At 36.0% G+C, this 72,089-nt stretch overlaps 3 protein-coding genes, 1 long non-coding RNA gene, 3 other non-coding genes and 1 pseudogene across 9 annotated transcripts; 4 read left to right on the plus strand and 4 right to left on the minus strand.

The window, feature by feature from the left end:
• The first annotated feature begins 16,429 nt into the window (after window positions 1–16,429).
• On the plus strand, window positions 16,430–18,886 carry LOC106417111. Its single transcript, XM_013857969.1, has one exon. It carries the CDS (start codon window positions 16,430–16,432, stop codon window positions 18,884–18,886), a length of 2,457 nt encoding a protein of 818 aa, XP_013713423.1.
• On the minus strand, window positions 16,899–22,315 carry LOC111198283 (26S proteasome non-ATPase regulatory subunit 7 homolog A-like). 2 transcript variants are annotated; one of them, XM_048768862.1, is made up of 7 exons: window positions 21,806–22,315; window positions 21,537–21,629; window positions 21,365–21,449; window positions 21,062–21,231; window positions 20,731–20,969; window positions 18,379–20,639; window positions 16,899–18,301 (listed from the first exon to the last, which is right to left on the minus strand). In XM_048768862.1, the coding sequence occupies exons 1-5, from the start codon at window positions 21,981–21,983 to the stop codon at window positions 20,896–20,898; spliced, it is 600 nt and encodes a 199-aa protein (XP_048624819.1). In that variant the 5' UTR covers window positions 21,984–22,315; the 3' UTR covers window positions 16,899–18,301; window positions 18,379–20,639; window positions 20,731–20,895. The 2 variants fall into 2 exon arrangements, with proteins under 2 accessions (XP_048624819.1, XP_022564907.1); XM_022709186.2 differs by having other exon boundaries at window positions 20,731–21,231.
• Window positions 22,316–47,248: 24,933 nt separating this feature from the next.
• Window positions 47,249–48,909, plus strand: LOC111212612 (annotated as a pseudogene).
• Window positions 48,910–49,751: 842 nt separating this feature from the next.
• TRNAA-AGC lies at window positions 49,752–49,824 on the minus strand. Its single transcript has one exon. It is a non-coding gene; the product is annotated as a tRNA-Ala (tRNA).
• Window positions 49,825–54,137: 4,313 nt separating this feature from the next.
• On the minus strand, window positions 54,138–62,793 carry LOC106417942. 2 transcript variants are annotated; one of them, XR_007328639.1, is made up of 5 exons: window positions 59,894–62,793; window positions 59,138–59,811; window positions 58,732–59,057; window positions 56,304–58,656; window positions 54,138–56,218 (listed from the first exon to the last, which is right to left on the minus strand). It is a non-coding gene; the product is annotated as an uncharacterized LOC106417942 (long non-coding RNA). The 2 variants fall into 2 exon arrangements; XR_007328638.1 differs by having other exon boundaries at window positions 54,138–58,656.
• Window positions 57,560–57,754, plus strand: LOC125593564. Its single transcript, XR_007329467.1, has one exon. It is a non-coding gene; the product is annotated as a U2 spliceosomal RNA (small nuclear RNA).
• A 4,865-nt stretch (window positions 62,794–67,658) lies between the features above and the next one.
• On the plus strand, window positions 67,659–67,856 carry LOC125593575. Its single transcript, XR_007329478.1, has one exon. It is a non-coding gene; the product is annotated as a U2 spliceosomal RNA (small nuclear RNA).
• Window positions 67,857–69,104: 1,248 nt separating this feature from the next.
• Window positions 69,105–70,596, minus strand: LOC106417785 (protein PHYTOCHROME KINASE SUBSTRATE 1). Its single transcript, XM_013858531.3, has one exon. It carries the CDS (start codon window positions 70,453–70,455, stop codon window positions 69,193–69,195), a length of 1,263 nt encoding a protein of 420 aa, XP_013713985.1. The 5' UTR covers window positions 70,456–70,596; the 3' UTR covers window positions 69,105–69,192.
• Window positions 70,597–72,089: the final 1,493 nt, after the last annotated feature.

Consider the following 72,089-nt stretch of genomic DNA (forward strand, 5'->3'; position numbering starts at 1 on the left):
GGTTAGTATTTTTTTTATTTGTACCATTATGTTTTTTTTCCTTTAATTAACTTGCTAACTTGTATTTTTTTTAAAGGTTCACCAAGTCGAAAAATGGCATTAGCCGGAACATCAACCAGATGATGTACTCCATGCTCCGTTTTGGATATCCAAAGTGGAGTGTGATCCCTTTCGACGAATGAGAGTTGTGGTTTCGTCAGTTTGCGGTATAGTAACTCTTCATTTTTTTAAAGTTTTTACATTTTTTAAATATATTTACTTATTAAATTATGTTTGTTTTGTAGCAAGAGTTCAACTGGCACTCCGATCTTACGGAAACAGTCCGTAAGAAATTCAACGAAAAGACCATGGACTCTTATACGAAGCAGATAAACGCGTGGAAGACAGTTTGGCAGAAGAAAAAGAGGCCACGGTTCATCAACGGGATGGTGTGGGAGCAGTTGATAGCTCATTGGGAGAAGGAAGAAACTGCAGAGACGTCTTCTAGGAACTTCAAGAACCGGAAGAGCGATCGTGGCGGGAAAGGTATGTATGTGCACAACCTCGGCGCTTGCTCTATGTCTACTAAGGAGGATGAACTTGTAAGTTTTTTTATTATTATTTATCTTTATATTTTTTAAATAAATATTTTATATATTCTTTGGCTAATAATGGCGGTTTTTTTAGATCGAAGCAAATGACGGTAATCCCGTTGATCATCTCCAACTCATTAAGGTGGCTCACACTAACAAGACGACGGGTCAAATTCAGGACCCCGTGATCAAAGGTGTCGTTGATTTGGTGGAAGCTGAAATAGTATCTCAATCTCAGCCTCTCTCTGATGACGGCGATTCTACGGGAGCTTCAACCAACTTGTCTCTATTGCAAAAAAAAGAGATGGTTGAAAAGGTAATTTTTTTTATTAATATATTTTTTTATAATGTCGATTACTAACTTGTCCCTATTTACTAACTTTAAATATTTTTGTAGGCAGTTCCTAAAAAGAAAAGAGGCCGTTTAGTTGGGTTGGCCCGCCGTGCTTCTTCGTATCCGGCATCTTCTTCGCAAGCTCCGTATGCCGATCCCATGATTCTCGAGGAGCTACATGACAAAGATGAACGGATTGGGGCATTGGAGGAGCAGAACACCACTATCCTTTCTGAGAATGCCACTATCCGTTCGGAGAATGCCATTATCCTTGTTGAGTTGGCATCCCAGAAGAAGTTCAACACCGAGATAATGCAGAAGCTAGATCGTTTGATGTCTTCGAGATCATCTTAGTTTTTTCGGTTTTTTAAAACTTTCTGAATGTTTTTTTTCTATTTCGGTTTGTATGAATTTTAAACTTTCTGAATGTTTTTTTTTCTATTTTGGTTTGTATGAATTTAAATTCTATAATATTATTAGTTTTAAATTTCTGATTTTTTTAATTTATTAATTAATTTTAATATAAAAAAATATATAAAAATGCAAAATTAATTCGTTTTTAAAATTGGAATATTCCGACGAACTCTGGGCGTCGGAATATACCGACGGACAACGGTTCCTCGGAATATACCGACGAACCAACATCCGTCGGAATTTACCGACGAACCATTATCCGTCGGAATATACCGACGAACAAATATCCGTCGGTATATTCCGACGAACCAATGTCCGTCGGTATATTCCGACGAACAAACGTCCGTCGGAATATACCGAGGAATCCAGTACGTCGGAATTGTCCGAGGAACGCTCTCCGTCGGTACATAGTTTTTCCGATGAACTCTGGTCTCGTGTGTCCGCATCGTAATATCGTCGGAAGTTCGTCAGAATGACGTTTCTCGGTATTCGTCAGAAAGTCGTCGGAAGTTCTGACGAAGTTTTGACGAATTTTTTTCCGACAAAACGATACCGACAGACAGGTTCGTCAGAAATTTGTCGGAATCGGTCTATTCCGACGAATTTCTGACGATTTCGGCCATCAGAATCCCCTTGTTTTCTTGTAGTGTTTGTGGCGTGAGCAGTGTGTCCTTCCCAGAGGAACTCTCGGCTCCTGCGATGATTATAATTCAAGATTCAAACACACTTAAAACTATTAAGTGTCTTAACTCAAGAACTTATTAATCTAAGAACACTTTGATTTCGTAATGAACCATCGAAACTCTTACGATTTCGTTTTTTCGTATGTGAGAACGAAGAGGAGGATGACGAAAACGAGATTAAAGACGAACCATCTGACGAAACACCGATGAAGAACAATGATTTTCCAAGAACCCTAAATCGCCATGGATGAAGTCAAGAGCTACGGCAGAGAAAAGAAGATTAAAAAAAAATTAGGGCAACTTTACGGGTTTTACCTCAACCGTATCTTTTTTTTCCTTTTTTTTTATTTTTAATGCTAAATCAATTACGAAAATAATTGTTATAATTATAATTCATATTAATTGGTTTATTTTAAGGGTATTATGGTATTTACAAGAATTAAAATCCTATTTTCCTAAATAATCTTCTAAAAATCCCATTGAGACAAATCTAAGTTGAGAATGTCCTTTTTTCCAATTTTCCCTAAAATAAATACTATATGGAGAATGAAAACCAGATTTTTCTAAAAGCAACATATAAATTTGATTATATTTTCAAAACCAAAAAAAAAACTACGGTTTTTTTTGATGAAATCTGTCAATATATACACTACAAGAAAACATCAAGGATTCTGAGGGAAAAAATCGTCGGAATTTCGTCGGAATATCGTTATTCCGACGACATACCGACGAAACACGTCGTCGGAAATAATTCCTCGGAATATACCGAGGGAAAAGTTCCTCAGAATAAACAGAGGAACCTGTCCCTCGGTATAGCCCGAACGTTTTTTAAAAAACGCATCGATCGATGCGTTTTTGAACAAAAACGCATCGATCGATCAAGTGAAAAATATAATTAATTTCCTCGGAATGTAAAAAATATTAATTTTTTTAAAAAAATAAAATTTCTGAAATTTAAATTCGAAAATATGAAATTAAAAGTAAAATTGAAATCATATTAATTAATATTCAAAGTTTCACAAATAAAAATAAAACATTCCGAGTTTGTGGAAAAAAAAAAAACTACGGGTCTGGCACGTCCGGGAACACCTCGTTTGGGTACATCCTCTGCATCATCTCCATCATTTGCTGGTTCAGCCTCCTCTGTGCCTCATAGTCCGCCTGTTGAGCCGCCATCTGGGTCTCTAACAAAGATATACGATCATCTTTGTCCTTCAACTGGGCCGTAAGTACTTCTGGATCAACAAAGGGCGGTGGTGCAGAAGAAGGTGGAACCGACCGGGTGCGACGACCCAAACCGACCAAACGTCCCTTCTTCTTTGGAACCGACTGTATAGAAAAAAGCCAAATTTAGAAATTTAAACCAAGAAATAAAAGAATTGAACTTTTAAAAACAAAGAACTTACGGATTCAACGATTTCGTTGATTCGAAACCGGGACAAGTTGGTCGAAGCCGTCGAAGCGTCATCCTCGGTTTGAAGCTGAGACACTTCGTCTACCACCTGAGTTTGGACCAGGTCGACCACGTCCCTCACAAGACCGTCATCAATCTGGCCGGTCTTCTTGTTGGTATACGCCCTCCTCATTAGGGCGAGATCATCAACCGGCTCGCCATCATTTTTTTCCGCCTTGAAAAAAAACATAAATTAAAGAAACATTAGAAATTAGAAGAAATGCACAATAAATTTAAATTCTGAAACTCAAATAATTGAAGAAAAAGCGGTTGAACTTACCATCCGATCTCCGAGAGTGGCAATAGATTGAGCACCCAAGTTATGCTTGTAGATGCCCTTCCCTTTACGGCCGCTCTTGCGGTTGGTGGAGTTGGTGGAAGAAATTTCTTTCGTCTCTTCCTTATCCCAATGCGCACACAACTCCTTCCAGACCGTGTCGTTTGTCGACTTTGGGACCTTTTAATAAAAAAAAAAGAAAAATTTAATAAACTAAAAAATAGTTTAAATAAATTAAAAAATGGTTTAATAAATTAAATCGAACCTTATTGATTTCCCACTTCTTCTTCCACTCGTGGATCTGCTTCCCATAGTTGTCCATTACTTTATGGACGAAGTGGTGATAGATAAAGAGCGTCTCATCGGAATTCCAGTTGAACTCTTGCTGAAAAAAAAACACAATTTGTAGAAAATTTATATTAAAGATTAAAAATATAAGTAAAAAATTAGAATACTTACCGCAAACTAACGAAACCACAGAACCTGCTTGTCGGTTGGGAAGTGAGTGAAAGTCGGATGTCCACTGTCGAGGGCCGAGTACATCATACGGTTGATCCATGCGCTGATCCCGTTCCCGGATCGGTTGAACCTTATTAAAAGAACAAACGGTTAATAATGAATCCAAATTTAAAGAAAAAAAAATGTTTAATTACCATGTTTGACCCCGTCCATGTGGATACGGAGTGAGATACGGAAGATGGTCACGACCGGGCTGTTGAACCAACTCCGCAACACGCATCACTCCCGGAGGACCCAGAGGAACAGGAGCGGATGCAGCAGCGGGAGCGAGAGGAGCAGGAGCGGGTGCAGCAGAGGGAGATGTATGGTTGGAGCTGTGGGGCGAAGGGGAATCCTGAAAATGGCTGGAATCCCGAGACTGGCTCCCCGTACCACCACGACCACGACGCTGTCGAGGCCGGGTCTGATCATCATGAGACCTGTAAATTTGAAAAATATATTTAATAAATACAGAAATATATAAATTAATTTTTTTTTTTTAAAAAAAAATCCCCAAATAATTTAATCACAAAAGAAGATTTATATATATTAAAATTTTTAATAAATATATAAAAATAGTTCTAATAAACAAAAAATAGTTGTAATAAATAAAAATAGTTTAATAATTACAAAAAAATAGTTTTAATAATATATATATATTAAAATTATTTTTAAATCCCAAATAATAGATTTTAATCACAAAAAAAGTTTTATAGATATTTAAAATGTTTTGTAAAATCCAAAAAATCGAATTTATATAGAAAATTTTTTTTTTGTAAAGTCCAAAAAATCGAATTTATATAGAAAAATCGTTTTGTAAAATACAAAAATCGATTTTATAAATAGAAAAAAAAAATTATAAAAAAATTCTAAATCAATTCAACAAAACAAATCATTCAACCAAATCACAATTCTAAACCTATTATACAACCAAATCACAATCCTAACCAATCACCCTAAAAAAAATCTATCAAAACCACACAAAAATCTAACAAATAGAACCTAAGAGAGTGGGATAGGGTCCTTACATGATTTGTGTAAGAGAAGAGGGAGATCGCCGGAGATATCGTCGGATTTCAGGGGGAAATCGCCGGAGAGAAGAGAGGATTTGCGCAGAAGAAGAAGAAAGAAATGGGGAAGAAGAAGTGGCTCGTGGAAATATTTGCCCGGTAAAATGAAAATATTCCGAGGAAATTCCGACGGATAGTAAAATATCCGTCGGAAGTTCCTCGGAATATTCCGAGGAAATACCGAGGAACTAGTGTTTGGGGTTTCAAAACATCAATTTTTTTTTCCGTATTTCATTTCTTATACAATTGTAATGCATACCATTGAGGATTCTTTGTATAGATGAGCATAAACCATGAAATAAAAAATTTCAAAACTAATTGAAAGTATTCCCTTTACCGTTCATTAAAAGGTATAAGTGTTTGTCTTATGTTGCGAGATTTCGTTCATACAATCGGAAAAGTGTTAATTATACGGTAAAGAACAAATTTTTGACTTCATAATGAACGTATGACACTTAATAAGGGTTATATAGGTGTTATTCAAACGGCAAAACGTTGTTTTCAGTTTAAAAACCCTATTTCCTCGGAATTTCCTCGGATTATTCCGAGGGAACTCCGAGGAAACCCTCTTCTTCCTCGGAATTTCCTCGGAATATTCTGAAGAAATTCCGAGGAACTAGTGTTTGGGGTTTCAAAACGTAATTTTTTTTAAATAAACGCATCGATCGATGCGTTTTTGAACAAAAACAAATCGATCGATTACAAAGATGGACCGGGCCGTAAGATTGTGATCGATCGATGAGAGAATCCCATCGATCGATCGAGAATCTCAATTGTTCCTCGGAATGTCCTCGGAAAATCTTGTATGTTTTTTTAAAAACGCATCGATCGATGCGTTATAGAACAAAAACGCATCGATCGATTACAAAGATGGACCGGGCCGTAAGATTGTGATCGATCGATGAGAGTATCCCATCGATCGATGCGTTATAGAACAAAAACGCATCGATCGATTACAAAGATGGACCGGGCCGTAAGATTGTGATCGATCGATGAGAGTATCCCATCGATCGATCGAGAATCTCAATTGTTCCTCAAAATGTCCTCGGAAAATCTTGTATGTTTTTTTAAAAACGCATCGATCGATGCGTTATAGAACAAAAACGCATCGATCGATTACAAAGATGGACCGGGCCGTAAGATTGTGATCGATCGATGAGAGTATCCCATCGATCGATCGAGAATCTTAATTTTTCCTCGGAATGTCCTCGGAAAATCTTGTATGTTTTTTTAAAAACGCATCGATCCATGCGTTTCTGAACAAAAACAAATCGATCGATTACAAAGATGGACCGGGCCGTAAGATTGTGATCGATCGATGCGTTATAGAACAAAAACGCATCGATCGATGCGTGTTCGGAAAACAGAATTATAAGGCAAAACCCGACCTTTTCTGGATCTAAACCTTAGAACTCTCATCCCCTCCGATTTCCCCTATAATTCGCCCCCCCTTTCTCTCTCTATAATCATCCGATTTGAACAATTTTGGGCTCCATTCCACTTGATTTTTCGAGCTCTACCTGATTCCTACACTCGTCTTCACCCTAAGACAGGTATACTCCGCGAATCTCCACATTCTGAAATCGTGTTCTTGAGCATTTTTTGGGTTTTGTGAATTTCTTATTTCCGTGTTGATTCCTTGATCAAATATGCATGAAACAGATGTTTAAACATGGAATAGAACACAATTGTCTGTGATCAACGAGTTTGGAACAGGATTTGAGATGATTTAGGGATTGAGAATTTTTTTCAATTTGGTTTTTTTTTTATCACAACTCGATTTCGCTTTTCATTTTCATGTTGCTTTGAGTTCTTAATTGATTATAACCATGTTGAGAGCAATGATTCTATTTTGTAGAGAATGAAGCGCACGAAAATGTCAGCAAAGAAGAACACACAAGAAGAGGGTTCGTCTCAGCGAGAGAAGCAAAGGCCAAAGAAGTGGGATAAGTCTGATACCACCCACTACAACAACATGAAGAAGGTAGCCGTTCCGGCTACACAACTAGCATGTCCTGAGACGATGACAATATTGGGAATCCAAGCAGACATTGAAGGACTGTTCCAGAACATGGGTCTAGGCCAACTATGCAACCTCAACGAACCCACTTATCCGGAGTTGGTACGCCAGTTCATAGCATCCGCATACGTCACCCGTCCCGATGATAGCCATCAGGAAGGTTTCCTGGCATTCGTAGTGCAGAAAGTATACTATGAGGTATCTTTCACAGACCTCTGCAGACTATTTGGATTGAGTGCAGGGGAGAGGACATCTGGTCTTTATTGGACTTCAGAGCTGTTGAACTTCTGGGAAACGATTGGCACAGGGGTTTATAGATCTTCTCAGGCAAAGGAGTCACTTATCCGGAGCCCAGTACTGAGATATGCCACACGCCTCATTGGCTCATTGCTATACGGGACAACCACAGCCGCATCAGTCACGCAATGGGAGTTGTGCCTCCTGTACCAAGGTGTGAGGCATTTGCTACCGGCATTTGGAAACTCTACATTCCCACCTGCTACTGCCTTCAACATGGGAGCGGTGCTGGCCGCAAACTTAGCAGGATACAAGGGGAAAGTAACCAAATACAAGAGCAATGCATGTGGATTTGGTGCAGTGATTACTCGGATCCTTAGACATGTGGGTGTAGACTGCAAGAACCAGCAGGTAGCACTGGACAGATCGAACAACATTGCTTGGAACTACCTGGATGTCATTTCTCTAGTAAGTAAGGAGTTCATAGCTGGTCCCCACTCGAGGATCCATCGGGATGGTCCTTACGTCTACGTATTCCAGGACCGAGCGAAGAAAACACTCTACTGCCACCTACCTCAGATCGGTCTGACTTCTCTACTTTCAGAGGCTGCAGTTGAGTTCCTACCCCCTGCTACCGCACTAGTAGACAAGCCATCCTTCTTCACGCCAAAATATCAGACCAAAGGCAAGGGCGTGGTTGATGAAGAAGGAGAAGATGAGGCTGCACAAGCCATTCCAGATGATTCACAACCCCATCAGCTACTCCCATCAGACTCCAGCCAGTACAAGCTGCAAGAGCTTCCACCGAACGCCACTTCGCGCCAGCAACAACATTGGAGAGATCAGAGCATAAAGACAAACAACGACATGCTACACAAGATCTGGGCTGCCATTTCACGTATCAGGCCGTGTCGTTGCCAAAAGGATGATGTAGTTCATCGGGACAACTCTCCATCCAGCTCTGGTTCGGGTTCGAGTGGTACACACAGGGTAAGAAAGAGGTCCAAGAGACCCAACGATGCAGGAACATCTGGAGCAGGAGACGAGGAGTAGGAGCTATCACCGGCTATTTTATTTTCTTTTCTATTCTAACGTTTTATGGTCTTATTTTCTGTTAATTTTGAACTGAGTTTTTTTTTGGGTTTCTTAATTATGAGTTCGTATTTCTTTTACATGGTTTCTTCGTTTTATTTGGTTGTGTTCTGAGTAGTTTTTAATTCGTATTCAGCTTTGCCTTGCTAGATAAACCAAATAACTATTATCCGAGGAAAGAGGTTATATCAAGTGTTCCTCGGAATTTCCTCGGTATTTCTTTAAAAAATAAAATAAATAAGTTCAATGGTAGTCTGTTTCCGAGTCATCATCACCAGATGAATCTGAATCTGGATCTTCGTGAAACTCTCCAATCACTGGTTCATCCTCTACGTGAACGACGGCTTCCTCTCCAAAGTCGGTTAAATCGACTACAAGGCCAACTCCAGCTAAATCTTCTGCTGCACTTAAGTTGCCGGATGTGCTTGGTTGTAGTGGGTCTTCCAGCTCAGAACTTCCCTGAACTCGGCCTCTCGGGTTGAGTCTTGTAACAGTAACCCATGGATCATCTCTGTTCCTTACCCGGGGGTACTTGATATAACAAACCTGTAACATTTAGAAAAATTATAAATTAATACACATGATGATGAATCATTCTGAATAATTAACATTTAATTACCTGATCGGCCTGAGAAGCAAGAATGAAAGGATCATAATATTGCAGCTTTCGCCTCGAATTTACTGATGTAACACCAAATGCATCTGTTCTCACACCTCGATCTGGGGTGTTGTCGTGCCAATCACAATAGAAAACAGTACAGCGCAATCCAACCATGCCCAAATACTTAATTTCCAAAATCTCATGTATGTGTCCGTAGTATACATCATCTCCTGATGCAGAACAAACGCCAGCATCATAAGTCGTACTCGAACGTCTCCTCTTCTGAGTTGTGAATGCATATCCTCGAGTACAAAATCTCGGATATGACTTCACAACAAAGTTTGGTCCAACGACCATCTCACGTATCCAATCGTCAAATGTTTCACCTCTGGCCAAACCAGCAGACACCTATTAATAGCACATATATATATATTATATCAATAAATGTGAATTAGTATAAATATGTGATAAAATATATTTTAATTTGTTTAAAGCACTCACATAAGTAAACATCCATCCACTAAATTCTCTCTGCTTCATTTCTTCTAGTTCGTCCTCTGTGGCGTATCTATACTCGAACCGCTTTTCTGCCATGAAAATCCTGTATATGATGACAATAATGTAATTAATTAAGATTTAAATTTCAACTTGTTAAAATAAAAATTTGTAAGCTCATTTATTTACCTCTCATATTGAAGAACGTCTTCGCAGTTGGTGAGCAAATATGTTTGCAAATGACTGCGCTCCTGCTCAGTAAGTCGACGGTCCTTTGGTTTTCCGCTAAGTCGTCCAACATCTGTGAAAATGTCTGGAACCGTAACATGATATGTTGCCCGTTCGCCTCTATCATCATGCCGAGCAGGTCTTCTGTTTTTGGTCTGAACTTCTGCTGGAAAGTAGTACTCGGCAAAGTTTGAAGTTTCTTCATTGATCATCTGTGCGACTATAGAACCTTCCACCCTACTTAAATTTTTCACCATCTTCTTCAAATGGAACATATACCGCTCATACAGATACATCCATCTATACTGCACAGGACCACCAAGTTCCAATTCTCTTGCCAGGTGAATAACAAGATGCTCCATAACATCAAAAAATGAGGGAGGAAATATCTTCTCAAGGTTGCACTGAATCACGGCTATGTTAGTCTTCAAATTTTCAATACCTTCAAGAGTCACTGATCTCGTGCATAAATCGCGGAAGAAACCACTTATCCCTGCAATTGCTTCATGAACATTTCGTGGTAATAGTTCCTTGAAGGCGAACGGAAGGAGGCGCTGCATCATTACATGGCAATCGTGGCTTTTCAAGCCAGTAAACTTTCCTTCCTTTCTGTCGATACAGTTACGCAAATTTGATGCGTAACCGTCTGGAAATTCCACATCGTTTGAAATCCAATCAAAGAACGCATCTTTTCCCGCTGCATCAAGTCGGTATATGGGAAAAGGAGCCCTACCATTTTCATCAACATGAAGTTCTGAACGAGCACATATATCGACTAAATCCAGTCTTGACTTCAAATTATCCTTTGTTTTACCTTGAACATTAAGGATCGTGTTCATGAGATTGTCAAAAAAGTTCTTCTCAATATGCATGACATCTAAATTATGCCTTAGCAGATGATCCTCCCAGTATGGCAGATCCCAGAAAATACTTTTTTTGTGCCAGTTATGTAGTTCTCCAACAGCATCTACCGGAAAACGCTCATGTCCACCGACTTCTGGCGTCCTTTCTGCACCAAAATCTCTTAGTTGTATCTTCAAATCTTTCCCACAAATTTCCGGAGGTGGACTGTCAAACACCCTCTTGTTCTTCGTAAACAAATTCCTACTCCTACGATATGGATGATCAGGTGGTAGGAATCTCCTGTGACAGTCAAACCAACACGTTTTCCTTCCGTGTTTTAGTTGGAAAGCATCAGTGTTATCTTGACAATATGGACATGATAGCCTTCCATGCGTTGTCCATCCAGACAACATACCATATGCTGGAAAATCACTTATTGTCCACATTAGTACTGCCCGCATTTGAAAGTTTTCTTTACACGAAACATCGTATGTTTCAGCACCTTGAGCCCATAGTTGTTGCAACTCATATATTAGTGGCTGAAGAAACACATCAAGTGATCTCTTAGGATGCTCTGGTCCGGGAACGAGAATCGAGAGAAACAAAAACTCTCGTCGCAAGCACAAGTTTGGGGGGAGGTTGTATGGTGTAAGAATGACGGGCCATAGAGAATACTGTCTTCCACTCTTGCCAAACGGACTAAAACCATCAGTACATAATCCAAGGTAGACATTTCTTCTCTCATACGCAAAGTCGGGATACTTTGATTGGAAATGCTTCCACGCTTTTGCATCTGAAGGATGTCTGATCTCACCATCTGTTGAGTGCTCCGCATGCCATCTCATTGGTTGCGCTGTGCGTTCAGACAGATACAACCTCTGCAACCTTTCCGTCAAAGGTAAATACCACATCCTTTTATATGGCACTGGAACTCTTCCACTCGTATCTTTATAACGAGGCTTTCCACAAAATTTGCATGTAACCCGCTGTTCATCCGCCCTCCAATAAATCATGCAGTTGTCGCTGCATACATCTATTACCTGATACGATAAACCAAGACCAGCTACGAGTTTCTGAACCTCGTAGTATGAACCAGGAGCTACATTATCCTCGGGTAGAATACCTTTTACAAAATCAGCAATCGCATCCACACAGTCTTCAGCCAAATTATAATCTGTTTTAATGCCCATCAATCTTGTAGCAGATGATAAAGCTGAATGACCATCTCTGCAACCTTCGTACAATGGTTGCTTTCCAGCATCCAACATATCATAAAATCTCCTAGCTTCTGCATTGGGTAAATCTTCCCCTCTAAAATGATCATTTACCATCTGCTCAGTACCTACACCATAATCTACATCCGTTCTAATTGGTTCTTCTAATCTAACCGCTGGCTGAGGTTCGCTAGTACTACCATGTTCATAATCAGTTTCCCCATGATGATACCAAATTTTGTAACTTCGTGTAAACCCACTCAAATATAGATGAGTCCAAACATCCCACTCTTTAATAACCTTTCTATTTTTACAATTAGAGCAAGGACATCTTAACATACCTGTTTTTGCTTCCGGTTGTCGGTGAACTAACCCCATGAATTCGGTTATACCTCGTTGGTATTCTTCCGTAAGCAATCTCGTGTTCGGATCCAAATGAGGTCGATCGATCCAAGAACGAAAATAATTTGAAGAAGACATATTTTTTATGAATCAAATTCGTGTGTAAATAGAGTAAGAGGGAGGATGAAGATATGGAGTGAATGAAGAGGAAGAGGAGTGCTTGTATATATAGATTAAATCATGCCGACATACCGAGGAAATTCCGACGGAATTCCGACGGAAAAGGCTAGTTCGTCGGAATTTCCTCGGAATTTTGTAAAATCCCCCAACGGCTCTCCAACGGCTATAATATTTCCTCGGAATTCATCGGTTTTTTCCGAGGAACACATTGTTCCTCGGAATTTCCTCGGAATATTCCGACGGACTGAGGTTTCCTCGGAATTCTGTCGGTATATTCCGAGGAAATTCCGAGGAACCCCAATTTTGTGTTTCCTCGGAATTTCCTCGGAAATTCCTCGGTATATTCCGAGGATTTCATTTTCCGTCGGAATGTCCGTCAGAATACCGCTGTTTTCTTGTAGTGATATCATAATTTCTTAAAAATATCTGAGCCGATGATCTATTAATTATATAATACCAAATTGATCTATGCATTTCTTTTCTGATGGGTCATTTTATTTTATTTTTAAAGAACACGGGATAGCGAAGCAAATCTCAAAACTGGAAGGTTAACTTATTACCACCACTGAAAATGACTGGTTTTATAAAGTTTCAAAAAAAAAGGGACTGGTTTTGAACTTCTTATAAAATAGCATTTGAAATAAAGAAAAGTAAAAAGATTGGGCATAAGAGATCATGTACACATTGAGAAGGAAAGAAGAAGAGAGGGACAAGGGGATTCCATTTTGGATTAAAGTCCAGGGTCTCCCCGTACATCTCTGATTCCATTTTGGATTAAAGTCCAGGGTCTCCCCGTACATCTATGGACTGAGGAAACAATCAAATGCATAGGAAACGACATTGGCATCTACGAGAAAGCGGAGATAACATCTTTGGCAGCAAGAATGAGGGTCCATATAGACGGGCTGCTTCCGTTAATCACTAACTCGATACTAGAATTCCCCAATGGAGATGAAGTCAAGACTAACTTGGTCTATGAAAGATTAGACAAGCACTGTACCAAGTGCCTACGACTAGACCATGACCTTAAGGAGTGTTTGGTAGCTCGCGCAGAAGCGAAAGCACTGAAAGCAGTTCAAGAAGAGGGGAGGGAAGAATCTGATACTAATCTAAACCTATCAGGATTTACTAGAGGTTTCTCTACTGCTCCACAGCATGCGAACCGTAATCTAAGGGCCCCTGAGCTCATAAACCAGCAAGCATTTCAATTCTCAACATCTCACAAAGGCTCTGGCCGAGAAAAAAAAATAGAAACTGATGCTAGGAATCACCTGCAAAACAGAGGATACAAAACTCAAAATCAATCCTGGCAGGAACGAGGCTCACAGAGACGATCGTACCAAGCAAGAGAAAGATCAAAATTTGATAGTGACAGATACTCTCGACCTTCCAGAGAGCACCATAGTCAAAGATCCCTCCCTGGCCCCCCAAGCAAAAGTTACTACAGAGAAGTACAAAAGATCGCTCATGATCCAAGAGACACTGGATTTAGTGCCTCGAAGAGCATCCATGCTAATGTGGAACGGGGGAGTCCCCAACATGCCAGTCAGGGCATGATTCCACAAAGCGTTTTAAACGAAGCCAGGGGAGAAGCAAGAGACGTTTTGTTACAATACACGAAGTGCGCTGACCCGACCGAAATGGAAGTCAGAGAAGAAAGAGTAAGACAAGCTGAAGAAAGAGGCCAAATTGAGGCGAATGCACGGAAGATAGCACGAGCTTCCCTTAATAGTTCAGAAGAGCAGTGGATGAGCCCCGCTAAGAGTTCTTCAGAACGAGTCCCTGCTTCACAACGACTGGGGCCTAATGAACAAGCTAAGGAGCCTAATGTCGGACTTGTTGTTTCAGAAGGGGCTGACAATTCCCGCCGTAGAACCCCAATCTCCCAATGGCTTGGTGATGTAGCTACGTCCCCCATCAAAAGCCCAAGGGTCCCAGCAGTACTTCGCTTAGGCACCGGGCACTCTGGAAGCCCAAGCAAACTACCAGAGGATAAGATTCCCCTAAAGAGGAAGCCGGGAAGACCACCTGGGCGGGTGAGAATACCAGCTAGCCCGACTATTGAAAGAGGATCGCCTGCCAAAAGAAGAGTGCTGTCAACCAAACCCACAAAATGTCGCCAAAAATTAAACAGTGAACCTATGAAAGGTGGGACTAAAGCGAAAAAAGGAAAGCCGATGGGCGAAACCTCAAGGCCGGCGAATTCAGGGGAACATACCCATTCGTCTGACAACATACCTCTACGCAACATGATCCCAAAGTTGACTAGGAGGAAGGCGGTTTTTCGAGTCCCGTCTGCTCCAGTTCCTTAGCGATTGCAAGCTGGAACTGTCAGGGGTTGGGGAATCCCCGGACAGTTCGACGTCTCAAAGAGATATCCAAGAAATTCCGACCAGATATACTCTTTCTAATTGAGACCAAAAATCCCGATGACTTCGTTCTCCAGAAGTGTAAACAACTGAACTACGAAGCGCACTATCTTGTCCCTCCGACGGGGCATGGAGCCGGTGGGTTGCTCTGTTCTGGAATCAAAAGGTTAACCTCACGGTATTGTACTCTAATGCAAATGTAATGGAAGCAAAAATTGAATTTCAAGGAAGAATTTTCTACTCGAGTTTTGTGTATGGTTGTACCGACAGAGAACAACGCAAAGGTCTCTGGAACCAACTTCTTGTCTCTGCAGAAGATAGGGACGCCCCTTGGTTCCTAACAGGGGACCTGAATGATCTCCTCACAAGTGATGAAAAAGTCGGGGGACCGGATCGACCAGAGGGGTCGTTTTTGGATCTTAGAACCTTCTTCTCGGAGGGAGACCTATACGACCTGCACCACTCAGGAGACCCACTGTCTTGGAGAGGACAAAGAGGCACACACTTTGTGAGATGTAGGCTGGATAAGGCGGATGCAAATAGTGCATGGGCGGAGGTTTATCCAACAGCGCGGTGCCAATATCTGGAATACGAAGGATCGAATCATAAGCCGTTGCTGACCTTCCTTGATCCCTCAACTTTAAAGCGACGAAAACTGTTCCGATATGATCGCCGCCTCAACTCAAATGAGGAAGCGAAACAGGTCATTAGAGAATCATGGGCACAGGCTCCGCAAGGAAGAGTTATGGATAAACTATCATCTACAAGAAGCGCCATTGTGGAGTGGAACAGGCTCCAATACTGCAATAGTAAAACGCTCATTGAACAGAAGAAGCGGAAGAAGCCCTAACAAGCCCACAGAACGATACGAGCTTAATCAAGGAGATCAACGTTAGTCTGAATGCGGCTTATTTGGCGGAGGAGGCGTTTTGGAAGCAACGGAGTAGGTTGTTATGGCTTCAGTTGGGAGACCGTAACTCAGGCTTCTTCCACGCGACTACAAAAAACAGACGCCGAGCGAATGCCTTCACCGTGCTTGAAGATAGCGATGGCAAGGTGGTCCATAAGGAGGCTGAGATAGCAGTGATGATTGTATCGTACTTCAAAACTTTATTCACCTCGAACCCGGGAGATAGCTTGGAGACAGTACGAGGAGCTATCAAACCAGTCATCACCCAACAGGACAACGAGGGCCTGATCGCGATACCCACGGCGCTCGAAATAAAGGAGGCAATATTTGCAATTAACGGAGAGAAGGCGCCTGGCCCGGACGGTTTCTCAGCGAGCTTTTACCATACACACTGGGAGGAAGTCGGCAGACCTGGTGGAGGAGATCCAAAACACATTCCGATCAGGAACCCTCCCACGAGACATCAACAATACACATGTCTGTCTTATCCCGAAAATTAAGAGCCCACAGCGAGTCTCGGACTATAGGCCAATTGCCTTGTGTAATGTCTATTACAAGGTGTATTCTAAGATTCTCCAACGAAGACTGCAGCCGCTGATGGAAAAGCTAATATCGGAGAATCAATCAGCGTTCGTCCCGAGTAGAGCAATTGGAGATAATATCCTTATTACTCATGAAGTGTTGCACACGTTGAAGACGTCAAAAGCTGAGAAGAGAGTGGCGATGGCCGTTAAGACGGACATGAGCAAAGCATACGACCGCCTCGAATGGAACTTCATCTCTGCAGTGCTTGAGAGACTCGGATTTCACCATCTCTGGATTGGTTTGATCATGCAGTGTATCTCGTCAGTTACATATTCCTTCCTCATCAACGGTTCACCTAGAGGAAAGGTTATACCGAGCCGAGGAATCTGCCAAGGCGATCCCCTTTCACCCTACATATTCATTCTTTGTAGTGAAGTGCTCTCGGGTCTTTGTAACAAAGCACAAGAAGATGGCCTTATCCAAGGGATTCAAGTGTGTAGGGGGAGTCCCCGAATCACCCATCTGCTGTTTCCGGACGATACTATGTTTTTCCTTAATGCAAACAAGGAATCTACAGCTGCCCTCAAGACGATCCTGGCGACATACGAGGAGGCATCTGGTCAGGTTGTTAACAGAGACAAATCCTCTATCACCTTCTCCCGTAAGGCGCCGGCTGAGCTCAAACAAAGAGTCCACCACGCACTGCAAATCCACAAGGAGTGCGGGGTCGGAAAGTATCTAGGATTGCCGGAACATTTTGGGCGACGTAAGAGAGATATATTTTCTTCCTTGGTAGATCGGATTAAGCAAAAGGCGAGTGGTTGGTCAAATAGATATCTATCGACTGCCGGGAAACTTGTGATGATGCAGAGTGTACTTACCCCCATCCCATCACATGCAATGTCTTGCTTCAAATTACCAATCTCCTTGTGTAAGCGGATCCAATCCGCCTTAACACGATTCTGGTGGGACGGAGGCGATGGCAAACGGAAGATGGCTTGGATCGCATGGGAGAAGCTAACCTTACCAAAAGGCATGGGGGGATTGGGAGTACGAGATATCCAAGCTTTTAACGAGGCCTTCTTAGCCAAGATCAGTGTGCGGCTCATGGAGAAACCAGATGGTCTGTTGGGTCGAACCCTTCTACCTAAGTACTGTCCGGACGGAAACCTCCTGACCTGCACCGCCCCAAGCTCGGCCTCCCATGGATGGAATAGTATACTGGCAGGGAGAGATCTCCTAAACAAAAACATGGGCTGGGTGATTGGTACTGGAATGGATGTTATGATATGGGACGACCCTTGGCTAAGCCTAGAAACGCCGCTCAGACCCATGGGCCCTGCTACACGGGAAACAGCTAGCCTTGTTGTGAAAGATCTCATTCAGCCTGGTACCGGAGGTTGGAACAGAACAGTCATCCAAGCCATTCTACCATTTGATGAAGACCATATCCTGGAGTTACAGCCAAGCATTAAAGGGGCTGCGGATGCACTTAGATGGTTAGGAACAAAAGATGGTGTATATTCGGTGAAATCTGGCTACTACGCGGCCATGGCTGAGGTAGTGGACGCGATTCTTGAGGATGAAGCGACCTCTGAATTTGACTGGAAAAAGACAGTTTGGAATTTGAAATTAGCGCCTAAAATTAAAATGTTTACCTGGAAGAGCCTGAAGGGAATCCTTCCGGTGGGCGAAACACTGGTAGCTCGACACATCAACGTGGACCCGCGATGCAAACGATGCGGAGGCTCGGAATCTATCAATCATCTCTTGTTTCATTGCCTCTTTGCGAGAGAAGTGTGGAATCACTCCCCACTTGCAGGAAGCTTTGACATTAGCGGATTGACAGATTTGAGAGCGGATTGGGCGGAGATGCACTCCCTCGGCTGCTTACCTCCAACAGGTCTCATATCTACACCTTTAGTCCCATGGATCTTTTGGTCCCTGTGGAAAGCACGCAACAAGTGGGTATTTGAAAAATTTGCTGGGAATCCAGCTGATGTACTATCTCAAGCCATTACCGCAGCTAAAGAATGGGAAGGGGCGCAGGTTCAAGTGGAGAAGCGAGTGCTGGTAAGACCATTGGAGCCTACTGCTCGGACTGACTCCGTCGCACAGTCGGATGCTGCCTGGTCTTCAGCCACGCATAATGCAGGGTTGAGCTGGATCGTCACAAACCCGGAGCAGAGCAGCTACGGGAAAAGAGGTATCAGTTTCATCCCGTCGCCACTGGTTGCGGAGGGTTTAGCACTTAGAGATGCGGTTACAGCTTGCCAAACCCAAGGAAGGAGATCAATAAGATTTGAATCTGATTCTGCCCAATTGATCAAGGCCATCAACAGGAGAGAAGTGCCGCTAGAACTATATGGAAATGTGGAAGACATACTACATATGTCGCTGGTCTTTGAGAGTGCTGTCTTTAGATGGATTCCCCGTTTAAAAAACGTAAATGCAGATGTAATAGCAAAGAATGCTCTGGCTCTGTTCGAACAAGAGGTGGTTGTGGAGTTAATTCCCCCACCAACCTAATTGAATGAATGAATTTGTTTTGTGACAAAAAAAGGAGAAAGAAAGACGTAAGTATTAAACCGTGCATATAGCTTTCATTTTCCACAAGCAAGAGTAATAATCTTCATTGCATTTTCTTACCAATACATCATTTGTTAGGCAACACGTCTTTTTCTTTTTCTCCTTTCATAATTTTCTTTTATTCTTATACTAATTCATATCACGTTCACACACATGCTTTATTGTTTTACAAACATGTTTAAACTTAGAACCCCCGCAAACAAGTTTATATTTTGAACCAAAAAACCGTTGTAAGTTCGCAAAAAAAAAAAAACCGTTGTATAAATAATTAAGAGATTATAACCAAAGAAACACACATAGTAAATTACATAGCTAGAAAAATGGAAAAAAAAAATCAAAAATTTTACCAAAAAGAACTAAATGTTTAAAAAGAAAAACTAAGCAAAACCAAAGCAATCTTGAAATCAAATGAAAGGCCGAAACTAACACGCAAAACATAACAAAAATAAAGGGGAACATTGATGGCAAGCTAATAGCATATATTAGACCTAAACTAACACAGGGCTTCAAACGAAACCACGACGGAAAGAACAAGAGCCACATGGAGGAAACCGACACAACCACTAACACGAAGGGAAGAACTGAAGGACAACTGTGGACACAACCAAAGACCGCAACAACTGAACGAACGTAGAATACCAAATGTCTTCCTTTTTTTTTTTGTTATCAACATTATAAACGTAGGATCATAACCACTTTTGATTGCCTCAAAGAGGCCGTCATGTCACTGGTAATCAAATAGTTCGTTAACGAAACTAATAGTAACAGGGTAATTTGTACAAACATCTTAATATCAACATGGTAACACATAGACAGCCTTTTAACCCAAAAAAGAAAACATAGAAAACAGTACTTTTTCTTCATATTTGTATACTATTGAATTTTATTCATTCCTTTCGTTTTTGATACGCAAATTATTCCAGTTTCTGTTAATTTAACCCTCAACATTATGTAATAAAAATCTTCTAAACTTGTTTATGGAGTATTTACCTTTTTCTTTTTTGCGCACATAATTATTTTTGTTTATGTTGTTCTTTTAAGTCCAATATCATATCATATCATATCATGGCAACGACGGTACGTTATCATCAGAGATTTTAAGATTCATGAAAAGTTGCGACAAGCCATATAATTTGTAATATAAGATTCTCCTCGCATTCCTTAAATTTTTAAATAAACCGTGCACTGGCCAATGTTACTACCGTAGGTACTCGTCAAGGGACAGTTGAGCAAAGTGTCAGATGATGAAGAAAAAGAGTGTAACAACGATAATTAATTTACGATTATTACTTATTAGGGATGATTAAGATGCATGGTTTAGGATAGTAAAGATCCAGTAAAAGTCTGACATATATTCTTATGCTAGAAAGATGGTAAATCCAGTAAAAACCAGGAAAAATGCTTTGTCTAAAATGCAGAAACAAAAGAAAATAGACAATGCAGAATGGAAAACAGAAAAAACGAAATGGAGATAGTACTGACTGAGCTGAGAGCCTGAGGGAGAAGCGGCTACATGGACAGGGTCCCGGCGACGTAACGAAGTGCATATTCACGAGCACTCATCCCAGAAGCCATCTCACTAATCTCAGGTGGTAAAACGGTGACAGAAACTATCCATCCTCCCACATCACTTCCGTTGAGTGCCAATGCCTTCTCTGTTGCCCATTCTCCGCTGAGAGTCACAGTAGTACATCTATTTATCAATCATGAGAAAAAAAAACAGACAAATAGTTAGCATATTTTTAAATTTAAAAAAACTAGAGTAAAGAAAGCTGAAAACAAACCTGTCGGTAATTGCATTAGTGACCGGGTGTCTCGGCACCTGAATGTTCTCCAGGAAACCACAAGACTGAAAGTGCTTCTCCAAATAGCTAACAAGGTCAAGAGCATCAAGCGAAGTGTCATATCCTGAAACACTAATCCTAACCCTGTTTTGGAGGGACAGGTAGTTAGTTAGCTTCGATACTATCAACCAAGCCATTATCACCACCCGGAGTCATCTCAGTCACCAGGATACTCCGGCCTGTTAGAAATCAAGAATAAATTTAACCATGTACGTGTGAGAAGACTCCTCTCGCTCAGATACAATTAACCAAAAGACAGGCTTGGACGTACCGATCTCCTCGACTTGAGGAGGAGCAATTTCTGTAGACACAGGGACGAAGGCTTCCTTGCTGCTTCCGAGAGAAGAATTCACTGCATAGTAAGCTTTTGTGGGAATTCCAAGTTGATGAGGCTGGACGTCAATAGTGACCAACACAACTGGATTGAGAACATAGCTGCAGCTGCAGTAGTAAAAGTAAAACGAAAGTTGTATTAATTGAAAGTAAAACAAGGCTCTGGTGTAACTTAAATCAGACCCGTCAACAGAACATAAAGAGTGCTAGTATGATTATGAATGAGCTAGATGAAACTAACCTCCTAAAGATAGAAGCGTGAACAGCCAAATCATTTTCTCTGAGGTTGGGGCATGTGCTGTACCAACCGACCACATCCTCCTTGTCTGAAAAAGAGTTTTCCTTTTTGTCAAAAACATGATCATAATATATATATATATATATAATCAAAGCTACAGGTTTCTGACAAGTACCATTAAGGCCGTTGAACATGTTCAACATGTACTCATGGTGGTCGCCATCAAAAGACCAGATACTTGGGTCTTTGCCATCCTCCTCAAAGGGCACTACAAAACAATATACCAAACGTCAAACAAGTCATATGAAAGCAACAGTGTCTAGAGATAATGCAAACTCAAATACAACCTAAAATTTTTTGTCCCTTAACACTAAATTGCTGTCATACATATACATCTCACTAATACGCATAAAACACCAACGACGATAGGGAGATGAGGCGAACCTGCGTAGCTGTTGGTGACACCAACGATACCACGGGAGCTTCTACTGCCGAGAAGAACACCGACAACACGCTTTCCCGAGTCCTTAGCGATGCGGTTGTGATTGTCGACGATATTGCGCAAGACGAGTGGATGAACGACCACTTTCTCGATCCTACTTGCTGATTGCGTCGTCGTCATTAGTAACTCGATTTCTCTGGGAAACTTCCGATCAACTTTGCTTTATCAACTTACTTCTGTTCTCTCGTGTTTTTATCTCTCTTTTATGGGCCGCACTTGTAGTACATTAATAAGCTTCTTAGAGCAACATTAACTAGGGTACTTAATAATTTTTGGATTTAACAACAAAAGAAAATCTCCTATATATTAAAAGGGAAACATTACGACATATTTTTGTAGCCACATGTCATCACCACAATAATTTTTAGAATCCTTAGAAAAATATGTTGGTCCATAAGTGCGGTCTAATAAATTAAAAATGATAGAGAATTAATGAGAAAATCTCCTATCTATTAAAAGAGAAACATTATTAATTTATTTTAAATATATAATAAGCTTTTTATTAAATTAACCATACATTAATCATAAATGTTCTTCATTGTTTCCTTAAATAAAAATCACGGAATTACCTAATGTGGCTAAAGTATATATGACAATTAATGATTTTAAATAATAAAGATTTGATAAAAATCAGTCTATTCTCTATCATTTTTAATTTATTTTAAAATAAATTAAACAACCACATTAACTATATAATAAAAATTTAGATTTTTTCATATATGTTATATTTTGAATTTTAAAAAACGAATATAAATGACTAAAGTTGTTAAAAATCTCACAATAATGATTAAAAAATTACATAAGTAGGAAGTCTCATTTAATAAATATTATATATATGCATATTAATATTTTTTTAAAAAAATAAATTATATGCCATATAAAATACATAAGTATTTAAATTTCGAATTTGATTTGAAATTTTTTGATAAACATTTTGAACAATTATTGACAACTTAATATTTAGATTTTAAACTTTGCATTGAATGTTTTTAAAATTATAAATTACTAAAACTATTAAACATCCCATTAATTTTTTTATTGTTATCATTGATTTAAAAATTTTGTTATAAAGAAATACAAACGATCAAAAATAATATGAGTATAAAATATTTTTTAACAGATGTCAATATTAAAAATATATTAAATATCTATGTTAATATCATTTAAACTTAATGTTATAACATATAAAATAGAAAAAAAGTGTTTGTCTGGATAAATAAAATTTATTTAAGTATTTGTACCAATTTAATTATATACATAATAGTTGCTAAATTTTTAATTACTCAATATATATTTATTATTTCATATTATGTAAAAAATATATAATACTTAAAAATAATATATATATAATATTCATCTCGCGCAAGACGCGGATCTTAACCTAGTACCATAATAAAATAAGAAGTGCTACTTAAGGGGTGCTTAATTAAGCTGTCGAAGAAGTGGTGCTTGAGGGGTGCTTAATCATTTATTAGTAAAAAACTGATTAAACAACTCATTAGAGGTGTTATGGTTAAAAATGGCCTTATATCTTCTCAGTCACTTTGATATATTTAACCGAACCAATTTAATAAAATCTAAAGGCCCATTCTTATATTTATCTAATTGAGAACAAATTTTAGAACTTAAATCTTATCATTTTGTTTAAAAGGTAATAAATAGGTAGTCAAAATGTGTTCTCTGAATATACGAAGCTAACAGAGGAGCTCGCCTTATAGCTGCTACTGCGTTAATGGACTTCAGGTTTCAATCCTATGTTGCTAGAGGTGCACCAAGGTGGTGTTCTCAAGTCTTTGATGGCTATATATATTACCTTGTTTGATCCCATCGGTTGGTTTATCATTGTATGAAACGTTGTAAAGTTTTTGGATGTACGAAAGCAATATATTGTCGGGGAATTTGCCAAAACTAACCAACAACTTGATTTTAACCCCAAACCTATACTCAAACTTGAATCAAATGCAAAACTAACCTAAAAACCTTGTGAAATTACAGTCCAGCCCCTTGTGACCAAACAAAAAAACAGAAGTCATTTTTACGAATATAGCCTTAGTAAGTCGCCTGAGTCGTCTGAGATGTTGGAAGTCATCTAAACGACTTCAAAGTAAGTCTTCTGGTGTAGCTGATCTTAAAAATAATTTTTAAATTTTTAAAAATATATTTTGATAAGCGAAAAATTAAAATCATGTAATTATAAACAGTTTCAAGTGATATAAATTAAAATATAACAAAATTGAATTGTTTTCAACATAGATGAGTGTAGGTAGTGGATCATGGTATTCTTTGGTCTAGGGTTTGGCAACATATGTTGTAGTATTGTATGTATTCTTAGGGTTAGATTTTGGAAAGCTTGAATGTTTTTTTGAAAAATTAATTTTTTACCTATACGTGTTTATTTTTGTGTATAGTAAACACTTTTGAAGTTTAATTTGATTTTATGAAGTGTTTAGTTAGTTAATTAAGTTTAAGGGTTATGTTTAGGGTCTAGACGACTTACATTTCAGTTGTCTGGTGAAGAAATTAAAACAGACGACTTACATGTAAGTCGTCCAAATATTCCCCCCTAAAAGTTTTTAAAAAAATTATTTTCCCGCGTAAATAATTTAAATAAGTCGTCTGAGAAGTCTTCTATTTTAGTTTCCCGCTAAAAATATTTTAATTTCCCGCTAAAAATATTAAAGTCTTCTAGACAACTTACAAGTAAGTCGTCTAAGAAGTCGTCTGAATCAAAAATATTTAACCTAATTGGATTTTTTGTCTCCCTATATAAAGAAAATTTTACACATTCTCTCTCCTCCTTTCAAATGGCTGCAACAAAAATGTAATGTTTATCATTCTAAAACTCTTCAACCGCTCTCTAATCTCTTTGACTTGAAAATACCAAACTTTATATGAATTTTTCAGTTTTGTCTCATGTCTTTCTTACTAAGGTTTTTAATCAGATGGTACTCATCTTCCACTCATTTAAAGGTAGATCTATTAATTTTAGATATGTATTTTTGTGTGTTCTATAAAGGTAGATTTATCTAATCTTCCACTCATTTTCCATGTTTTTAAGTCATTTGAACGTTTTTGGATATGCAGGTTTTTCAGATCTGGATTTGATATGCAGGTTTTTCAGATCTGAAAGACTTCTGGGACGACTTACATGTTAGTCGTCTATAATATAATGCACTAGACGACTTCCATTTCAGTCGTCTGGACTTCCTGGAAGCCGTCTGGACTTCCTGGAAGCCGTCTGGACTTCCTGGAAGCCGTCTAGACTTCCTGGAAGTCGTCTGGACTTCATGGAAGTCTTCTGACGAAGTCTCCCTTTCATAATAGATCTGAGCGTTTTGGTAAGTTTTTATGTCTGATTTTTCTTCATTTGGTAACTTCTTGTTGTATAAAGTTCTTACTTTTTTCCCAAACTAAAATTTTCCAAACCCACTCTAATCTCTTTGACTTGAAAACACCAAACTTTATATGAATTTTTCAGTTTTATCACATGTCTTTCTTACTAATCTATCTTTTTTGCAGGTTTTTAATCAGATGGTACTCATCTTCCACTCATTTAAAGGTAGATTTATTAATTTTAGATATGTATTTTTGTGTGTTCTATAAAGGTAGTTTTATCTAATCTTCCACTCATTTTTTCTGTTTTTAAGTCATTTGAACGTTTTTGGATATGCAGGTTTTTCAGATCTGGATTTGATATGCAGGTTTTTCAGATCTGGAAGACTTCTGGGACGACTTACCTGTTAGTCGTCTAAAATATAATGCACTAGACGACTTCCAGGAAGTCTTCCAGACGACTTCCATTTCAGTCGTCTGGACTTCCTGAAAGTCGTCTGAACTTCCTGGAAGTTGTCTGGACTTCCTAAAAGTCGTCTGGACTTCCTAGAAGTCTTCTGACAAAGTCTTCTTTCATATCAAGTGGAGTCCAAGCTTGTCTTTGTAGAGGAATGATCTATAATAGTTTTGTTTGTGGTCTGTTTTGTAAATTACATGTCTACTCTTTTAGTTGTGAATTTTTTGTAAAATCAGTAATAATGTTTCCCAAGATGTAATACATGTGCTAACAATGTGTTTACACATTTAAAAATCAATGAAATAATAGACTTCAATAGCCTTTTTCTTATCTTTGGATCTCTCATATACAATAATAAACTCCAATGGCCTTTTTCTCATCTTAATTAACAAGAATGTTGGTAGCTTCATATTGATACAACATTTTAGAAAGCATTTTAACCCTTCTTCCAACTCATAACAATAATCATCATTAGTGTCTATAACAATAATACTTAAGGGATGGAAACAAACAATAGTAACTAGTCAAAGCATATCATATTTATTATAAGTTTGTGTTGAAAAACTTAGTCAAATTTAGTAAAACTAAGGGAGAAAACATATTTTGAAAATATGAGTTTTACATATCTTGAAGTTACTTATCACTCTTAAAAATACAAGTTATTCAAAAACTAGCGTAGAAGACTTAAAAACTAGCGGAGAAGACTTCCACGGAAGTCTTCTCGGATCAGTTAGAAACTTTAATTAACGTGAATGTTGGTAACCTATGTAGTCTTTTGAATCCTAAGTTTGGAAAATCTGTTATTTTTTATCCTCAATAACTCACATTTCAAATCATTAGAAGACAAAGCGGTCAGAGCATGCTAAATGAAACATTTTCCACATACCCCTAAATTTTTTGAAAAAAATTATATACAAATAGATTTCAAAAAAAAAAACAGGCCTCTAAATTTGTAAAAAAGAGTTTTACATAAACACAGTCACATGCCCCAAAAACAACATGTTTGATCATCTCAGACGTTGAGTAGCTGTGTCGTGTTAAATGAACTTGTTGGTCGATTACTTAAGAATCTCCTTTCCATTGATTTCTTTCTCTCCTATAAATTGTTAGAGATCCAAAGCCTGATTGTGTATTCAAATAGATCCATAGTCATCTGGACTAACAGATCTGGAAAAAAAACTCGATTTCATACCTTAAATTGGTGAGATAACTTACTTAGCACACATAAGGCTTCTCCAAGAACACAGAATCTCAAACAAAAGTGACCCACCCTTAATCGTTAGCTTCTTTGACTCTATGAACCATAAAAAATGTAGAATCAAAATCTTGGGTTTTTTTAGCTTAATGTGGAGAGAAAGTGAGAGAGATATTGTGTTTAGTTCATAAGAATGGAGAAAGAAGAAGGGTAAATCGATTTTGGGAGCATTAAGAGCTTCAAATTGGTTGTTCATGGTGGTTAGGGTATTGATGACAATGGCAATCTTGTAATTCTCTGAAGATAATGAGGGTGAGAGAGTAAAAATGTCATTTTCGAAAAGAAAAAAATAAAAAAATTTGATGGCATTTTCGTGAATTATATGAACTTGTGGGGTGAATAGGCCAAAACTAATTTCCAAAAAAAAAGGAGGTTAGTTTTGTGTTTGACTTTCAGTTGTATGTCAATGTTGGAAAAAACCCTATATTAGATGGCAAAAAAAAAAGAAAGGTAGTCAAAATGAATTTTTATTTTTATTCAGACGGGACCCATCAGACGGAAAATGATAAACCAACAATTTACGAAAGTGGACCTTAAAGCGGTTTTGAACGCGAAAGGAAAAGAACAACAGAAAATTATCACACACTACAATAACCAAGGAGAAAAAATGAGAAACTAACCTAACAAAAATATTAGAGGCCGAGCGAAACAAGAATCTAAGAACATGATCAATTAATTGTTGGATCAATAATCTTAGAAGAGAAATCTGAGCAAACCGGGTGCGAAGCCATCGCTGCCAAAAATAGAAAGTTCCGATACGGATTCGTGTTGTAACACATGCATATAATCTAAAATACACATGCATAATATGAGAAAACTCTGAATTCTTTAGTATGTAACATTTGATATGAATAGTCTTTAATTGAATGACATGAGTTTTAGACATTTTACACTATATGTAGTCTTTTGAATCCTAAGTTTGAAAAATCTGTTATTTTTTATCCTCAATAACTCACCTTTCAAATCATTAGAAGACAAAGCGGTCAGAGCATGCTAAATGAAACATTTTCCACATACCCCTAAATTTTTTGAAAAAAATTATATACAAATAGATTTCAAAAAAAAAACAGGCCTCTAAATTTGTAAAAAAAAGTTTTACATAAACACAGTCACATGTCCCAAAAACTACATGTTTGATCATCTCAGACGTTGAGTAGCTATGTCGTGTTAAATGAACTTGTTGGTCGATTACTTAAGAAACTCCTTTCCATTGATTTCTTTCTCTCCTATAAATTGTTAGAGGATCCAAACCCTGATTGTGTATTCAAATAGATCCATAGTCGTCTGGACGAACAGATCTGGAAAAAAACTCGATTTCATACCTTAAATTGGTGAGATAACTTCCTTAGCCCACATAAGGCTTCTCCAAGAACACAGAATCTCAAACGAAAGTGACCCACCCAGAATCGTTAGCTTCTTTGACTCTATGAACCATAAAAAATATAGAATCAAAATCTTGGGTTTTTTTTGCTTAATGTGGAGAGAAAGTGAGAGAGATGTTGTGTTTAGTTCATAAGAATGGAGAAAGAAGAAGGGTAAATCGATTTTGGGAGCATTAAGAGCTTCAAATTGGTTGTTCAGGGTGGTTAAGGTATTGATGACAATGGCAATCTTGTAATTCTTTGAAGATGATGAGGGTGAGAGAGTAAAAACTTCATTTTCAAAAAGAAAAAAATAAAAAGAAATTGATGGCATTTTCGTGAATTATATGAACTTGTTGGGTGAATAGGGCAAAATTAATTTCCAAAAAAAAAAAGAGGTTAGTTTTGTGTTTGACTTTGAGTTGTACGTCAATTTTGCAAAAAGCCCTATATTAGATGGCAAAAAAAAAAAGTAGTCAAAATGAATTATTATTTTTATTCAGACGGGACCCATCAGACGGAAAATGATAAACCAACAATTTATGAAAGTGGACCTTAATGGGGTTTTGAACGCGAAAGGAAAAGAACAACAGAACATTATCACATACTACAATAACCAAGGAGAAAAAAAATAGAAACTAGCCTAACAAAAATATTAGAGGCCAAGCGAAACGAGAATCTAAGAACATGATCAATTAATTGTTGGATCAATAATCTTAGAAGAGAAATCTGAGCAAACCGGGAACGAAGCCATCGCTGCCAAAAATAGAAAGTTCCGATACGGATTCGTGTTGTAACACATGCATATAATCTAAAATACACATGCATAATATGAGAAAACTCTGAATTCTTTAGTATGTAACATTTGATATGAATAGTCTTTAATAGAATGACATGAGTTTTAGACATTTTACACTATATGTAGTCTTTTGAATCCTATGTTTGAAAAATCTGTTATTTTTTATCCTCAATAACTCACCTTTCAAATCATTAGAAGACAAAGCGGTCAGAGCATGCTAAATGAAACATTTTCCATATACCCCTAAATTTTTTGAAAAAAATTATATACAAATAGATTTAAAAAAAAAAACAGGCCTCTAAATTTGTAAAAAAATGTTTTACATAAACACAGTCACATGCCCCAAAAACTACATGTTTGATCATCTCAGACGTTGAGTAGCTGTGTCGTGTTAAATGAACTTGTTGGTCGATTACTTAAGAAACTCCTTTCCATTGATTTCTTTCTCTCCTATAAATTGTTAGAGGATCCAAACCCTGATTGTGTATTCAAATAGATCCATAGTCGTCTGGACGAACAGATCTGGAAAAAAACTCGATTTCATACCTTAAATTGGTGAGATAACTTCCTTAGCACACATAAAGCTTCTCCAAGAACACAGAATCTCAAACGAAAGTGACCCACCCAAAATCGTTAGCTTCTTTGACTCTATGAACCATAAAAAATGTAGAATCAAAATCTTGGGTTTTTTTAGCTTAATGTGGAGAGAAAGTGAGAGAGATGTTGTGTTTAGTTCATAAGAATGGAGAAAGAAGAAGGGTAAATCGATTTTGGGAGCATTAAGAGCTTCAAATTGGTTGTTCATGGTGGTTAGGGTATTGATGACAATGGCAATCTTATAATTCTTTGAAGATGATGAGGGTGAGAGAGTAAAAATGTCATTTTCGAAAAGAAAAAAAAAATGATGGTATTTTCGTGAATTATATGAACTTGTGGGGTGAATAGGGCAAAATTAATTTCCAAAAAAAAAGGAGGTTAGTTTTGTGTTTGACTTTGAGTTGTAGGTCAATTTTGGAAAAAACCTTATATTAGATGGCAAAAAAAAAGAAAGGTAGTCAAAATGAATTATTATTTTTATTCAGACGGGACCCATCAGACGGAAAATGATAAACCAACAATTTACGAAAATGGACCTTAAAGCGGTTTTGAACGCGAAAGGAAAAGAACAACAGAACATTATCACACACTACAATAACCAAGGAGAAAAAAATGAGAAACTAGCCTAACAAAAATATTAGAGGCCGAGCGAAACGAGAATCTAAGAACATGATCAATTAATTGTTGGATCAATAATCTTAGAAGAGAAATCTGAGCAAACCGGGAACGAAGCCATCGCTGCCAAAAATAGAAAGTTCCGATACGGATTCGTGTTGTAACACATGCATAATATGAGAAAACTCTGAATTCTTTAGTATGTAACATTTGATATTATAGTCTTTAATAGAATGACATGAGTTTTAGACATTCTACACTATATGTAGTCTTTTGAATCCTAAGTTTGAAAAATCTGTTATTTTTTATCCTCAATAACTCACCTTTCAAATCATTAGAAAACAAAGCGGTCAGAGCATGCTAAATGAAACATTTTCCACATACCCCTAAATTTTTTTAAAAAAATTATATACAATTAGATTTCAAAAAAAAAACAGGCCTCTAAATTTGTAAAAAAAAGTTTTACATAAACACAGTCACATGCCCCAAAAACTACATGTTTGATCATCTCAGACATTGAGCAGCTGTGTCGTGTTAAATGAACTTGTTGGTCGATTACTTAAGAAACTCATTTCCCTTGATTTCTTTATCTCCTATAAATTGTTAGAGGATCCAAACCCTGATTGTGATTCAAATAGATCCATAGTCGTCTGGACGAACAGATCTGGAAAAAACTCGATTTCATACCTTAAATTGGTGAGATAACTTCTTCAGCACACATAAAGCTTCTCCAAGAACACAGAATCTCAAACGAAAGTGACCCACCCAGAATCGTTAGCTTCTTTGACTCTATGAACCATAGAAAATGTAGAATCAAAATCTTGGGTTTTTTTAGCTTAAGGTGGAGAGAAAGTGAGAGAGATGTTGTGTTTAGTTCATAAGAATGGAGAAAGAAGAAGGGTAAATCGATTTTGAGAGCATTAAGAATTTTGTGAGCATTAAGAGCTTCAAATTGGTTGTTCATGGTGGTTAGGGTATTGATGACAATGGCAATCTTGTAATTCTTTGAAGATGATGAGGGTGAGAGAGTAAAAATGTCATTTTCGAAAAGAGGAAAAAAAAAAAATTGATGGCATTTTCGTGAATTATATGAACTTGTGGGGTGAATAGAGCAAAATTAATTAAAAAAAAAAGAGGTTAGTTTTGTGTTTGATTTTGAGTTGTAGGTAAATTTTGCAAAAATCCCTATATTAGATGGCAAAAAAAAAGGTAGTCAAAATGAATTATTATTTTTATTCAGACGGAAAATGATAAACCAACAATTTACGAAGGTGGACCTTAAAGCGGTTTTGAACGCGAAACGAAAAGAACAACAGAACATTATCACACACTACAATAACCAAGGAGGAAAAAAATGAGAAACTAGCCTAACAAAAATATTAGAGGCCGAGCGAAACGAGAATCTAAGAACATGATCAATTAATTGTTGGATCAATAATCTTAGAAGAGAAATCTGAGCAAACCGGGAACGAAGCCATCGCTGCCAAAAATAGAAAGTTCCGATACGGATTCGTGTTGTAACACATGCATATAATCTAAAATACACATGCATAATATGAGAAAACTCTGAATTCTTTAATATGTAACATTTGATATGAATAGTCTTTAATAGAATGACATGAGTTTTAGACATTTTACACTATATGTAGTCTTTTGAATCCTTAGTTTGAAAAATCTGTTATTTTTTATCCTCAATAACTCACCTTTCAAATCTTTAGAAGACAAAGCGGTCAGAGCATGCTAAATGAAACATTTTCCACATACCCCTAAATTTTTTGAAAAAAAATTATATACAAATAGATTTCAAAAAAAGAACAGGCCTCTAAATTTGTAAAAAAAAGTTTTACATAAACACAGTCACATGTCCCAAAAACTACATGTTTGATCATCTCAGACGTTGAGTAGCTGTGTCGTGTTAAATGAACTTGTTGGTCGATGACTTAAGAAACTCCTTTCTATTGATTTCTCTCTCTCTTATAAATTGTTAGAGGATCCAAACCCTGATTGTGTATTCAAATAGATCCATATCCGTTACTTGAATACAATATAATCCTCAATAACTGATTGGTTCGACTGTGGCTTTAAAAATTTAGCTGTAGATGTTTAGCTGTAGATAAATTGGTTGTACCTGTAAAGTTGTTACTGTAGACTTTTTTCTGCAGAGACTTTTGTTGTAGTTAAATTTGTTGTAGCTGTAAGTTATAGGCTGTAGATATTTTAAAATAAAATATATGAAATATGTGTTGTATATACAAAATTATTATTTTATATGTATTAAAATAATTTATATTAATATTTTTTATAAATTATCAAAATTTATTGTAATTTAAAATGTGATATGTAAATAATATTTATATAATTTAAATATCTTAATAATTAAAAAACACTCAAATTCAAAACTAAAATATTTATAAAAGTTTTTATTATGATTATATAATTTATTTGATATTATAGAGTATTTTTCATTTTACAGATTCTACAGCCTATTAAAAGATGATGTAGCATTTTTGCTTAAAATACATAAGAAAAATTTTTGTTTTTTTTTTTTTATGTAGCTTTAAAAATAAAGCTAAAGCATGATTGGTAAAACTAAATAAAAACTTGATGTAGACTTTAATTTCTAAAAGTAAAGTTACAACATGATTGATAAAATTTAGTGATTTAAAAATAAAAAAAAACTAAAGTAGAGAGATAAAGTCCAACCAATCACCCCCATAGTATCTCTATACAGAATACACATATTTCTATATTCTTAGTGGAAATATTATGTTAGTTTGCAAGTCGTTGAAGATGGAAACACAGATGGTTCAGATCTAGTTTTATAGTACATTTTAAATAGAGCAGCGTTCTTTGTAAAAAAAAATTTATGTTAGTTTGATTATTTCTTTCAAAACCAGATTAAATGTTATCTTTACCGACCAAACTGGACCACAACCAAACAACAAAAGAGAAAACTACAAAATAGAGGAGAGCAAACATAATCCCTCTCTTTATTTTAGTGTAAATATTATCATCTAAAACCGATAGAGAGGTTTAGTTTTATATTATGATGCATATATCTACCGGAAGATGTTGTACGGCCACGATTATATTTTTTTGATGAGTTATACTACACCATAACCCTAATCTTGCCCCGTTGATGCGAGCAGTTTCATGGCTATTGGTTGCAGTGGAAAACATCCGGCTGCGTTTTAATGGAGGTCGAAGAGTTTTGTTAGTTGACGTTCTCATCTCAATCTCTCTTGTGGGTGTTCTGATTGTGAGATAACAAGTTAAGTCTCACATTGGATGTTAGACAAAGGAAAATCTAATATATAAGAAATGTCCAACTCTAATAGTACGAAGCCTTTTGGGAAGGAAACTAAAAAGTAAAACCATGCGGGCTTGCCAATTAGGTCCAAAGTGGACAATATCGTACTAATAGGACAATATAGAGTTGGACACGGAGTTTCACAATCCCAACAATTGGGGTATCAGAGCGGTTGACGAAGATCTGCAAGAAGACCAAAATACCCTTAAGTAAGAACGGGATCCTTTATGGAAGAAAAAGGAGGTTTGGCAGATATTAGTCAGAAGATCATGGAATCTGTGATGTGTTGTGGGAGAAACATTCTAAAAGAAAGCCTTGCGATTACTGGTACAAGGTGGTGCCAAAGATGATTCGCCGAAGGAAACACACGAGATGGATGTGATCCTTAGCTTGAGGGGGAGAATGTGAGATAACAAGTTAAGTCCCACATCGGATATTAGACAAAGGAAAGTCTAATATATAAAAAGATGTCCAACTCTAATAGTACAAGGCTTTTTGGGAAGGAAACCAAAAAGTAAAACCATGCGGGCTTGCCAATTAGACCCAAAGTGGACAATATCGTACTAATAGGACAATATAGAGTTGGATACGGAGTTTCACAATCCCAACACTGATTGCTGCCTATTGCTTGTGATGTAGGAAAACTATAGTGGCATTTGAATTTCTTGTCTTTCTAATCGTTAGTGGTACATATTTTGTTGACTCTTTTATTGGCCTCGTAGTATTTTTCTTTGGACGCAGCAGGTTCTATAGATTCTTGATGATAGTTCCAAACTCAAAGCCAAAAAGGCGAGTCCAGCTTACCGTCCTAAAGAAAGAGTCGACTCTCATGAAGTCATGAGTCTTAATTTTTGAAATGGTGATGATGCTAGTGACTGGAGGCTAAGAAATGAGAATCGAGAAAAAAAATATGTAGAGTCATGTTTTTGGTACTCTGGCTTTATATGCTGGCAACTTGCAAGTATGGTCTAATCTATGTTTCTTGCATGTAATTCCTGATGAAAGATTATCTTCTTTTTTTTTTGACAAAGATGGAAGATTATCTTATACCAACACGCGCAAATTTTATTTTGGTTACAATCCATAATTGTTTTTAGCTACATCTTCTTTTGCTAATCGTAGAACTATAGTTTTGTACGTTGATATTATTTGGCCAGAAATAAATAAAAACTACACTTGATTATTTTAGTTAATATTTAACCTAGTCATTTGTGTTATTGTTGCCGATGTATCCATAATCCATCACATGTATTCAAATTCATCAAACACATATGTTATTGTTGACACCACTAAACTACTCGCGTGTGTTTAGACTGTATAATATAAGATTTATACAGATAGACCGTATATATTTCGAGATTGAATTCTAGTTACGATACTGGTTATTATGTATATATAATGCGTGTAGTGACGATTAAAACCGTTGTTAGTTGCTTGATTCCTATGTAGTGGTTTAGTGGCTATTAAAATTCGAATTTGTGTTGATAATTTATACTTGTTGAACTACCGTCACTGATATGTCACGTAAGTGCAATCAAATATCTTTTCGGCTTGGAATGTCGCTATATTATTTGATTTAACAAATGAGAAATCATATTTGGTTAACTCAGCTAAACATAAAACATATATACGCAATAAAATAAAGATCTTTAACTAGTCTTACATTTACATAACAGAATAAGAAAATCTTTAAACTAAACATATTGGTTAATTGGCGCATTTTATCATCGAATCAGAGAGTCTTATATTAGTTTTTTAAACAGTCACGATCATGTATAATTATGTCACTGATATGTAAGTGTAAACCGACATAACTTCTGCTCTTTTTATAATTTTTAATGTTCTTACACCGGTTAGTGATTGAGCAAAAACTTTTATTTGTTGGGGAAGTTTTAACATAAAATTGGACACATTAAAGATTCAATAGCTCACTTGTGTGTGTGTTGTAAAAACATAACTAGTATTAGGTGGCTATATAGTGTACATTAGTTAACCACATGTATAAAATTCTAGGTGAAGTCCAACTCTTGTTTAAAAGAACAAAAGAAAAGAAGTCTAACTCTCTAGCTAATATTCGAGTACTTTTGTTTCATATAGTTGATTTCTTCTTGTTGTCGCATGATTCTAAATTGGTCTTGTTGGGTCTAAAAAGTATCTTAATTAATTGGAAATACTATAATTATTTTTGTAAAGCATATAACTGAATATAAAAATTTAGGTATCAGCGATCCTTCTCTCACCAGATTGCCTTCGGTAGTTTCAAATAAATAATTTAATAATAATTGAATAAAGATCTAATAAATTATGCAGAAATTGTCGAGAAATTGTTTCTTATAAGCATTTATAAATTATGCAGAAACCTTCACCATATAGAGGATGTTATCGGAAGACAATATAGAAGGTGTTGGGAAAGAAAGAAAAGAGAATATTGAGTTTCAATAACGTGGGATTTGTAAATAACCTTCTGCAAGTAATCAATTCCTTTCGACAATTGAAAATTAACAACTCAAGGCATTTCCAACAACCACACCAAATTTAGTGTTAAAATTACATCATTTGGTATTTTGGTGTCAAGATTTTTTTGTCATCTCTAACAATGACACCAAATTTTACATCAAGAATAATATTATATATTATTATTTGATATTTTCAGTTTTTAAAATTTTTATATTTTTTTATTTGTCACTATTAAATAATTATTTTATCACATCGAGATTATTATTTATATTTTTATTATTATTTGTAAATGATAAATAATTATAGTCATTTAATAATTTATTTGAAAATAAATATAAAATACAAAAAAAAATTTAATTATGTGAAAATAAATTTAAAATATAAATAATACAATATATCTTTATATAATTACAAATGTTTTGGCAATTGAATTATATTATTAAATGAAACATATTAAAATATGTATTTTAAAACATATTAAAATATATATTTTAAAATATTCAAACCTGATGTAATACTATTCACATCACACCAAATTAGGTGGGATGGTGTCTATTTAGATGCTTTGTTGAAGATGGAATTACACCAAATTTAGTGTTTTGGTGTCTTGTTAGAGATGACCTAAGTACTCTGAACATCTGTCCATTCAACGCCAAAATATACTGTTTTTTTCGTCCATATATATTTCCATGTTTAATTTTCATGTTCTTAACACTAATAAATGTCTTCTTTTTCCAATTACATCAGTAGCAAAATATGAACAATCAATTGTTTCATTTGGAAAATTGTTCCTAAATTTTACCCAAAAAAAAAAATTGTTCTTAAACGTCACTTGAGAAATAAAGTTAGACGACTATTGACTAAACATATTAAAAACAATAATAGTACTAGTTTAAGATCCGCACAATTGCGTGGGGTGAATGTTATATAAAAATAATTTCTATATATTATTATTTATTTGTATTTGTTTACGTATTATGTATATAATTAAATTATAATAAACACATAAATCAAAACAATACATCTTGTTTATTTACGATATGTTTTGGTAAATGAATCAAAACAATTATTTGATTTATTTTATATGATATATAACTAAATTTCAATGACATGGACATAGATAGATAGTATATTTTAGTATAAATATTTATTATCGAGAATTCATACTCATATGATAAACACAAAATTTTTTGCGATTTTTTTTAATGCAAAATTTCAAAATTAAAATATTAAGGTTACAATATTTTTTCAATACAAATTTAGAAATGATCATATTTTAGTATTTTTCTATGTTATATAGTTTAATTTTAAACTATATTAATATATAATATGAATGTCTAGTAAATGACACTTCATATTCATACGATTTATAATCATTTGTATCTTATTATTATCAAAAAGTTAAACCATTGATCACACAATTTTAACGTTTTAGTAATTTATAGTCGTTTTAAAAATTCAAAATATAACATATAAGATTTTTTTTATTATATGATTAATGTGGATGTTTAATATCTTTTAATAGTATAAAATTAAAAAAAAATAAGTTAAGATACAAAAATTGTTATCAAATATTTATTATTCATAATCATTAATTGTCATATATACGTTAATCATAGTAGGCAATTCCGTAGCTTTTATTTAAGAAAAGTGAGAAAATATTCTTTTGTATACTATTTATCAATTTAATAGTTAGTTTAATAAAAAATATAATATAAGTTAAGATGAACCAACCTATTTTTCTAAGAATTTTGAATTTCATTCTCATGGTGACACGTGGCTACAAAAAAATGTTGTAATGTTTCTCAATTAATATATAAGGGATATTCAATATTTTCTTATAATATATTTTCCATTATATAAAAGGTACTAAACTAAATCTAATTTATGGAATATATCCATTTTGGGTTAGTTGAGAACTTGAGATAGTTTTTAACTTCTTATGTTGCTATCCCCCTATATATTAAATGAAAAGTCACTTTAGTGATTTCTGGTGACGTGTCGCTCATAGGTGAAGTTTCAAAAAATTGTTATAATTTGATTGGTCGATTGTTTTTAATTTTTATTTATTTAAATTAGATCTAAAAATTTAAGGTAAGTCTAAAAACATTTAACATCACTTGCCATATAATCTAAAGAATATTACAAATAACAATTTATGGCAACTAATTCTCGAAATTATAGAAAGATTAATAATGTTTTATTTACTACTTTTAATATTTATAAACTATATAATATAATGAACGAATTTTTATATAAGATAATTATAATATTTTTATACTCTACTTGATGAATTGTATTCGAATATAATTATATAATAACTATTTTAAATATTACAAAATCCAAACATGTCTATTAATATGATTTTTAAATTATTTATCGTTGTTTACAGAATAAATTTATCAGAATTTTAAAATTATTTATATAATGTTATCAATTATTTATAAAAATATAAATCCTACTATATATTGATTGAGAAGTCACATAAGTGATTTTTTATTACGTGTTGATCATAAATGAACTCTTCAAATTTTTATAATTTGATTGACCGGTAATTTTTAATTTTATTTATTATAATTATATCTAAAGGGAAAGGATATTTCAATTACCACTTTCAAAATAATCTACATAATATTAGAAATAATTATTTATGGTAACTAATTGTTGAAACTATGAAAGAGTAATAATGCGGTCAATTTTTTTATATATTTATAAATTACATAAAATAATGAACAAAAATGTTTATTGGAATTGATATAATGATTTTATATTCGTATAGAAAGAATTATATTTGTATATAAAGTATCATAATAACTATTAATGTCTAATAATTCAATGCATGCTTAATAAATCATTTATAAAATTATAAATACATTTATAAAATTATTTATATTGGCTTATCAGATGTTTTGAATTATTATAAGAGGTTCTAAGTCATTTATAGAAGCTTATACATTAATTTATAAAATGTATTTTGAAAATTTATCATCCTAATACAATATTTTGAATTTTTTCATTTTTAATGGTAAAATTCCTCAACTATGTTTACTTAGTGTAAAAACTCCTAAACTAAAGATTTACCGGTAGTAATGCTAATTAAGACCTGTTAGAGTTTAATTCATTAAATAAAGTTATTTTAGGGGGGTTTTCGTTAAATACTTAGTTTGGGGTTTTTTACCCAAAACAAACTTAGTTGAGAGGTTTTAACGTTAAAATTCTTTATTCTTTCCTTATTATTTATTATTTAAATCCTTATAGTGTGATTTGTTTTATCAAAAACCAGTTGCAATCAACTGACGAAATATCTTCTTTCCTAATATCATGCATTTAATATTTAAATATATATATATAGCAAGATTTGAGTTACCAAAATTATGTATATATTATAACCAGAATATCTTTAAAAATTTATTAAAAGATATTATATCTCATAGCTGAATTAAAATTTATTAGAGGATATTCTATCCCATAGCTTCTCTTGAAAGCTAGGTCATTTAGAAACTTAAACTAATTTGCTATATAAATATCACGCCATCCCCATTAGTTTCACGCCATCCCCATTAGTTTCACACATCTATCTTTTAAGTTTTCATATATTTTTGATCGTTCTAATTTAAATTCTACTTTTGTGATCTTGCGCAGGTGTGTGATAATCAATAAGTATTGACCTTTTTTTTTCCTTGCGGTATGTATTCAGATAGCAGTAGTGAAGTGCATATATGAAGTAATATCAACCAAAATTAAGAAAAGTCTTTTAAAAGCAGAGATAATCACATGGTCTCTCTTTGAACATGGCAAACAACCAGCAGTTTTGCCAGACCCGAATTTCTTAAACAGGTTTTCTACTTTCTATTTTCTTATTATTTAGTTTCACCTGATAAGAAGTTTGAATCACAGACTCTTGACATTTTAAAATTTATATTATTTGTGTTGTGTAATGGTGCAGAGGTTTCAATGAGACCGGCATATCCTTCTTCCAAAAAAGTAAAGGACTATGACAAGCTTGAAGCTGAAGTGAAGAAGAATAGAAGGATGATAAGCTTGAAGGAGACGCTGCTTTGAACAAGTTCTTCCGTGAGATATATTTGAATTCTGATGAGGATATGAGGAGTGCTAGAGCAAATCATTTGTGAGTATCTATGTATCTATATTCCTATATAGTCTTTCTTCTCTCATGGAGATTACAATGTTTTTGGCATTTTGATTGACTTTTTTGAAGTTTTGCACAATCAACAGGTGGAATCTATTAAGACAGTGCTTTCAATAGACTGGAAAGATGTTGGTGCTAAGAAAATCGAGAGCACTCTTCATGATGATCTGGCGCTCAAGACATGGAAAATATGATTTTATATGATGTGTGAGTTTTACCTTAATCTAGACATAACTCGAAGCCTTGGTCTTAAGGTCTAGTTTCTCTACTTTATGGACTTAAGGTAATTTGTATTTTACATAACTCATATTGTTTATACGAAACACTGAAATTTTTAATCTAAATGTTCTAATGTATTCTTTGTTCATATGAACATAGTATAAATATCAATATGTAACATCGAATCTTTCATATTAACCACATACATGTAACATAAGTATTATATAGTTGTAAATATGTAATTATCAATTTAATATTAATGTTAATGTCCGCACATGCGTGCGGGCGGTCCACCTAGTATTGGCTTAATTGTATAGTCTAAATAAAATTAATTCTATAAAGTCTCAAAAAAAAATTCAGTCTCAGTAAGTTAATTCCTTAAAACCTCAATAAATAAATTTATAAAGTTTAATAAATTAATGTTCACTATTTTTTTGCATCAAAGTTAACAACACAAGTTGACAAAAAAAAAAAAGTTAACAACACAAACACAGAGGAATAAACAAGAGAGAGAAGATTAATTTTAGGGCAAATCTCCAAAATAACACCTTTCTAAGTTTATATCACAAAAATAGCATTCAAAAACTAAAATGACCAAAATAGCATCTTTCTAAGTTTATCCTTTGAAAATTTTAATTTTTTTATTTTTCAAAATTTGAAATCTTATCCCCAAAACCTCATTTCTCAACTCTAAACCCTAAACCCTAAACCATAAACCCTAAACCCTAAACTCTAAACCCTAAACCCTAAACCCTAAAATCTAAACCCTAAACCCTAAACTCTAAACCCTAAACCCTAAACCCTAAATCCTAAATCCTAAACCCCACCCTTTAACTCTAAACCCTAAATTTGTTACTTTTAATAAAACATTAAGTGCTATTTTTGTGACTTTTGACCTTGAGTGCTAGTTTGAGAACATAAACTTGATTTAGTGCTATTTTTGTTTTTATCTCTTAATTTTAACTTGGAGCCTCTGAGAAACCAAAGTTTAACTCTGATTCGTCAGAGCGAAACCAAAGAGAAACGCGAAGAACAGAAACAGCTCTGATGATGATTTATCCACAAACCTTTTAACTTTGATTATTTTTTCTCTCTTTACATCCAATCTCGTAAGCTCTTTCTTCCATCTCATTATGTTTGTTGTGTTTTGAAAAGAACTGGAATTTTATTGTATCGCGAGAATTTAAATAAGGGCAAAATTTATACCCGTAGAATTTATAACACTGATAGAAAGATTATTACAGAGGGAAGAGAAGAGTGAATGATGCGTTTTCAAATGATCGAAATCGATCATATATATAGAAAAAAAATTTACTGTGCAAATAGTACAGCGGGTCCCACATCTTTTATATTTTCAACGAAAACGGCTCCTCCTCCTATTTTTGACTTTCGTAACACTCCCCCTTGGGGGGCGGTGTCACTATCCGCTCTTGCTTAACGTCTTTGTTGCCTCGTTAAAAACCTTTCTAGGAAAACCCTATGGGAAAAACCATAGTAAGGTAAAAGAGTACAACTACGTAAGCTCCCCCTCGAATGAGCAGTCATAGATCCTTCTGATGACGCATTCCAATGTTGTGGATGTGTTTTCTGAATACCGAAGTCGGAAGTGATTTTGTGAAGAGGTCAGCTGCATTGTCGCATAATTGGACATATCTTACTTCAATCTCTTTCTTCTTCACGAGCTCTTGAGTGTATGAGAAGAACTTCGGATGAATATGCTTCGTTCTATCGCTTTTAATATATCCGTCCTTTGTTTGAGCAACACATGCTGCATTATCTTCATATAGAATAGTTGGCTCCGTATTTTCGTCAATCCCGCTGCTTGAACAGATGTGTCGGCTCATTGATCTCAGCCAAACACATTCTCTACTTGCTTCATGGAGTGCAATGATCTCAGCATGATTTGAAGAAGTAGCCACAAGCGTTTGTTTCTGAGAACGCCAAGATATAGCAGTGCCTCCGATCGTAAAAACGTATCCTGTTTGCGATCGGGCTTTGTGTGGATCTGAAAGATATCCTGCATCTGCAAAACCAACCATTTGACCTTTTGAACTTTTAGGATAAAACAAGCCTAAATCAATGGTCCCTTGGAGGTAACGAAAAACATGTTTAATCCCATTCCAATGTCTTCGAGTTGGAGATGAGCTGAATCTTGCCAAAAGATTCACAGCAAATGATATATCAGGCCGTGTACAATTTGCAAGGTACATCAGCGCTCCAATTGCACTTAGATATGGTACTTCCGGACCAAGTATCTCTTCTTTCTCCTCAGGTGGTCGAAATGGATCACTTTCAATATTAAGTGACCTAACGACCATCGGGGTGCTAAGAGGAGTTGATTTATCCATGTTAAATCGTTTCAACACTCTTTTAGTGTATGTGGATTGATACACAAATATACCATTTTGTGAATGTTCTATTTGTAGGCCAAGACAATATTGTGTCTGTCCAAGATCTTTCATCTCAAATTCTCCTTTGAGATAGTCTGATGCCTTTTGTATTTCATTTTGAGTTCCGATAATGTTAAGATCATCAACATATACCGCGATTATTACAAATCCGGATATTGTTTTCTTGATGAAAACACATGGGCATATAGGATCATTCACATATCCTTCTTTTGTTAAATGATCACTGAGACGATTATACCACATACGTCCAGATTGCTTTAACCCATATAATGATCTTTGCAATTTTATTGCACATAACTCTTTAGGTTTGGAACTTAATGCTTCTGGCATTTTAAATCCATCAGGAACTTTCATGTAGATATCAATATCTAATGATCCATATAGATAAGCTGTAACAACATCCATGAGACGCATCTCTAGATTTTTATCAGCTGCTAGACTCATCAGGAATCTAAATGTGATGGCATCCATAACTGGAGAATACGTTTCTTCATAATCGATTCCAGGTCTTTGAGAAAAACCTTGAGCCACTAGACGAGCTTTGTATCTCGTAATCTCATTTTTCTCATTTCGCTTTCGAACGAAAACCCATTTGTACCCAACTGGTCTCACATCTGCAGGTGTGAGCACAATAGATCCAAATACTTTTCGTTTATTAAGCGAATCAAGTTCAGCTTGTATTGCATTTTTCCATTGTTCCCAATCATGTCTCTTTTGACATTCATAGACAGATTTTGGTTCTGGATCATCGATTTCTTCATTTATTTCACTTGACACAATATATGAGAAAGCATCATCAAGGTCATTTTGTTCATTTCTATTCCATATCCTTTTATTATGGATGTAATTAATAGAAATCTCATGATTATCTTTCGATTCATGATGCTCTGATTGATGATGCTCTGATTCATCAGAATCCTTATCATTTATTTCTTCCAAAATATTTTCTGCTATTTTGGGTGCATCATATATTTCAGCTTTCTTCTGTTTCCTAGGATTCTTATCCTTAGAACCAACAGGTCTACCACGCTTCAGGCGTGTTTTTGGCTCTCGTGTGTCATCCTCCTTTTCTTGTTCATTTGGCATTTTGATACGAGCAGGAGCATTTGCAGCTGGTATATGAGATTTAGTTACCGTCTTGGTATCTACAAATGCATCAGGTAGCTGGTTAGCTATACTCTGTAAATGCATAATTCGTCGAACTTCTAGTTCTGACTCTTTAGTGGGAGGATCAAGATATAACAATGATGGTACACTCCATTTTATATCACTTCCAACATTTTTGTTTTCTCCCCCTAGAACTGGGAATACATTTTCGTCAAAATGACAATCAGCAAAACGTGCTGTAAAGACGTCACCAGTCTGTGGTTCTAGGTATCTAATAATTGATGGGGAATCAAAACCAACATATATTCCCAATCTTCTTTGTGGTCCCATCTTTGTACGTTGTGGTGGTGCTACAGGCACATATACCGCACAACCAAAGATTCTAAAGTGGGAAATGTTTGGTTCTCGACCAAACGCTAACTGTAGTGGGGAATACTTATGGTATGCACTTGGTCTGATCCGAATGAGTGCTTCTGCATGCAAAATGGCATGTCCCCATACAGAGGTTGGAAGTTTTGATCTCATGATCAATGGTCTTGCAATCAATTGCAGACGCTTAATTAAAGATTCAGCCAAACCATTTTGCGTATGAACATGAGCAACCGAATGTTCAACTTCAATTCCCATTACCATACAATAGTCATTGAATGCTTGGGATGTGAATTCACCAGCGTTGTCTAGTCTAACTCTTTTAATAGTATAATCAGGAAACTGCGTTCGCAGTTTGATCATCTGAGTTAGAAATCTCGCAAATGCCACATTTCGAGATGATAATAGACAAACGTGTGACCATCTACTGGATGCGTCAATTAATACCATAAAATAGTGGAATGGTCCACAAGGTAGGTGTATAGGTCCACATATATCGCCTTGAATTCTTTCAAGGAACTTTGGTGATTCTTTATCGATTTTGGTTGGCGATGGCCTTACGATCAATTTTCCTAGAGAACATGCAACACATGTCATTTTATTCCCTTGAGAAATCTCCTGGATTTTCAGTGGATGACCATGTGAACTTTCTATGATTTTACGCATCATTGTAGTGCCTGGATGGCCAAGGCGATCATGCCATAATGTGAACTCTTCTTGGTTCTGTTTTACTAAAAGATTTGATTCGATCTCATCGATATAAGTATGATGTGGTCCCAAAGGAAGTTCTGGAAAATTTTCTAATATGTGTTTTCTGCCACATTTCTCAGAAGTTACATACATGTATTTCTTTCCATCCTCAGTTGCAGACTGAGTATCATATCCGTGAAGATATATGTCTTTAAAACTCAACAAATTCCTTTTAGAACTTGGAGAATATAGAGCATTATTTATGGAAAATTTTGTTCCATTCGGTAAAGCAAAGTTTGCTTTACCAGTTCCTTCAATCACGTCTGCAGGACCTGATATTGTATTGACGACAATTCTTGTCGGTTTTATATTAGAGAAATATCTTTTTTGTCTCAGAATAGTGTGCATTGTTCCACTATCTGGTATGCATATTTCACGAATCCGTTTCTTGGATTTTGCTCCATTAGCATTATGATCCATTTCTGAAATTGTCATAAATATAAAAGAAACATAAAATTCATTCATATAAAGAAAAAAAAAGACACAATAATTATACAATAAGATGACGTTAAAAACATCATTATTTGTTTAAAACATGAAATATAATAATTATACATGGTAATACTGAAAACTATTCAGTACTCTTATCATAGGCATTTCGATTCTCTTCAGGAGTAATCTAGTCCAGCTCATTAGCGAAGTCGGAGGATTCAAGGTATGAGGTCCCTTCAACATTTTCCGTGAGGTTCACCTCTTTAGCCTTTCCTTTCGTGGACTCTTGATATAACTTACAAAGATGTGAAGGAGTACTACAGGTACGGGACCAATGTCCTTTACAACCACATCTGTAACACACTGTCTCACGCTTCTGGGTGGTATCCTCTTGAGTTTCTTTACCCTTGGAAACTTGCCCGGGTCTAACCCACTTATTAGATCCCCTCCATTTGGGATTGTAAGTTTTTCCACGTTTGTTGTTGAAACGGCGGCCATGACCTCGATTGGCATGGTTTCTTCTTTCCGAATTTTCGACTGCCGTAGCATTCACTTCAGGGAATGCTTTGGCTCCCGTAGGCCGGGAATTGTGGTTTTTGATTAAGAGCTCATTGTTCTTTTCAGCTAACATGAGCGCAACCATCAATTCAGAAAATCTCGTGTATCCGCATTTTCTGTAAATTTCGGGTAAGAAGTGAAGCTGTTTGTGGAAAGTGATGTATGTTTTATTCATCATTTCTGCCTCAGAGACAGGATTACCACAATACTTCAGGAGTGCAACTATCCGCAAGACAGCGGAATTGTAATCCTCAACCTTTTGAAAATCTTGGAACCTCAGATTTTTCCACTCTTCTAGAGCGTGAGGAAGGTTGATTTGTCTCTGGTTATCGAACCTTTCTTTTAAAGTTTGCCACAGTTCAGCTGGGTCTTCGACGTTTGCATAGTCGTGCGTTAAACTTTCATCTAAATGCTTCTTCAGGAAGATTATCGCTTCGGCTATATGTTCGGGTGGTGATTTGTTACCGATTACAATTGTTTCGGTTATCTTTTTCATCACCAGATATGGTTTCACGTTTGTGACCCACCCGACGTAATTTTCGCCAATTATTTTCAGGGCCGGGAACTGGAGTTTCTCGATGTTTGCCATTTGTAATTCGAATCGCAGAGTGATCGTGCTGATAACGTGTTATGAAAAGAACTGGAATTTTATTGTATCGCGAGAATTTAAATAAGGGCAAAATTTATATCCGTAGAATTTATAACACTGATAGAAAGATTATTACAGAGGGAAGAGAAGAGTGAATGATGCGTTTTCAAATGATCGAAATCGATCATATATATAGAAAAAAAAATTACTGTACAAATAGTGCAACGGACCCCACATCTTTTATATTTTTAACGAAAACGGCTCCTCCTCCTATTTTTGACTTTCGTAACATGTTGCAATTAATATAATAATTAATCTCTTAATTATCAACCAAACCAAAACCAAACCCTCTTTTGTTCTGTCTTCTTTGAGCAGATGGATTCATGAACAGATCGAGATAGAAGATTTTATCTGTTCTACTTCACCGGGTTTGATTCTTTTCCTCCCTTTTCGTGAAAGTGGGTTGGAATCTGGAGATGTCGAAAGCTGGCAACTTTCCTTGTTCTCGATGACTGATTTGATTAGGTTAATTGGGTTGAATCTGCAATCTGAATCCATTTCTCATCTGGGTTTTGTGAATTAGATTCGAAAGTCCAAGACTTTATAATTCAAAGACATGTTGGAGAATCGATCACCAGATTCGTGTTTGAGTTCAAGGGTTTTCTCAAGCTCTCGAGTCTCGTACATGTATCCAGAGGAAGACAAGCTCAGCAATGTGGAGGCTGTTGGTGGTGAGATTAGACCAACCAAGTCACTTAAACTATTGGGTTTTTGTATTACTTATGATAGCGATTCTTCTGACTGTTCATTGAGCTGTGATGGGTCACAAGAACAATCTGATTCTAATGGTGCTGATTCATCTGATTCACATTCTCTTTTCAACGAGATTGGTCGAGACAGCTCTATAGACTGTCTCCTCCGCTGTTCCAGGTCTGATTACGCCTCCATCGCTTCCCTGAATAGGAACTTCCGTTCTTTGGTGAAGAGTGGAGATATCTATAAACTAAGGAAACAAAACGGGTTCGTAGAGCATTGGGTTTACTTCTCATGCCAGCTCTTGGAGTGGGTTGCCTTCGATCCCGTGGAGAGGAAGTGGATGCAGCTGCCAACGATGCCTTCTAGTGTCACCTTCATGTGTGCAGACAAGGAGTCTCTAGCCGTCGGCACTGACCTCCTCGTCCTGGGAAAAGACGGTTTCTCTTCTCATGTTATATATAGATACAGCCTTCTCACTAATTCTTGGTCTTCTGGTATGGAGATGAACTCTCCGAGGTGTTTGTTTGGATCAGCGAGTCTCGGAGAGATTGCTATATTCGCCGGTGGGTGTGACTCTCAGGGGAAGATTCTTGATTTCGCTGAGATGTATAACTCTGAGCTTCAAACTTGGGTGAGTCTTCCTAGGATGAACAAACCGAGGAAGATGTGTTCTGGTGTTTTCATGGACGGGAAGTTCTACGTCATTGGTGGAATAGGCGGTGCTGAGTCCAAGGCCTTGACGTGTGGGGAAGAGTATGATTTAGAGACCAAGAAATGGACTCCAATCCCTGACTTGTCACCTCCGAGAAGCCGTGCTGAGCAAGCTGGTAATGGTATGCCACCACCAGCTGAAGCACCGCCTCTTGTTGCGGTTGTGGATAATCAGTTGTATGCTGCCGATCACGCGGATATGGAGGTGAGGAAGTAATAAGGAGAAGAAGAAATGGTTAACTATTGGGAGATTGCCTGAGAGAGCTGGCTCGGTTAACGGATGGGGGCTTGCTTTTAGAGCTTGTGGGGAGAGGTTGATTGTTATAGGTGGACCTAAGTACTCAGGAGGTGGGTTTATAGAGCTGAACTCTTGGGTGCCGAGGGACGGTGGTCCACCGCAGTGGACATTGCTCGATAGGAAACATTCTCCTAACTTTGTGTACAATTGCGCGGTGATGGGTTGCTGAAACAACATACATTTGAAGACCCTCCAGATTCTTGTTGATGGGTTTTTAGCTCACAAGTCAAAGACTTCATTGAATGTTCCGAGCTCCAACCTTTAAGCTGCTGCTTCTTCATCATCTTCCATATTTGTTTTTCTTACAAAAAAAAAAAATCAATTTGAATACAATCATTTCTGTATTGTTAGAGACCAGAAAGGGTCCCAAAAAGAAAACTGAAACAGGTTATATAATAAGTTGGTTAAAAGTTGAAGCTGTTTTAGAGTTTGCCAAATCTGGTTAGCATTGTTGTATGTGTTTTAAAAATGTTTATTTTCTAATAATCCAAGTTGCTTATGCTTTTGTAGCATCTTTTGGTCTTTGTTCACTGTTTTGCTTATATGTTGTGCTTTAGTTTTCTCTTTAATTTTTTTTTTTTTTAACAAATCGAAATCGTTAGAATCACTTTATGACGACAAATTTAAAAAGTGTACACTTTTGTTTTGTTGTTGGGGTAAGGAGGGGGTGATGGTCTTTAATGGATGTGTCCTTTAAGATATCTCAATCTGTCGCTTGCAAGCTACGGTTTTGTTAAGAATGTTTTTGGACTCTTCGTTTAGTACCTTTTTGCTTTTAGGCTTATTTAGATTTGGTCTACAAAACAGTTCGTAGTAAAGGGGATGGGTGATAGACTATCTTGTGGGAAGTTGATTGAGTGAGAGATTGGCGTATATATTGATGAACAACCTTAAAGGGGATGATGGGCCACACCTTTTATTTTGTTATTTGCCTCGACAAGTTCCTTGGAATCGGTATATCATAGAATAGATGACTTCCTGATATTCAAAACCTGTCACCATCTTAAAGCCTTTGCTTGCAGCTTTCCATTTCGAACGTCCGTCCTTCATGATCTCTCAAGGCACATCCTGCCTACTCCATATCTACTTCCTTTTAGGTCATGCTCCATGAGTTGCAGATATGAATCTGGAGCTGTGGTGAAGTCAATACAGATAATTTAGATCAACTTGAAAAAAGTAACTCTTGAGTTCACAAGTTTGCAAAGAGTTGCAGCAAGAGAGTATGATACGTTAGTTCAAGTTATTTGGGAAAAAAAATACATTGCTCAAACAAAATTAGTCAGTTTATATATACATAGAATGATAGAAAGAGAGGAAATAGTTTTGGTTTTGATATGAGAGTAAAAAATAATAATGGAGATGCGGGGTATCGATCCCCGTACCTCTCGCATGCTAAGCGAGCGCTCTACCATCTGAGCTACATCCCCATTGCTGTCTACTCTGTCTTTGTAGAATATATATCGTGCATTATATTTATTCTTAATCCTCATAGCTCTTTCGATATGTCCGGAGTGAGTTGTTTCTAAAATCACCAAGATTCTGTCTTGGCTCATTCGCAATGGCAATTAGGTCTCTCTTCCATGTTTCGTCTCTTTCTAAGCTATATGATACGTCCCAGTTATAGGATCATCTATTATTGATCTAGAAACATGTGAGGTCCCTCTTCAAATCTAGAAACCAGTTATTGATACCAACTAAGGTCTCTCTTTTTTTTGTTTTCATTGATTTAAATAGATAAGAGTTACAAGGAGCAATTGTGGGATGTGGGATCATGATCCCTTACAAAGAGGAAATGGAAAAAGTGGGACGAAAAGAACAATGAGATGTCCGGTTCGTTGGCCTAACGTTAACCTGATTACAATCTCATCACTACAACTACAAGTAGAAAAAGAGGCAAAATGAGGTTAACAGTAGACGAAATATTGGTATTTTGAATGTAGAAAAACTATCGTTACTTTTATCATTCAAGCAGGAGGTGATGAAATCTGCGCGATGGTGGCAGAGTTTAGTTAATGGTCAACGCTCACAATCCTGGAACGACGCAAAGATGATCAGATCCCTAATATGTTTTTATGTTATCTAGAACATGTTTATAGGCGTAAATAGCCTATCTGGATCGAGTCTCTGAAGTTTAAGGTATGTGTACGCAAAACTCAACTGATATCGTGATGTAATCCGATTAACTTCATTGAACCAAAGACAGGAGACGAGATATGACATTGGTGTATTATTGCACTTTCTGAATCTGTTAGTCGCATACTTGAGCCTCAGGGAGTATTTAAACGATCAAAGCTGTTTCGTTAGGCTTTGTAGAGACAGCTGAGACCATATGATAAGCCTATATTTGGAGGGCATCAAACACTCGGACAATTGATCAAAATCTGGAACATGTTGCTTTTCATGTAAGCCACATCAAACACTCAAACACTCAAACTGTTGTAAAACATATCCAAATAGTTTCAGTGAAATCTAGCTCATACTTGAACAATAAACATTGTTCAATTCCGTAAGAGTGTGTCTGTATTCAATGCTCACATGAGTTAATACAATAGTTCATGTGGAATATCTCTAGCTCACCACCATGGAAAGACCTTGAGACTGGTGGCGCGAGATAGAGAGTGTGTGTGTATTCAATGTTCTTTAAACGATGTATTTGTTCTTGCTTATTGCAGTTAATTAATAACTAGATCCTTTCTCCGCGCTACGCGCGGATAATATATTTAAATTTGTTATATTTATCATTTTTATTTGTATGAAAATTTTTGTATATTAAATTATATATAATTAGTTTTTAAATTTTATTTTTTTATATTTTTAGTTTAAAGTAAATATTTTTATTATATGTAACACAATTAACTAATAAAATATGAAGAATTAAGTCCGAGATTTTAGAGTTATGTATTAAAATTATGTATAGAACATAAATTATCTTAGTTTAAAAGATCGGAATCTCATCTCGAATAAATTCACGAAACGAAAAAAGTACTTCAATCCTATAAAACCCCCTTTTCAAGAAAAAAGCGTACTTAATAATATTTATTTTACGTGTAATAGTTGAAAAATGACAATTGAATATCGATCTAGAATATTATTTTAATATATCTAATGGTAAAATATTAATTGTAATTAACAAATTTTTGAATTTTGTAAGATTACATGAATTAGAAGTCTTTAAAATCTAAAATCTATTTTATTAACATAATATATTTCTTATTCATTTATTATTTTGACGTTACAAAATATTGCTTTATTTTAATTTGTATATTAACTTTTTAATAATTTACAAGTAATTTTAAAATTATCAAGAATATAATATATTTAAAATTATTTATTTATATATATATCCAAATATGATGTCTCATTTTTATGTGTGTTTGCGTTGAGCATATTTAATTTGTAGTTTGTATATTTAATACCTTGTTGCGTGCCGTTCTATGGTTTTAATAAATGTGTTGTCATTTCATTTTTTATTACTACTAACATGATTTTTTAGTGATCAGTGATAATGTATTTTTAACGTTATGTATTTTTTTTATCGTATATTTTCTAACTCTTCATGCTGACACTTTTTTAGAATCATTTTAATTAGATAATATGTTTAAAGATGTAAATAAAATTGTGTATGTTGTAAATCTAGACTTTTTAGTGTAACTGAGCACTTTCAGTTATGAAAATTATATTATGATTTTATTTTACTAAATCTTTCTTTCTGTGTATATTTTTTGTTTTATTTTGTATTTTTACAATTTTATTGCCTTATTCTTTAATTGCAGAGAATTGCTATTTTTAATTTTTGTTTCATATACCTTAAAAGTCTTCGGTTGATTTTTGTTTGTTTTCTTTCTCTAATTACAATGTACAGTTTGACTGTTTCTTTTTTTTTTGGATCAAACTACTAATATCATGAGATAGAAAAGTTTAAACTCCAACAATGGAGTGAATATTTGTGCTAGAGAAAACTGATTTAGCCACTAATATAGTGAGATATTATAATATTAGAAGGTATGGAAACTCTTCTCTGTTGTCCTACGCTGGACATAATTAAGTTGTTATCAATTGATTCTATATTTGTGATAACTGGAAATACATCTTTATGTCTTCCTTACATTATCCTTAATTGGTTTATGGTTCGACCATTTCTAATATACTGAGAGTAACATAATATTAGATGTTGATTATCTTCTTCCAATTAGGAATGCACAGAATGAGAGAAATTCAAGGTGATACCACTTTACAATTTTGTCCTCATATCTATATAGAGTTAGTTTATAGATTACTCTATATGTTTCAAAATGTAATCAGTTTTAATTAAAATGTGTAATATTTAAAAGTTATTACTTTAGAAAACTATCATTTAATATATAAATTTAATCAATTACACAGTAATTTACATAATTTAATTGGCCACACAATATCCAATAAATATAAAGTTACATTGAAATATAAAAACAATTTATTTAGTGAAACAAAAAATACTTTTAAACCATTATATTATAAAACAAAGAAAATATTCAAATCATATTGAAACATTCATAAGAATCAGAAAAGCTGAAATCTCAATGTCGATCATTTACGTCGGCCATGCTTTAGACCATCTCCAATGTATTCCTCTATTTTTTTCTCTAAAATAGAGGAATTTCATAATAGAGATGGATTGTCTCCGATGCATTTTCCTATTTTCTCTCCTGAAAAAAAATATTCTTGATATATTCTTTTTTAAGTTTACAAATAATATTTTTTATTTCTGAAAGTTGAAAACCAGCCCAATTTATTTTAGTATTTTATAAAATTATGATATTATTTACACTAAATATTTCTTTACAAACTATTATGTAAATAAAAAAATATAATTATATTTATATAAATAATATATTTCACTAAAAAAAAATTTTCGGTTATAATTGTTTAAGTAAAAAGTTAAAGGATCATTTTGTAAAAACAAATAGAGTAGGTGACATGGCAAAAATATAGTTTCTCATTGGCCGATTATTTTCACCTACGTGGAGACTCTATCTAATATAGCATAGCTAAAATACATTTTAAAATTTGCTTGAATGTTCCAAATAATGAACTTATTAAAATATCTACATTAATAAAATATTAAATTGTAATAAATTATGAGTTATTCAAGTTCATGAGTTCAATGTCAAATATTAAACTTTAGATTTTGTGTAAGTAGAGTGAACCATTACCATGGTAAAATAACTGAAACTAATTTTCATATGTAGCTATACATTTTATCCAAAAATATATATGTAGTTTTGTACTTGCAATAGTAGTCAGAAGAAACTTACAAAAACAGAAGTTGTTGTTGAGAGCTTAAGCAGATTTCTATATTCTTTGATTATTGTGTTTTTATCCTTGATCCAACTCCCAAGTGAATGTTACTGGTTAAAGTAATTTCTGACAACTTAAACATGTCAAGAATCATACACACTGGCCATTTCTTATATTTGTTATTGGGTAATTTCATGAGAAAATGCCAAAAAGGTCAATACGCCTATTACATTAACATCATAGTATATTTTCTTATTCCGTTTTCTAACTACCTAGAATTAAAAACTACTTTTTTTTGCTGAATAGTAGCTAGAAAAACCTTATATAGGCTGAATAAGCTGAAGGTTATCTGCCATGTACTTATGCCAAGCTATCAAGAAAAATATGTGAAACTTTGGTAGATAAACCACAAACTATCAAAAGAAGGTCGTATATAATTCTGCAGAATATGTTTATTTGCTATGTTTAGAAGAGGGGGAATCTTGTATGTAATTACTATTACTGAATTGTCATTTCCTAAAGACAACCTTTGAATACATCCCAAAACTATAAGACTGATAATTTCTTTGTTAGCCAAGTGAAACCCATTCTAGTTGCAGATTTCTAGCATAAGAGAAATTCAAGTACATTTATAAGAGGAAACACATAAAAGAAGAAATAATAATAATTACATGAATGATGAATCCAGACAAACCAAACAACAGTACTTGTCGTTGAACAAACATTATTTTTCTTATAAACTCCAAGTCTCCAACAATTGCATACAGAAAAAAAGTCATGAGAAAAACGCTCTACAAAGTTTCAAAATTTTCTGGTTGACTCTTTTCTTTCTGTAAACATCAAAGATGTCTCCACCTCGAGCTTGTACAACGTGTTTTTTGGTTGCTTGGAAGTAACAGCAATCCTCTTCGTCCACCAGCTCAAAATTCAGATTATACTTTGTCACTGAATTTGTTGTTTTGATTCTTATGCGATGGCATCAGATCATATGGTGCCTTTTAAATAACCAAGATGGTCACTAAACTGAGAAGTACCTTCTGATTTTAGAGCAGAGGCTTCCCAGTTAACACACCGGGTAAACTGTAAATCTCTGGGGATTCAGGGTGACTTTCACCGCAAGAAACAAAGTCGTGAACTTCGTTTCCATTGAACTGCACACTATTTCCTTCTCCATTTGCCTTTCCTTCATCAAAACCCTCTGTCCAACCGCCTCTTCTAACAACCCAAAAGAAGAATAAGTATTAGACATGAGCACATAACCACAAGTGTCATCTGGATCCAGGTTCATCAAACATTTTACTGCTTGCTGAGCAACCTCAACTTTTCCTGCAAGCACAAAGATAAGAACTCCATATAATAGTGTCTTCTTACACCATTATGGTCATTATTACTCTCTTCTTGAAACTCTTTACTTTTTGGACCCCAACACAATGGTTTTGTGATTCCTGAGCTTAATTCTTTAAATTCTCAGCTTTGCTCTTTGCTTCTCCAAGCTTTGACTGCGTCTTATAGGCTTGATTACCAACTAATGCTAGCTTAATCAAATCAAATATGGCCGTTAAATACGCAACAATATCTATTTTGTTGACTGTGACTATGACTTGCTCCACACCAAAAGCTATAAGAACCCGTGTATGCTCCTTGTCTGCCCTTTCAAATTATCTAAGCCCGCTTCAAAAGCACCAATAGTTGCATCTATGACCAGAATCACAGCAAGTTCGGAACCATGAGCTAGGTATAATACTGAACTCCTAAAAGTACACCACCACAGTTCTGTTGAAGGAGTGTGTTCAATTTATTTTTAAAATTTGACCGAATAAGTGAAAATCAAAGCAACAAAATGTTTGATGAGGGCTTACGGGGAAATGAGAAAATGGACTACAACTCGAGTAGTTGCGGTGACGTTGTTGAGAGCCGAGCCTTGGACAGACTGTATGTGGCCTACAACATCTACAAATAAATAAACTGGTTTGAAATGGTAACAACAACAACCAAAGCTCTCTGGTGCAAAAAAAAAAGCTTCTTCATTCCCAAGAACCTATGCATCCACGCTAGCCTTAGAACCAGTTACAATATTCCACGGATAAAACTACAATTCAGACCCAAAAGAAACAAAGGAAGAAAAAAATAGATGAACTCCAAGCATTTAGATGGGACTTACTTCTCTCTCAGGCTTGGGAACACAACATTTGACTAAGCATCATTTGTTTATGGTCCTCAGCTTCCTTATACATATGTTCCAGTCAGAGAATAGATTAGTTCCAAAATGGGGAATCAAATCAATTTCCTTCAACTAATAGACACACACACTTTTTAGCATCTTCTGGTTCTCTGTCTTGATCTGGATTCTACATTGATGAATTCCATGAATCCCCCTTCTAATTAGGTTAGTTCAAGATGAGGCAAAAATATTTTAAAATGAAAAATTTCCCAATTGAAAAAATAAAACCGGCATAAGTGAAGGTTACGAAAAAATATAGTACCATGTCGAGCCATGAGCTCTTGCTTTCTGCTATGTCTAGTAGCTTCTGTTTAGGGATCAGCCTACACAGAAGAAATATAAGAGACATATTAATAAAACATCAAATTGCAAACATCGTGTTTTCAAATAAAACCCAGCTATTGTTACCATGTTTCCATGTCAGGATCTATGCGGCAGAAGGATCCACTGTTGATTGCTTCGGTAGTCCATGACGCTAGCGCTGAGGGGATCTGGCCGATATTGACAGTATATACTTCTAGATCTAGAAAATGGAAAGGCTTGGTTCAGATTTAGACTGAACTATTGATTTCAAAATTCACTATACCTTTGGCGGGTGGATTTGTAGCCGGAGCTTTTACCAGATCTTCACTACCTTTTGAAAATGGCTTCCTAAGTTCACATGAACTGGAATGAAAATCACCAGAACTCCACTTGTACGGCGTCGTAGTAGCTTAACTAAACAACCAACACAAACATCCCTCTGTCTTTAAAAAGGACTCTTAGAAACTGGTACGTGAAAATACATCAAAAATATCTTCAAATATTATGGAAACGACTATACCATTATAAACATACACAAAAGGAGCCAGAATAGACTAAAGGCAAGGAATCTGGAGCCGCTGTGAAAAGAAATTGAATTTGTCAGGATATAGAGAGAAAGCAGTTGAAACAAAAAGATGAAACAGATAAATCCAAGGAAACATACGATGGGCTCTTCATATTCTTTTGAACTTATGTATTCGACATGGCTGGCTGAGGACGTTTAAATTCTCTTTCAAGCTTCGGTAAAGAATAAAAACTCTAACATGGTGTGAGATTGTTGAATTACAATGCAAGAGGAGACTTGCCGGAGGATTGAACTGATTTCATGGCCATCGATCCAAGTTGTTGAATATGATTCCATGAAAGCTTTGACGACGGGTTTATATAAGAGCAAGAGAGGAAGGTGGAAGGAGCATAAAGGAATAATTAAGAGTGGGTTGCGAGTAAAACGGTCAGGATTGGAGGAATTTGGAACGATGAAGACATATGAATTCATCGACTCAGCCTCGGCTGTTTTAGGGTTTCTTTCGAATTGGGTTTATGGGCCAACTACTTCAATTTACGGATCAAGCAAAAAGCAGCACAACACCAGTGTGACGTGGACAAATAAACTCACCCTATTGGCTAATTTAAAATGAGGACGTGGATAGCTTCTCTACTCCTCATATAACCCTTTTAGTATTAGTTAGATATCAAACTGTTGAAAATAAAGTTAATTGGCCCATTAATTAGTTAAATATGCCCAACGTGGCCGAGGCTAAAGAAGAAAGGTTTGGTTATTTATCCCACATCGCTAAACTATGAATCGTTCACTCTGGAAGCTTGTGTATATAATGGAAGCTCGATGGTCCTAATAATTCATACCTTTCTCGGCCTTTTGGCTAAGATCAAGTGTAGTATCTGTTCTTATCAGTTTAATATCTGATATGTGGTCCATCGGGCCACACGATATTAACTCTATTTTTTTAGGGTGAAAGCCCATTAAGATAGCTTGCTATCAGGGTTTTTGGGAGTTGCCTTTGTTTTGCACTATTGCATTGGCTGGCTCAACCCACCAGTTTTGAAGTTTAATTTTTAACCATTGATCACAAAGTAACACATTTGATTAGAATTTTAAACCGTTAACAGGGATTTCGCTCAGTTTGGTTTGACTGTCTCTGTAAAGCTAAATTTTCTAGACTGGTGGTAACGTGTTGTGTGCAAGAGTGATACAATATTCATCAATGCAGTTTCTTGGCATCAAACTAAGCATTTTTAGTTAACTCAAGCGAAGGTTCAACGGAGTATGGATTAGATCACTTTGGGTAACTTCAGTCTTTTATCATCTTAATTATTCTCTTAACTAGGGGCGGAGCCCCGCGCAAGCGCGGAGATGTTAAAGATAGATGTTGTACGTGAAATTGTTATAGGAGGTGGAGTCAAGTGTTTGGTTAGTATACTTGTAGTGATTATCAGAAGAGATGAATAAGAAGGGTAGAGATGTGTAAATTCATAGTTATGCACATGTATAATGTTGGAAATTCTATTTAAATGAAAATGCTAATGAAGATAGCGCATGCGCAGGAGATGTATATTTCTATACTGCATGTTTACTTATGTTAAGGTGTATCATCGTATTTTGTAACCGTAATACTAATTTTTAAGTCAACCCTTTAAACAATTAAAACTTATAAACTGTTTTCGTCGGATAAGGTCTGTAGCCGTAAATGGCTTTGAAAAAACATGAAAATAAGGAAAAACTGGAAAGTATGAAATAGGATATGCATAGTAATATAAGAAATTATAAAGAAACGCAAGCAGAGTTTGGGTTCACGTTTTCATTGCTTAAAAACTCTCATTCACGGGGGTGTATGCGTCCACCTTTCACATCAGCCGTAGATGTGTTGCTGGCAGAAGCGGAAGTGGATGCGTCCCCACATTTCCCTTCAACAAATGGTGTTTCATTGATGTTGCAACTCTGGAGAGAGGTTCAGATGAGGTATTTTAAACATGAGTCGCATGAAAAAGTTTAGTTGAGTATAGACTATAATACCTCGGTGTTAAAACTGTCACTGGCTGCGGAAACGGTGAAGGTGCAGTGGTCTGGGGAGAAATTGTGTGGAGTGACACGTATATGGAAATCTAAATCTGTCCTTCCAAGTTCTGCCTTGAGTTTCTTGCCGACACCACTATTAACCTGCAGTAGTTAGAGGTTTGAGTGATTGTTAGAGTGTTGAGAGATGTTGGTGGGAAGAAATAAAAACCTCATCAAGAAGAAGAGCAGCTGCATCTTGCTTAGCGAGCTTAAGCATCTCCTTGTCGAACACAACAAAAGTGGCATAGTTATTCCCATCATCAACCAATAATTCAACATGGTACCTGAATAAACAAAACATGAGTGATAGAAATGCTAAAATTAGTGTATATTGTTTTTTTTTATGAGTATGTAAAGTTCTTACTTTACTACATTGGTGACATTGTGATTAACACATTGGTTGCAGCGGAGAGATGCGGCAGATCTGTCTAGTTTTTTGCTGCAGCGAGTGCAAGAGACATAGTACCAGCCATTTTGGCTCAAGACCTCGAGAATCTGAACCTTGTAAATAAAATAAACTTCATGTGTGTTCACCAAGAGAAAAAATGTACCATTTAATATTAAAATTTAAAGATGAAACATATTTAATTTAAGGGAAGCCTATTAGGTACCTGCTCGTAACAGTATCATCCCTAATTTTCTCCGTCTAGAATCAAGCTAGCATGTGTCAAATTCTATTTACGACAAAAGGATATGCTAATTCTAAATTTTAACTCAAGCAAAAATGCAAAGCTTTTACCTCTTGGAGAATTCTCATGAATGCATCTCCAACTTGAGTGACCAACTGCGGCGGAATTTTATTCCCGTGCATGTCATAAAGTCGATAATTGAGATAGGAAAAAGCCAGATTATACTTATAAGAGTTGATTTTTATGACAAACAACTAACTCGTTAAAATAATAGGACGTACATGCAGGAAAAGGGGTCTTTCGAGATCATGATCTACAAGATGGAGTGTTCCCCGCTAGTTCGGTATAGAGTGACCCCTAGACGGCGTATAATAGGAGCTAAGGGGTGTCGTTGGAGACTCCATGTAACCTAGACAACGTTTGAGAAAGGCTTTAGAACGCGAGGCTGTTCAAAACGTATACATCACATATAGATTTAAAAAAAAGTTCACCAAGAAGCTCCCATATCAACAGGACAACCAAAGGAGAAATCAGTGTGGATCGACCACAAATCCTATCGTGTGATTCGAGAACAGTCACGTTAATAGAAGCTTCAGAGAGGTTCCTAGCAGATATACCACTCCCAATCACGATCTCGGAAGACTGCACCACATTGTTCTGCTTCTGGAGAAGCACTGAGATCGTGCCTGCAAGACATGTTACAATGAATCATTCATCAAATCTCTTTCCAAATTAAAGAAAAAAATATTCTTGTATCAGGAAATCATGAGATTTGGAAAGCAAAAACATATACACACCGCATACAACCCTAACACACATATTTGATTTTAATCTAAAACCGGAATGCAAAATCTCAATTACCATCAGGAAGATCATCGGTAAACAAAATATTCTTATCCATTGAAGAAACAGAACAGATTTCCAAAATTCGTGAAAAGATCAACTAAACGATCTGATAAAAGAGGAAATTTGAAAATCTACAGAGATTGGAGCGAAGCTTATCGTATCAACTCATTGTAAAAACGCGAGATCGAATTATTCAATAGCGACGACTCATAAACGAACAGAACTTTGAGATTAGGGATCGGAATACGGCAAGAGTGTATGGCTTCGTTCCCACAGATCTTGCAATTTCGTGATCGCTGCATTTTTTCTTCTTTTCTTTTTTTTTTATAGATTTCAGATGAAAGAATCGGAGGCGTCGACGTGAATACTGGATTCAATGTGAATAACAATTATGGCATAATTAAAAAAAAACATTTAACCACATGGAAGGTCAAGAGATAACGACTGGGAAGACAAAGAGATGAGATTATGAATAGCAGAGACGGTGAGGTTAAGTTCTGGAAGAAAAGATAACATTAAACGTGAGTTTCACTAATCTATCAAACCAAACGCTAAACTCAGAAATCAGACCAAATTCATAACCTAGTCGACCAAACAAAACCGGACAATAAATGGGACCTACAATCTTTATTATTTGCATACGTGGATGCTTTTAGAAGAGAGAAAAGTCCCCCATTATATATATGTTTAGTAAAGGCCCTTTGGTTCTTGATTTTCTTTCACATCACTTGATAGATATTTTCAACGACACAGTTAAGGTTCTTGTCTTTATCTCAAATACACATGGCTCTTTGTCACTATCTCAGACACACATGGATCTTAGATACGATAGGTAAATTGACATTTTCATTATTTAAGTTTCCTTATCTATAGCTCTTTGTGACAACCTCTCATAGGTTTTTATTTAACCCCCTTGAAGCTAAGACAAACCATTATGTCTCTATTCTTCAGTCTAAATCCATAAACAACAATACTCCAATGTTCTTTTCGATTTATCTGTTCTTGCTTATTGCAGTTAGTTAGCTCCTTAATTTTATATATTCCTATTCTCGGTCGAGGCATAATTAAGAAAAAAAGGGTTTAGTGTTGTGAACGAAGGGTTTTTAGACTGAATATTTTCGTATGTCTCTGTATATTATTACTCAATCAAAGTGTTCCCTTATATAGGGGTTACAAGGAATAGGAAAAAGAAAATTATCCAAAACCTAATACAACATGAAATAGGAAAAGATCTAAAACAGATAAATGGAAAACATCTAGATCTAAGGTCGGCCAAAGGATAGGCCGACTCTCTCTCCTCTTGGACACGGCTGTGGTTGGGCCTGGTCGTGGCCTGATGGGCCAGCCTGGTCGTGGCCTGATGGACCATCTCTTCTTGTCTTGGTTAATGGCAATCCACAATGTTCATAACACTCCCCCTTGGATGCCATAACCATACAGGATTTGTAGTACGCTTAATGTTGCCTCATTAAAAACTTATCAGGAAAACCCAGTGGGACAAAACCATGATGAAGGAAAAAGAGTACAACACGCACTACTCCCCCTGATGTGAACCTCGGTGTAGGTTCTACATACTACGCATCTTGATGCGTGATCTATCTTGTCTGTGTAGGAAGGGAGTAATCGGCCAGTTTCATTACTGCACCGTAATTAAGACCACTTAGACCTCTTAGGTCGTTTCTCATGTCCCTTGACATTGAGTGTCCCGTTTGAAGCATGTGTGCTAAGCAATGTGAACCACATTGTCCTCGGGAATCACATGTTGGTCTTTGCAAAAACGTGTTTGCATCTGTCCATAGTCTAAACGTGACTGTCTACTTATCAAACTCCTTTACTTAGGTCGGACAGACCAAGTATTTATGGACAGCATACTAAATATGGTTTATCATTCGACCATGTTTCAATCTGGTCGATCTATGTCCAGGTCATAGACCTTGTCTATACATGTTCACTACTTGTTTCATGAATGTTCAAGATCAATCATTGCTGTGGCTCTTAGGCCGGACACACTCATGGATGTGGGCATTGATTCCTTTGCCTTAGGTAATGCCATATGATGGCGTCTCATGACCTTAGTTGTTGTGGATCATATCACACGCTTAATATATATTGTTAGGTCATGGATCTTGACTCCACGGGCTTACAATACTTTTGGTATCCGACCGGGAAGGGTAGATCAAATATCTCCTATTATTCTCACGACAAAGTCTTGTGTAGGTTACACAGCAGCTGTAAACTATTCTGCTATCCCGGATCCTTAAGGGATCTGATGTCGGATTACAACCTGTTGGTTGATCTTTTATACTAGCCGTGATCAAAGGATATGAGTCGGACATCCTTGGTAGAAGGGGCCGGACGCTTATAGCCTGAGGGCTGGACTCTTTTGGTCAGAGAGCCGGATGCTCTTAGCTGGTGTGCTGGACGTTTTTAGCCAGACACCCGTATAGATTTCATTCTATATCTACTAACCTCTTTTAGGTTTAGTATAAGCACAAGGAATTTCTTTATAAATTCTCATATATATATGGACTGTTATTGGATTGTCTTTTACACAACTCCAAGATCAATGATCATGTGTGATCAATTTCTTTTATATACTTTATGCAGCTGCTTTTGCTTCAGTCCATGAATCAGCTTAGGAACAAAGCTGTTCTCTTGTCTTATCTTATCCAGTGATCCATATGCTGCTTACTACATTTAGTGTATCTATTTTCTTTCTTATGACTAGACTTGGTTTAATATCGAAAATCTGTAGCAGCAATCACCACATAGGAGTTCATCTCCTTATAATATGTTCCTTTGATCTCTGTGAGTACCTTGTGTAAACAAGCTATGATCTAATGCTGTTAATATGAAGACATAGACACTCTAGGCCACGTGATCATGTGTCCTCTCTCACGGTTTCTTTATCTCACAAGATCCATCTATTTCACTGGTTTATCAGATGGCGTTTCTGTATATGTACATGGCCAATACGCTCATCTCTCTTTAGATACTTTGAACCTCCACGTTTATCTTTCTATTATTTTATAATATTTATGATTCTATGATTGTATGATGAGTACTCATTCGTGGGTACATGATCCTCGCTTATGTTCAAGTGCTATTCTCTTATGTATCTTTATACAAATGTGTGTGTCGACACTTTCATGTGATTCCACTATGTTCCAGACATGATCTGATCACTTTGAGATTTCATTATCCAGGACCTTTGTTACCTAGCAGCTTGGCGTCCCAAGACTACTTGGTTTGGTACCTTAGATGTGTAGCTGGCCAGCCTTTATCTCTATGTCTGGTATGGTTTCTCTTATCATGACTTCGGATCTGTCTATGCACCTTTTCTTTCTATCCGAGTTTCTTTACTCTTATGGAACACTTGGCCTATCTTGTATAGACTCTATAGCAACTTGATTATGTCTCTTCTAGGACATTCATTTGGTGCTAAGCTGGTTAGTCATTTCTCGGGTCAGTGTCTGGCATTTCGAATAGCATCTTAATTAGCTATCTTTATAATCTTTCTTTGGACGTCTTAAATCATAATCTCTAGTCCGAGGATCTTTGCCAAGACAATGATGGTTAAAACCATTCTTATCATTCTTTTATCCAGCTTATAATCTTTCTCCTTTAATGTTTGGATAGACGGATGCAATCCGTGTACTTGGCCACAATCCGATCACCCATGTTTGGCTCAAGTTTTCTTTATAAATCGTGAGAGAAAGTAATACTCCTATCCAACATATATTCCCGATCCTCTTCTGAGGTTCCATCTTAGACGACACATATATGTATGTGGTGGTTTTATCTCAGAATCTCTTAAGATGGTTTGTCTGGTTTTAATGACCCGTATTCATTCTTTAGATGGGAATATCTATGCTCACTTATATGGCCTGATGCATATTATCATTCTATACATGTAAATCATAATGTCCCCAAGCTTATAGATAATGGCCGAACCTTTTATAGGTAATGGTCTTTCCAGCCGGTTATGGCCTTTGCGGCCAGACCGTTGTCTCTCATGGTCTCTTCGGCTTCTATGACCGAGTCATGGACTGTGTGCGGACAAGCCTGCACTATTCAGACAAGTCACGGCCAAGTCATGGCCAAGTCGTGTAATGGACAAGTCACATGCCTCTTTGGTTTGGCCGTTTGTATCATGGCCTCTCTTTGGCCGGGTAATGGCCCTTTATGGTCTAGTAATGGTCGAGCCATATATCATGGTGTTTAGACCATAGTACACGAACTTGTAGTATTGATCATGGGTTTATCCTCTCTCCCCCTCATGACCATACTATAAGGTCGTGGTGCTTTGGGATAATTAAGCCTATTGAGTTTCCCTATGTGTACATGTTTCACAACGTGAGATCTTTACGGGATAACTCTGTGCCTTTTCAATATTCATCTTTTGCATCAAGTTCTATACTAGGATGGCTAATCCTATCATGCCATATAGTGTAAAATTTCGTGGTGTTTCTCAATATGATCACCACATCTCTTGCCTCTTATCATACTGATCCTTAGCATAGTATAAATCAGTAGAGATCATCGGTATAGTCTCGACCACTTTCTTTCAAAGGTCTTAGGCGTTTTTATTCTTAAAGATCCGAAGGAACTTTGTTACATTTCTTGCCCATTGTTTCTTATTTGGAAACCATTCATTATAACTTCAATGGACCACATTTCTTTGGGTGTATATAATGCCTTATAGGCAAATGCCTTAGTCATAGTTTCCTACTAGGCTTTCTATACCATTCATGATTTCTTACTTGGTTTTATGCCCTTTAGGCAACTCTTTAAAACATTCACATGTTTAAGTAAGATCAGACAAGATTTAATAAACTTAAAACCAATTCCATATAAATCGTGAATGATCCTTAGGTTAAAGTAAACACGAATGCAATCATAAAGCAATAAGACTAGTCGTATCGAAATTTGGTCCTTTTGAAAATCAGATCAGTATAAGTGGTGAAGCCTTTCATTCTATAATGTTGTTACAGTATGACTTTCGACACATGGAATGTGGAATAGGACTTCTCTAGTAACTTTTTCTTGGTTACTACTTCACCACAAAGTCTCAGCATCGAGACTGTCTTAAACAAGACTGAGTTGTATTCATCCATGACTTAGTAATCCAAGAATCTTAGATTCTTCTAGTCATTTCTAGCCTTTGGAAGCAACACCGTTTTCTGGTGGTAATTTCTATGCTGTAAAGCATCCCAAAAGTCTAGTGGATTTTCCATAGTGATGTACTGATCTTTTAGACCTTCAATGAGATGATGGAATACTGTACCAATTCATTCTCATTGTTGTCCTTGGTGATTGTATCACCAAGTCCCTTTTCGATATCTGAGTCACATTGTCATTTAAAATTTAGGTTCACAATGTGGTCATGTAGCCGCATGATATTTAACAAGCTCGGCCACAAACAAGTCTTACGCATCTATGAAAACAATCGATCATGGTGTCAATTAGGTCATACGGCCATGTTAGTGTGATACAACAATCCTAGAGATTGGTTCATGATACAATCCGGTTTATATATCAATCCGGATATAAGGCCATACGGCTTTGCCTTAGACTTTCACGATTATTATGTGATACAACAATCCTAAGGATTGGATCATTATGCAATCCGGTTTCTATAACCATCCGGATGCTTGGCCACATGGCTACATAGATATGCACTAAGCCAAAAGGCTTTAAGGGTACAAGGCCACGTGTGTGTGCAATGCATTAGACCTTACGGTCGTCCAATATGATTTATGACAAAACACAATGCCACACAATACATATCAAGTTTACCAATTTCAAGGTTGGTAATGTTTCAACTAGATTTTAGAATCAATCATTCTAGCAACCTAACTCTCATTCAAAAACCATTTTTAAACTTTCAATCTTTTAAAACTTTTATTAGATCTAAGATTTCAAAACCTTTAGGAAATCAAAACGAGATTTAGGATCTTAAAACTTTCAAGTAGCCGATTAAGGGTTTCAAGGCCTTAAGGATTTTGAATTTAGAGATTTAGATCTATCAATCATTCTATCAAACAATCCTAATATCTCAGATCATCAATCAATAAATTAATTTAGAAACCTCAATGATCAATAGATCAGATGAAGTCAAAACCGATTTTAGGGTTTTAGGGTTTCTAAGATTACGATTCCAAATTTAGGGTTTCTTTAATTCAAATCAGAAACAATCAAACAATCAAACATGTTCTAGGGAATCGATTTTAATCTAGTGATTTATGATATGATCAATTCTAGGTTATATCAATTTAGGGTTTCATCAAGAACAAAGGGAGTCCATAATCATGGATTAGGAATTTAGGGTTTGTTCTTTCTAGGTTCTCAGATCACGGTATACCTCTGTTTGAAGGGTTGAACCGGACCACCAAGAGAGAGATCAGGAACGGATGAACCTCCAAGCTGAAGTGGACGGACGTTTGCTGTCTCCACTCGGGTCGCGGAACGGATGCAGGCGCGAGCTGAGGACGATCGCGGGCCGTCTCGTGTGTGATCGCGTCTCGGATGCGAGCTGTTTCAGACGGTTTGGCGTCTGGTCACGCATGTGTGCTCTCATTGTTGCACCAATTCCTCTCAGCTCATGAAACAAAACAAAGGGGTATTAGATTACATGAACACCATATTCTAAACAAGGTATCATCAAATAACTGAGGTATGATAAACTTATCTTTCAACATGATTTGAAATTGGCTAGAAAACTTGTAGGTTCGGATTAGGGTTCCAAAGAACTAAGTCGGCGCCGTCTGTTGTTTCTGCGAGTGTGGGCGCGTCTGAGATCGGATTGACAAACGGTTTTCGCATATAGATTCGTCTTGTCCAGAGCTTCAATTTGATATGTGGCTCGTCTTCTGTTTCCTCGGGGTTGGAGAGATAAATCGATTTGAAGTTCCGCCTGATTTAGGGTTTATGTGTGACGGATTTTAGGTTAGGGTTTTGTCTCAGGGTCTAGAAAATATCGTGCTGATAACGTGTTGTGAACGAAGGGTTTTTAGACTGAATATTTTCGTATGTCTCTGTATATTATTACTCAATCAAAGTGTTCCCTTATATAGGGGTTACAAGGAATAGGAAAAATGAAATTATCCAAAACCTAATACAACATGAAATAGGAAAATATCTAAAACAGATAAATGGAAAACATCTAGATCTAAGGTCGGCCAAAGGATAGGCCGACTCTCTCTCCTCTTGGACACGGCTGTGGTTGGGCCTGGTCGTGGCCTGATGGGCCAGCCTGGTCGTGGCCTGATGGGCCATCTCTTCTTGTCTTGGTTAATGGCAATCCACAATGTTCATAACATTTAGTGATTTATCCCACATCGCTAAACTACGAATCATTCATTCTCAAAGCTTATGTATATAAAGGAAGCTCGATGGACCAAACAATTCATACCTTTCTCGGCCTTTTGGCTAAGATCAAGTGTAGTATCTGTTCTTATCAGTTTAATATCTGATATATGTGGTCCATTGGATCACACAATATTAACTTTATTTTTTAAGGGAAAACGTCTATTTAAGATAGCTTGCTATCTAGGCTTTCAAGAGTAGCCTTTGTCTTGCACTACTGCATGGGCTGGCTCAACCTACCAACAATTAAGTTCAACATTTAGCTAAAACCTATCTGTCTCAGTTTCGGTTGATTACTAAATAAGCATTGCATATTTGGTTCCCAAAAGAATATGTTATGTGTCTGAGATGCCTATGAACTTTACTTTAAATGCTTATGTTTTCTCATGTTATGATACACTTGGAGTGCACTTTAATGATATTTGATGTTCAAGTTCTTTATATTAAGTATATGATATCTAATTCCTTCTCTATATGGAAGGTCTCAGACTCTCAGTAACTCACACATAACTAGTAAAACTATAAATATTACCATTTTGTTTTGAAATAACAGATTGTAGTTTATATACTCTGCATCAGTTCCTGAACCGATGCAGATAGACACCACACAAGACTCTCTCTTTCTCATGTGACTCTTTGGGAACACCTTTCACATCAAAGACAGTGGAATGTTTCACCACAAACTCCAAAGGAAGGAAGTAAATGAGAACTTCCCTCAGACACCCTTTGGGCGTTTTTGAGCATGATGGCCAACCAAAAAAATCAAAGATGAACAAATTGTTTTGTTTTGCCTTCTTAAACACAAATGTCTTTTTGCTTTTGTTGTTCTTTTCTTCTCCGCACATGGAGACTGAATAGTTAGATATTGAGTTGATTTTAAACTTTAATTCAACAATTTATAGCAAAATAAGTGATGTCTCAGTTATTTCCCCATATATTTTGAGAAGGATACAGTACTTATCTTCATCAAGATCTGTATAGCTTCTTGGTTTTAATCAAACACATACTGTATTTTCTCTAGTGTCATCTTTTTCATCAATGTAGTTTCTTAACATCTAATTAGGCATTTTTGAGTTAACTCAGGGAAGGTTCAGTGGAGTGTGGACAAGATCACCTTGGCTAAGTTCAGGCCTTTTTTGTATTTATTCTCTTAATTAGTACAGGCCCTTTGGTTCTTGATTTTCTTTCACATCACTTGATACATATTTTCAAGGAAACAGTTAAGGTTCTTGTCTTTATCTCAGACACGCATGGCCTTCAGGTAAAGTGACATTTTCATTATTTAAGTTTCCTCATCAATAGCTCTTTGTGACTACCTCTTTTAAGTTCGATAGATAACCCCCGCTTGAAGCTAAGACAAAACTTTTATGTCTCTATTCTTCAATCCTAAAACAACAAAACGTGATGGAGCCAGATTTTTGATTATTGTCTAACCATTTTGCTGCATTATGGATCTGTGTTTCTAAAGGTGCAAGAGAGGTCACTAAGAAACCCTCAAAGACTAATTTTATTTTCATGTGGAAGATGAAGTTGTGATAATAATAATAAAAAAAAAACTCAACAAGACATTATATTATCAGTACTGACTGTATAGAAGAGGTGACGGTGAGCTGTTGCTGGTCCTTCTTCTTGTCTCCAAACTCTTACGTTTATTAGTCTCCATAACTTGGACATGTCTAGGAACATAAGCCAGGGATGTCTTTTTCTTGTTCATGCTACTTCTCCTGTCTGAATCACCAGAAACCATAACAGACTTATGACTCTTGCAGCTCAAGAAACCACCACTTGCACTGCTAGGTTTCAGTCTCTGTGGTGCAGTTTTAGTAGGGATCCGAGGAGGGATCTGAAGAAATTGGTTTCTTCCTAGAGGGCTTGTCGCACATTCTGACATTACAGAGAAATCAGCAGCACTTGCAGTCACTATGCTCCACTCTATGCTTACTTCGCTTGGAGCATAACATGTAGGATCACTTCCTTGCCTTGCAAGAAAAGTTTTAGGTTTCCCTGTAAGATTATCTATCTCAAATAGATCTGAGCTTGTATCACTTCCTTCACTCGTTGTGTCTTCTTCCTCTGTTCTTGATTCCCGTGGAGGCAATGTGAGTTTCTTCTGAGCAAGAACCCTCTTCTTCTCAACAGGAGATCCAAGCACTTCAAGAGACTTCCTCTGCACCAACTCTTCTTGTTTCTGAATGTTGATCAGATCAGAGCTTCTCTTAACCAAGATCTTATCATCGACATCTACTGAGATCCCATCAGAACACGCACATTTACACCCTAGATTCATGAGAAAACTCTTCTTATTGTTGACCACTTTTTGAATCTGACCACTATTGTTTTTCTTCTCCTGCACGGAACCGTTACAGCTATTCGCCAGTTTGTTCTGAAGCAACATGCTCTGACTATTACAGCTTGCTTCAGAGTGGACACTCGGCGCTCCAGTAGATTTCTTCTCGTTCTGCTTCAGATCATCAACGAGTCTCTCAGCTTCTGGGTTTGTTATAGACAGAACAGTAGAACTCTGGTCTGAATCCATGTCTCCGTTGAAGTACTTCTCAGCTCCGAACACACCGATCTCTGGATCTTCAAGAGCTTTTTTCACCATTTTATTCTCATCTCTAAACTCCTGATCATCCTTTGGATTGATGTTGCTGTTTAGGGTTTTGCAGGGTTCGATGACCTTCTTGGTTGTGACAACAGCTTCTTCCTTGCTTCTCAAGCAAGAAGAATCAGAAGAAAAAGAAGAGACAGGGACATTGAGACTGGTATTGCTGTTGTTCTTGGTGAAATCAAAAGATATTTTTGGTGTTGAAGAAGAAGATGATGTTAAGGACACCATTTTTATTTTGTTCTTCTTGTTTCTTCCTTGTTTGTGAATAAGATCAGGGTATAAATAAAGAATCAAGACACTGTGTTGAAAGCTGTTTTTTCTGAAGCTTACGTGTTCCGATCACTGTGGTTCCACTTTAAGTATAGGCCAGTTGTTGTTTGTGTGAATTGAAAATTACTATGTATTTATCTTTGATAAATGTTTGTCAATTATACTAATGAAGGATAATGTTATCACGTGACGAGAAAATGAATGATAATTATCATAATTAATTCGAAAATTACTAATTAGTTGGATCCTCGATTTAGATCTCTTTTTTTTTGAACAACCCTCGCTTTAGATCTCTAAAATGGTGTTTTATTCTTACTTTTATTTTGCCGGTTTCAGAAAGCTTTATTCGTTTGATTTTCATGTTTTGTTCTTACCCTTTCAAACACTATTATACGTTTTGAAGATTCCGAATTCAAAGTTTAAATAAAAGTATTTGCGAATTGCGACCATATATATTTTTAGGATTGTCTTACAATATCTTTGTATATAAAACATCATTTTAACGTTTACATCAACATATATTTACATTGGATAGAACCTTTAAATTCAGTCCACTATTTGAACCAATCAAAGTGACACCTAAATTATTAATTAAAAAACATTAAATTAAATTAAAAATAGTTACAAAAAATAAAAACGCTAATTTTAACGAAGCTAACGCTTCCAGCTAAGCCCTAAATCTTAAATTCTAAACCCTACATCCTAAATTCTAAACCCAAATCCAAACTCCTAAACCCAAACCCTATACCCTAAACCCTAATCCTAGACCCTAAACCCAAATTATATACCCTAAACCCAAAAACTAGACTATAAACCTAAACTCTATATTCTAAACCCAAGTCCTAGACCCTAAACCCAAACCGTAAACTTTAAATCCAAATTATATACCCTAAACCCAAGTCTTATATAGACCCTAAACCCAAACCGTAAACCTTAAACCCAAATTATATACCCTAAACCCAAAACCTTAACCATAAGTCCAAACGGTAAATCCTAAACCCAAACCGTAAATCCTAAACCCAAAACCTATACCCTAAACCCAAATCCTAGACCTAAAACCCAAACGGTAAATCCTAAACCCAAACCCCAAACTTAGATGATATAGGGTTTGGATTAAGGTTTACAGTTTGGGTTTAGAGTCTAAGACTTGAGTTTAGGGTATAGAGTTTAGGTTTATAGTCTATTTTTGGGTTTAGGGTCTAGGATTAGGGTTTAGGATATAGGGTTTGGGTTTAGGGTATAGGGTTTTAGGTTTATAGTCTATTTTTGGGTTTAAAGTATATAATTTGGGTTTAGGATTTAGGGTATAGGGTTTAGAATTTAAGATTTAGGGTTTAGGATTTCACTGGAAGCGTTAGCGTCGTTAAAATTAGCGTTTTTATTTTTTGTAGCTATTTTTTATTTAATTTAATATTTTTTAATTAATAATCTATGTGTTACTTTGATTAGTGACAAAGGGTAGATGAATTTAAAGGTTCACCCCCTTCATTTACATTCTAAGAAGAAAGATATATTCATTCATGTCGACTAGTAGTCGTGCGTAATGGATCTAAAACGCATGATAACTATAAATATCATAATTAAGGAGTAAG

This window comes from Brassica napus, chromosome C9, assembly GCF_020379485.1.
Source record: "Brassica napus cultivar Da-Ae chromosome C9, Da-Ae, whole genome shotgun sequence".
Lineage (NCBI taxonomy): Eukaryota > Viridiplantae > Streptophyta > Magnoliopsida > Brassicales > Brassicaceae > Brassica > Brassica napus.

Bases quoted from the DNA above. Each gene is read 5' to 3' on its own strand.
- LOC106417785 (XM_013858531.3), bottom strand. From the start codon at position 70,455: ATGGTGTCCTTAACATCATCTTCTTCTTCAACACCAAAAATATCTTTT.
- LOC111198283 (XM_022709186.2), bottom strand. From the start codon at position 21,983: ATGACGACGACGCAATCAGCAAGTAGGATCGAGAAAGTGGTCGTTCAT. The intron at 21,450-21,536 runs GTACTTGTCAGA...ACTCTTTTTCAG, and splicing joins CATGTTCAACGGCCTTAATG to ACAAGGAGGATGTGGTCGGT. The intron at 21,232-21,364 runs GTTAGTTTCATC...TTACTACTGCAG, and splicing joins CACGCTTCTATCTTTAGGAG to CTGCAGCTATGTTCTCAATC.
- LOC106417111 (XM_013857969.1), top strand. From the start codon at position 16,430: ATGGAAAAGCTAATATCGGAGAATCAATCAGCGTTCGTCCCGAGTAGA.